The 68,046-nt window shown below is 44.1% G+C and overlaps 1 protein-coding gene and 2 non-coding genes across 3 annotated transcripts; 2 read left to right on the top strand and 1 right to left on the bottom strand.

The window, feature by feature from the left end:
• The first annotated feature begins 17,374 nt into the window (after positions 1–17,374).
• Positions 17,375–60,230, top strand: LOC124037652 (DNA-directed RNA polymerase, mitochondrial-like). Its single transcript, XM_046352578.1, has 21 exons — positions 17,375–17,556; positions 23,930–24,028; positions 24,138–25,006; positions 25,110–25,243; positions 28,359–28,545; positions 34,289–34,438; positions 35,295–35,462; positions 36,286–36,456; positions 36,918–37,157; positions 38,565–39,359; positions 39,514–39,636; positions 40,157–40,279; positions 41,308–41,487; positions 42,879–42,965; positions 44,121–44,234; positions 45,888–45,940; positions 47,642–47,740; positions 48,020–48,092; positions 49,290–49,381; positions 56,912–56,985; positions 59,262–60,230. The coding sequence occupies exons 1-21, from the start codon at positions 17,415–17,417 to the stop codon at positions 59,309–59,311; spliced, it is 4,023 nt and encodes a 1,340-aa protein (XP_046208534.1). The 5' UTR covers positions 17,375–17,414; the 3' UTR covers positions 59,312–60,230.
• trnat-ugu lies at positions 43,453–43,525 on the top strand. The gene has a single exon. It is a non-coding gene; the product is annotated as a tRNA-Thr (tRNA).
• Positions 55,328–55,380, bottom strand: LOC124038812. Its single transcript, XR_006839414.1, has one exon. It is a non-coding gene; the product is annotated as a U7 small nuclear RNA (small nuclear RNA).
• Positions 60,231–68,046: the final 7,816 nt, after the last annotated feature.

Genomic DNA, 68,046 nt, shown 5'->3' with positions numbered 1-68,046 from the left:
TGCATTTTATCCTGGGCAGGGCTTGCATCTGGGGAGTTGAAAGGAGAGGGGTGGGGCCACAATCATTGATAACTATTTGAAATAAACGAGAGAGGCTTTGCACGATCTCTCTTTTATCATTTCTTAATGTAGCCTTTGTCTCCTAATAGTGGTTTCTAGAAAGCCATTAGCCGGCTACCTGTAGGTTTTATTGCTCCATGGAAAGAGTCAACTGGAAAGTGTTAAGTCAAACTCCTTTTTTGTCCCGGCACTTGAAGATGATGAGGAATTATCCTAGGTCAGCAGTGAGAAGGTAAATTGACATGGAAGGGGCCCGTATGTGACACCTTTGATTGGACTATTTGTAGACACATGGGACAGATTAAAGAGGGCTTTAGTTTGTCGGAAACAACGACAGAGGAGTCTTTCTGATCACCTGTGTTAATATTTCCTTGAGGTGGTTTCTGATGTTCACCTCTGATTTGTGAGACCAGGGTGGTAATGGTGAACACCATTTTAACAACTTCACACTCTGTCTGTCTGTTGTCACAATTAGGCTGTAAATCAGGACTGAGTCTTTGCGTTCAAAGAAATGAATATGTCACCTTAGGGTGACTAGCCTTTTGGGGGCCCTAAGCAAGATTTGGTTGTGGGGAGCCTCCACCTCGCAGGCAAACAATTTTGGTTTTAAAGTTAATTTCCTGCAATTCTACACATTTTGCATTGGGAAGTAGAGAAAATATTATCTTGCAATTTTTTTACACATTTCATGCAATTCTACTTATTTTGCCATGGGACAGAGAGATACAAATTACAGTTTACCAGCTTATTTCCTGCAATTCTACACATTTTGCCATGACTTATGCCATGGTAATGATAACTGAGTGGGAGTGACTAACGAAATCAATGGGGGCCCCCTTGAGGTCAGAGTCCCTGGGCCCGTGCCCTATGAGCACGTTGGTATACGGCCATGATTACAACAAGTTTAGATAGCTGGCTAGACTAACTTACCAATCTAAAAATAGTTAGCTGACATGGATAATTGACTGACTGTCAGTGACTGACATAACGAGAGAAAAACTGCTGATGCACAAGCACATTTCGAACTTGCACCTTGTGTATTCTACTAGTCTAACTGTCAACAGTAAGTTGACTTCCTAAAACATATAAATATACCTGTAAATACAGTTGTGGCCAAAAGTTTTGAGAATGACACAAATAATAATTTTCACTTAGTCTGCTGCCTCAGTTTGTATGATGGCAATTTGCATATACTCCAGAATGTTATGAAGAGTGATCAGATGAATTGCAATTAATTGCAAACTCCCTCTTTGTCATGCATATTAACTGAATCCCCCCCCAAAAATGTCCACTGCATTTCAGCCCTGTCACAAAAGGACCAGCTGACATCATGTCATTGATTCTCTCGTTAACACAGGTGTGAGTGTTGATGAGGACAGGGCTGGAGATCACTCTGTCATGCTGATTGAGTTTGAATAACAGACCGGAAGCTTCAAAAGGAGGGTGGTGCTTGGGATCATTGTTCTTCCTCTGTCATCCATGGTCACCTGCAAGGAAACGAGTGTCGTCATCATTGCTTTGCACAAAAAGGGCTTCACAGGCAAGGATATTGCTGCCAGTAAGATTGCACCTAAATCAACCATTTATCGGATCATCAAGACCTTCAAGGAGAGCGGTTCAATTGTTGTGAAGAAGGCTTCAGGGCGCCCAAGAAAGTCCAGCAAGCGCCAGGACCGTCTCCTAAAGTTGATTCAGCTGCGGGATCGGGGCACCACCAGTACAGAGCTTGCTCAGTAATGTCAGCAGGCAGGTGTGAGTGCATCTGCATATACAGTGAGGCAAATACTTTTGGAGGATGGCCTGGTGTCAACAAGGGCAGCAAAGAAGCCACTTCTCTCCAGGAAAAACATCAGGGACAGACTAATATTCTGCAAAAGGTACAGGGATTGGTCTGCTGAGGACTGGGGTAAAGTCATCTTCTCTGATGAATCCCCTTTCCGATTGTTTGAAGCATCGGAAAAACATTTGTCTGGAGAAGACAAGGTGAGCGCTACCATCAGTCCTGTGTCATGCCAACAGTAAAGCATCCTGAGACCATTCATGTGTGGGGTTGCTCCTCAGCCAAGGGAGTGGGCTCACTCACAATTTTGCCTAAGAACACAGCCATGAATAAAGAATGGTACCAACACATCTTCCGAGAGCAACTTCTCCCAACCATCCAGGACGAACAATGCCTTTTCCAGCATGTTGGAGCACCTTGCCATAAGGCAAAAGTGAAAACCAAGTGGCTCGGGGAACAAAACATCAATATTTTGGGTCCATGGCCAGGAAACTCCCCAGACCTTAATCCCATTGAGAACTTGTGGTCAATCCTCAAGAGGTGGAGGGACAAACAAAACCCCACAAATTCTGACAAACTCCAAGCATTGATTATGCAATAATGGACTGCCATCAGTCAGGATGTGGCCCAGAAGTTAATTGACAGCATGCCAGGGTGGATTGCAGAGGTCTTGAAAAAGAAGGTTCAACACTACAAATATGCACTCTTTGCATCAACTTCATGTAATTGTCAATAAAAGCCTTTGACACTTATGAAATGCTTGTAATTATACTTCAGTATTCCATAGTAACACCTGACTAAAATATCTAAAGACACTGAAGCAGCAAACTTTGTGAAAATTAATATTTGTGTCATTCTCAAAACTTTTGAGAATGACTGTACCCTGACTGTACACAACATTAGGAACACTTTACATGACAGACTGATCAGGTGAATCCAGGTGAAAGCTATGATCCCTTACTGATGTCACCTGTTAAATCCACTTCAATCTGTGTAGCTGAAGAAGAGGACAGGGTCGGGGGCCCTTAGCAACTGCTTATACCTGGGGCCGGCACTGCTGATACCTAATGTATTCCATTCAGTGTATTCCTGATGGTATTTGAAGGGTGGCTCAAGTTCACTGCATGCCAATCATTAATAATGAAATGAGGACAAAACTGTAATGTGTTGACCTTTTTTTACACAAAAGTATAACCAAATGAAATATTCACTATCTGATTCTACCAGCCGAGGGTGCTAGGAGCATCCGCTGTGAGAGCAGCCGCAACACTCCACAGCACATGTTCTAAAGTGAGTCTATCCAGTTAGTGCAGCACTTACTTCCTTTTAAAAGGGTCCCGGTTTCAATGATGTGTACCGCCCCGAGGCGAGCACGGTGTCCATGGGTGGAAGTGTGTTTGAGGGGTGCGTGCACAGAGAGGACAACAGTGACTTCACACTCTTTCGCTTGTTAACTGCTCCCAGAAGCTTGGCTGTCCCTCTATCCCCCCCTCTCCCATCATAAAAGACCAGTCAGACAGAGGCCAGCTGCCCTCTCTCTCCCCCACAGCTCCCAACCCCCCCTAACCCCTGGCAGCCATTCCTGTCTACCTGCTTGTTCTGGCCATTAGATACTGTGGAGTTCCTCCTCAAAACTTCTCTCTCTATTTATCTGCATGAGCCCCAGGAAAAGAGGCATTTCACCCCCAATTAAACCACTCTGCAGTGTCTCTTTACTCCCAGTAGGTATATTCCTTCTTTCCTTCAAACTCTCGTTATTTCTGCCCTGTGGAGTAAATTGGAGTGACTGTTTGTTGTTGCCTGCCTGTGCTGTTGCCAGGCTGGAGGAGCCTGGGCTGGGAGAGCACAGCAAACATTGAGGGCGTGTTTTTTGTTAGCATTGTATAAAACTGTTTCCCCATCTTCAAAAAAAATGTTAACAGTTAGCAGGACAGCTGAGTGTTCGTAGACTTGCCTGTGTAATTGTTATAGGGTGCTCCAGCCTTCTCCATCAGCACTGTAATGGAAAACAATATTCTTCAATGTCCTCCGAAGTGCTAGAAGACCTTCTATCACAGCTGGCTTTGCTTATACCTGCACAAAAATGTGTGTATCTAAATACAGACATGCAAATCTAATTGTAATCATTGAAGCTTATACATCTACCTTCAGGTGTGGCTGGTAGACTTTGCATCATGCTGTGGGAGTGTAGGCCGACATACCTTTATATAAAACAAATGCTCAAATAAGTGGGGTAAGGGGTTTTCTTTGGATTCTAATGCATCTTTATGCTAATTTATATGATAACTCTTCTATTTTCACTTCATTCGTATGCCAGCTGCTTGGTCATCCCTATTTTCCCTTCATGGAGATTGAACTCTTTCATGCGGCCTACACCCCCAGGAAACTCCAGTTGCCCTTCCTCTCTGAAAATTACCCAGAATTAAAATCATACAATCATGCTATGTACTGTATAACTTCTTACTTAAAAGTTAGTCTGCCCCGGAGATCAAGAACAAAGTTTATATCCGCATCTGAATGTCAGATGTGGCAGTAGATTGCTTTGTGGTGTCCTGGGTCCAAGCGAGACACACGCTCATGTATTGCTGTCTGTGGTTTTACTATAGACCTACAGTTTAGCTATTGATAGCTATAGCTTAGCTATTGAAGTTGGATACATTATTGAATAGGTAGAATATGAATCACCCTAAATTGAGCTGTCTGGATATTTCCAGGAGGATATGGTGCTTGAAAGAATTTTTGTATTGTTAAATTATTTTATCATATTTAACCAGAACCCTGTATATTTATCACAGTGCTTTATTCTCAGTTACCAGTGCAAGACATACTAGAATGACACATGCAGTATAGCATTAAATACAGTATGCCTACATGACATAATCCAAGTCCATTCAAGACTTTAGTCAATGTGATGATCATTAAGAACAAACCACATTAATTCCCTATCCTAAAATACAAGGCAAACGCTAAACTCAGAGATCAGTAACAGGTGGGGGGCCCTCTGGTGTGACGCAGCTCTCTCTCCAAATGAGAAAGGGCTGGCTTTTTGGTAGTTTGAGCCCTCCCCTCTCTCCTCTCCCCTGCAGAAGGCTTTCAGTCAGCTCCCACGTTGCGTCTCCTGGCCAGGGTGCGCCCTGAGCAGAGAAAGCTCTTCAGCCCGGGCACCAGAGGAGGATGTTCGCAAGCAAAGGAACCTAATCTTTCCCAGCAGGGATCCAAGCGGCTCTGTAAGTGTATGAATGGAGATAATATCTCTGTAATGAGTCCTGTTTGTACCCTCAAAGTCTTCAAAAAGGCCTGAAACTCGACCTCCCTCTTAGCACTGACGATCCCTCAGTAATAGATCCTATTATTAATTGTTTTCTCTCTCTTGCTAACTCCACTGACTCACTCCCTGTTTCTGTACTCCCTCTCTCTCTACCTCTCTCTCTGATCTCATTTCAGTTGATCACCCCTGACCTCTTGCTTTTTAAGCATATGATCATTCTGCTCTTGTTATTTATCCAAATATTAAAATACAGATTTACATTTGTAGTATATAAGTCTCTTGACATTGCTCTCGTTAGCATCTTTTGGTAGGTCTACCAGATTTAGGGAAATTTACGAAATTCACAAAAGGGATATACTGATAAAATACAATGCCATGCCAATGTATTATTACAACTTCTATGTTTATGCAATTAGTCTTTCATCACTTGTCGACTTCCTGCCAGTTTGGACCAATGCAGGTGTTCTTGATCTCTCTGTGCTGCACACTGTGGGTGACTGTGTAAACATCCGGGACTCATTCAGGAACTGACCAGACCACCACCATCACTGTACCCTGGCCTAGTCAGAGCACGGTTCATTTGCATATCCTGTTTCATGACTATTGCCTATTGTCGGTGGCCTGGTGATAAGTGGGGCACCTATCTGATGGACTTTACTGTTCTGAGAGATCCAGATGGCGGGAGCAGATCCCGAGCGATACCACAAACTGCGGCTTTTTTAAGGAAAAAAAAGAGACATGCCAGGTGTTAAGTAGCCATGATTTCGCGCGTCAGTGATTCCACAGCAGATAATCAGAACACTGATAAAGTGAGAGACAGAGATAGCAGTATGTAGACGTGGTTACTGTAAAGACCTCTGCTGGCTCAGCATTTTACAACCCCTCAGAGTGCTTGGACAAGAACCAAAAGGAATTTTTGAGTCTAGCATTAAATACAGTGATGGAAATAACTAAGCATCACAAAGGAAAACTGCTACAGTACATGTGGCTCTGTAGTCAGAGCCATTATTCCATTAAGTAGCACTTGTAAATACCAGCATGAAAAATCATTACAATATTTTCTTAGATGACTCCATCATTCAAACCGGAACCGCCATCATGGACAGACGCCCACCCGGACCCTCCATATGGTTTTGAGGTGCGTCCGGGAGTCCGCACCTTAGGGGGGGGGGGGTTCTGTCACGCCTTGGTCATAGTGTTTTGTGTTTTCATTATATATTTGGTCAGGCCAGGGTGTGACATGGGTTTAATGTTGTGTTTCGTATTGGGGGTTTTGTAGGTATTGGGATTGCGGCTGACTAGGGGTTTGGCATAGGTTGGCTGCCTGAGGCGGCGATTGTTCCTGTCTCTGTGTAGTTTCACCAGATAGGCTGTAATTAGGTTTCACGTTCCATTTGTTGTTTTGTATTTGTTCAGTTATTTCATGTACCGCGATTCATTCATTAAAGACATGAGTAACCACCACGCTGCATTTCGGTCCGACTCTCTTTCAACAAACGAAGAACGCCGTTACAGCCGTCTTAATGTACCTTCCCTCTCTGTGTGAGAAACCCTGTGAGAGTGGTATGAGTCAGTCATAATGGTCAATATGTTTGTATTAATTCCCTGTTGACACTCATACTTTAAGTATTTGCTCAATGTCACGTTCTGACCTTATTTCTTTTGTTATGTATTTGTTTTAGTATGGTCAGGACGTGAGTTGGGTGAGTTGTCTATGTTCCTTTTTCTATGTTGTGTTTTGCGTTTGGCCTGGTATGGTTCTCAATCAGAGGCAGGTGTCGTTAGTTGTCTCTGATTGAGAATCATACTTAGGTAGCCTTTTCCCACTTGTGTTTCGTGGGTGATTATTTTCTGTTATGTGTATGTCACCTTTCAGAACTGTTTCATTTTGTTTCTCCTTTGTAATATTGTTTAGTGTTCTCGGTTTAATAAATATACGATGAACACTTACCACGCTGCACGTTGGTCCTCACCTCATTCCAACGACGAGCGTTACACTCAATCTGTGTGGCAAACAGCGAATTAAATAAAGTTCTGTCATTAAAACATTATTTGTGGAAGTATTGGCAAATAATTATGCAGGACCAGAGGTTACGTAGAAATACTGATGTAATGTGACCGACAAAAACATCATTCCTACTGTATGTGGCTATGCATATACTGTACATATACTGTCCAGTACACACACAATAATTTCCTAAATATGTTTTCTTGACCATTTCAACATCATGACTAATATCTGACATGTCCAAGAACGACTCCTCTAGGAAGTCATGCAGTTGTACAGCCGTAAGCATGCAGCTGTCTCGAAAAACACTCACTTCTTTCCACAGGGGGAATGTCACATGTTCCATCTGAGAGGCACACACATATATGCTCAAAGCATTTACCAACACAAGTCTTTCACAAAGCACCTCCGTCAAGTTTTCTTGGCCAGGTGAACTTTCAAAACAGCGTCCATCTGTAAAACAAAAAGGGCGCCCCTACAGAGGTGTGCAAAGAATCCTTATGATCAAAGTGTGTGAGAATGGCAGTCTTGTCCTGGCCTGGCTATTATCAGGGCCATGAATGGCTGTCTTCTCCCCTTTTGTTGGCTCAGGCATTGACAGTCACTCACCCGGCAATGACTGTCACCAGCGCAAAGAGCCAGCCGCCAACAGAGGCCGACCACATCAAACGAGCCTGTCGAGGGGCCCTGCTCGTGAACCATAGCAACAAACACCTCCTGATCCTCACCTACATCTCAGCAGCAGACACCAACCGATGTGACTATGATCCCAGCCACCACCTCCATTGAGAAAAGCTGTACTGCCTGCCCCTCATTTCCCAGCCTGACCTCTCAAGTAGTACTTATGTTAACTTCCAGCGCCTCACACAAAAGGCTGTACAGGTCTTTAGGAATGCTTTAGAGGTGACAAGCGGAATCTGACACTTGTTAGGTCAAACAGCATGCAGGCTATTAGAACGATGTAGAATTTATCTTCTGCATTACTTAAATTTAGGATACAATGAAAAGGGCCTATGAAAAAATATACCATTCAGTTTAATTTTAATTGTATTGTACTCCAGAAAGCACTGTGCATTTGTTTAAAATGGTATGCTGAGCATAATATTGAATAAACAACATTACATTTTCCTAAGATGATATCTTGTAGACCTTCTACTTCTAAAAATAACAAGACTCACAAGTGTATTTTGCAGTGCATAGTAGAGACTGGACAGTTTATATGAATCTCAAAAGACCAGACAATGTATCCTATTGGTTCCCTAACTAATTAGGAAGCTCAAATGAGCCAGATAAGGTTCAAGCGCATCATTCTTAATATGTTATTATTAATATGTTGTTTACCAGCAGAGATAATATGATTATTTTCCATAGTATCAGGTCAACATGGTAGCCCTATTAGGTTGTGTCAGAGGAAGACCCTAAAAATGTCTAAAGACTCCAGCCACCCAAGTCATAGACTTGTTCTACTGCACGGGAAGAGGTACTGGTGCACCAAGTCTGGAACCAATAGGACCCGGAACAGTTTTTACTCCCAAGTCATAGACTGTTCTCTGTGCTACTGCACGGGAAGAGGTACTGAACAGTTTTTACTCCCAAGCCATAAGACTGCTAAATAGTTCATTAAATAGTTAACCAAATAGCTACCCGGACTATATGCATTGACCCTTTTTGCACTTTGACTCATCACAGACACTGCTGCTACCATTTACTATCTGTCACTTTATTCCTAGTTATATGGGGCGGCAGGGTAGCCTAGTGGTTAGAGCGTTGGACTAGTAACTGGAAGGTTGCGAGTTCAAATCCCCGAGCTGACAAGGTTCTGCCCCTGAACAGGCAGTTAACCCACTGTTCCTAGGCAGTCATTGAAAATAAGAATTTGTTCTTAACTGACCTGCCTAGTAAAATAAAATATGTATATACTCATCTACATCAATTACCTCGTACCTCTGCACATTGACTCAGTACTGTAACACCTTGTATACAGCCAAGTTATTACCTCGTACCCCTGCACATATACAGCCAAGTTATTACCTCGTACCCCTGTACATCGACTCAGTACTGTAACACCTTGTGGTTAGAGCGTTGAGTCGATGTACAGGGGTACGAGGTAATAACTTGGCTGTATACAAGGTATTACCTCGTACCCCTGCACATTGACTCAGTACTGTAACCTTGTATACAGCCAAGTTATTACCTCGTACCCCTGTACATCGACTCAGTACTGGTGCCCCTTGTATACAGCCAAGTTATTACCTCGTACCCCTGTACATCGACTCAGTTCTGGTGCCCCTTGTATATAGCCAAGTTATTACCTCGTACCCCTGTACATCGACTCAGTACTGTAACACCTTGTATATAGCCAAGTTATTACCTCGTACCCCTGTACATCGACTCAGTACTGTAACACCTTGTATACAGCCAAGGTATTACCTCGTACTCCTGTACATCGACTCAGTACTGTAACACCATGTATATAGCCACTTTATTACCTCGTACCCCTGCACATCGACTCAGTACTGTAACACCTTGTATACAGCCAAGTTATTACCTCGTACCCCTGTACATCGACTCAGTACTGGTACTCCTTGTATAAAGCCAAGTTATTGTTACTCATTATGTATCTATTACGTGTTTTACGTTCCTATTATTTCTCTATTTTCTTTATCTCTGCATTTATGTAAGCATTTCACTGTTAGTGTACACCTGTTGTTTGCGAAGTATATGACAAATATATTTTTTTCATTTATTACATTGTAATTACACACTGACAACATGGAGAGTCAGTTCAAATGTGTTTTAACAGTTGACCAGTGGCGGTTGGAAGCCATCCAAAAGGTTGTGGGTCTTTATATTATGTGGCAATTTCTCACTCAAACCAAGACATGAGAGTACCAGCAAGACCACTTATGTATGACCTCTAGTTTGACCTTTGTTCTACTTATTTTATGGTAAGGCTGCCACCTATAGGTGATATAGGTCACACACACATGTCACACACACCTTGTCCTTAGTTTTTTTCAGTGGCGTTCATAATTTAGATATTTGATAAGATATTCTTAAATAATTTTACATTTACATTTAAGTCATTTAGCAGACGCTCTTATCCAGAGCGACTTACACATTGGTGCATTCACCTTATGACATCCAGTGGAATAACCACTTTACAATAGTGCATCTAAATATTTTAAGGGGGGGGTGAGAAGGATTACTTTATCCTATCCTAGGTATTCCTTAAAGAGGTGGGGTTTCAGGTGTCTCCGGAAGGTGGTGATTGACTCCGCTGTCCTGGCGTCGTGAGGGAGTTTGTTCCACCATTGGGGAGCCAGAGCAGCGAACAGTTTTGACTGAGCTGAGCGGGAACTGTACTTCCTCAGTGGTAGGGAGGCGAGCAGGCCAGAGGTGGATGAACGCAGTGCCCTTATTTGGGTGTAGGGCCTGATCAGAGCCTGGAGGTACTGAGGTGCCGTTCCCCTCACAGCTCCGTAGGCAAGCACCATGGTCTTGTAGCGGATGCGAGCTTCAACTGGAAGCCAGTGGAGAGAGCGGAGGAGCGGGGTGACGTGAGAGAACTTGGGAAGGTTGAACACTAGACGGGCTGCGGCGTTCTGGATGAGTTGTAGGGGTTTAATGGCACAGGCAGGGAGCCCAGCCAACAGCGAGTTGCAGTAATCCAGACGGGAGATGACAAGTGCCTGGATTAGGACCTGCGCCGCTTCCTGTGTGAGGCAGGGTCGTACTCTGCGGATGTTGTAGAGCATGAACCTACAGGAACGGGCCACCGCCTTGATGTTAGTTGAGAACGACAGTTTGTTGTCCAGGATCACGCCAAGGTTCTTAGCGCTCTGGGAGGAGGACACAATGGAGTTGTCAACCGTGATGGCGAGATCATGGAACGGGCAGTCCTTCCCCGGGAGGAAGAGCAGCTCCGTCTTGCCGAAGTTCAGCTTGAGGTGGTGATCCGTCATCCACACTGATATGTCTGCCAGACATGCAGAGATGCGATTCGCCACCTGGTCATCAGAAGGGGGAAAGGAGAAGATTAATTGTGTGTCGTCTGCATAGCAATGATAGGAGAGACCATGTGAGGTTATGACAGAGCCAAGTGACTTGGTGTATAGCGAGAATAGGAGAGGGCCTAGAACAGAGCCCTGGGGGACACCAGTGGTGAGAGCGCGTGGTGAGGAGACAGATTCTCGCCACGCCACCTGGTAGGAGCGACCTGTCAGGTAGGACGCAATCCAAGCGTGGGCCGCGCCGGAGATGCCCAACTCGGAGAGGGTGGAGAGGAGGATCTGATGGTTCACAGTATCGAAGGCAGCCGATAGGTCTAGAAGGATGAGAGCAGAGGAGAGAGAGTTAGCTTTAGCGGTGCGGAGCGCCTCCGTGATACAGAGAAGAGCAGTCTCAGTTGAATGACTAGTCTTGAAACCTGACTGATTTGGATCAAGAAGGTCATTCTGAGAGAGATAGCGGGAGAGCTGACCAAGGACGGCACGTTCAAGAGTTTTGGAGAGAAAAGAAAGAAGGGATACTGGTCTGTAGTTGTTGACATCGGAGGGATCGAGTGTAGGTTTTTTCAGAAGGGGTGCAACTCTCGCTCTCTTGAAGACGGAAGGGACGTAGCCAGCGGTCAGGGATAAGTTGATGAGCGAGGTGAGGTAAGGGAGAAGGTCTCCGGAAATGGTCTGGAGAAGAGAGGAGGGGATAGGGTCGAGCGGGCAGGTTGTTGGGCGGCCGGCCGTCACAAGACGCGAGATTTCATCTGGAGAGAGAGGGGAGAAAGAGGTCAGAGCACAGGGTAGGGCAGTGTGAGCAGAACCAGCGGTGTTGTTTGACTTAGCAAACGAGGATCGGATGTCGTCGATCTTCTTTTCAAAATGGTTGACGAAGTCATCTGCAGAGAGGGAGGAGGGGGAGGGGGAGGAGGATTCAGGAGGGAGGAGAATGTGGCAAAGAGCTTCCTAGGGTTAGAGGCAGATGCTTGGAATTTAGAGTGGTAGAAAGTGGCTTTAGCAGCAGAGACAGAGGAGGAAAATGTAGAGAGGAGGGAGTGAAAGGATGCCAGGTCCGCAGGGAGGCGAGTTTTCCTCCATTTCCGCTCGGCCTTCCGGAGCCCTGTTCTGTGAGCTCGCATTGAGTCGTCAAGCCACGGAGCGGGAGGGGAGGACCGAGCCGGCCTGGAAGATAGGGGACATAGAGAGTCAAAGGATGCAGAAAGGGAGGAGAGGAGGGTTGAGGAGGCAGAATCAGGAGATAGGTTGGAGAAGGTTTGAGCAGAGGGAAGAGATGATAGGATGGAAGAGGAGAGAGTAGCAGGGGAGAGAGAGCGAAGGTTGGGACGGCGCGATACCATCCGAGTAGGGGCAGTGTGGGAAGTGTTGGATGAGAGTGAGAGGGAAAAGGATACAAGGTAGTGGTCGGAGACTTGGAGGGGAGTTGCAATGAGGTTAGTGGAAGAACAGCATCTAGTAAAGATGAGGTCGAGCGTATTGCCTGCCAAATAATGATAAAATAGAAATCTGGACAAACATAAAAGTTATTATTCTCCCTAGAGAATAAATGATACAGGTTAAATGCCCAATGCAGCCATTTTTACCTCAATATCAAATCATTTCTGGGTAACAATTAAGTACCTTACTGTGATTGTTTTCAATTAAGATGGTCAAAAAAAATATATATCTTAGCAAAGAGCAATTTCTCAAGCAAGAATTTAGCTAGAACTTTCTGGTAGTGGTCTGAGTGGGGAGGGGAAAACTGAAAACTAGCTGTTATTAGCAGCAAGGTTTGGAATTCTCTTTCTTATTGGCGAATCAACTAATTTATCACCTGGTGATGTCAGCAGGCAGGCCAAAACTCAATCCCACCAAAAACTGTAATGTCTTATGTTTCACCGAGCCGTGGCTGAACGATGACATGGATGTCATAAGGTGAATGCACCAATTTGTAAGTCGCTCTGGATAAGAGCGTCTGCTAAATGACTTAAATGTAAATGTAAATGTAAATAATATAGAGCTGGCTGGGTTTTCTGTGCATCAGCAGGACAGGACAGCTATGTCTGGTAAGACAGGGGTGCGGGTGTGTGTCTACGTGTCATTAAAAGCTGGTGCGCCATGTATAATATTAAACAGTCTCAAGGTATATCTCACCTGAGGTAGAGTACCTCATGATATGATGTAGACCACACAATCTACCAAAAGAGTTTTTATCTATATTATTCGTAGCTGTCTATTTACAAACCGATGCTGGCACTAAGACCGCACCCAACGAGCTGTATAAGGCCATAAGCAAACAAGAAAATGCTCATCCAGAAGCGGCGCTCCTAGTGGCCGGGGACTTTAATGCAGGCAAACTTAAATCAGTTTTACCTCATTTCTACCAGCATGTTACATGTGCAACCAGAGGAACAGAGGAAAGAAAACTCTAGACCACCTTTCCTCCATACACAGAGATGCATACAAAGCTTACCCTTGCCCTCTATTTGGAAAATGTGGCCATAATTCTACCCTCCTGATTCCTTCTTACAAGACAAAATAAAGCAGGAAGTACCAGTGACTCGCTCAATACGGAAGTTGTCAGATGAAGCGGATGCTATGTTACAGGACTGTTTTGCTAGCACAGACTGGAATATGATGAACCATCAAACAGGCAAGGCATCAATACAAGACAAAGATTGAATCCTACTACACCGGCACTGATGCTTGTCGGATGTGGCAGGGATTGCAAACTATTATGGACTACAAAGGGAAACCCAGCTGCGAGGTGCCGAGTGATGCGAGCCTAACAGACGAGCTAAATGCATTTTATGCTCGCCTCGAGGCAAGCAACACTGAAGCATGCATGAGAGCACCAACTGTTCTGGAGGACTGTGTTATCACACTATTCGTAGTCGATGTGAGCAAGACCTTTAAACAGGTCAACATTCAGAAGGCCGTGGGGCCAGATGGATGACCAGGACATGTACTCAGAGCATGCACTGACCAACTGGGAAGTGTCTTCACTGACATGTTCAACCTCTCCCTGATCGAGTCTGTAATACCTACAGTATATGTTTCAAACAGACCACCATAGTCCCTATGCCCATAGCATTCACGTCGCTAGCCATTAAGTGCTTTGAAAGGCTGGTCTTGACTCACATCAACACCATCATCCCGGAAACACTAGATCCACTCCAATTTACATATCGCCCCAACAGATCCACATGACGCAATATCAATAGCACTCCATGCTGCCCTTTCCCACCTGGACAAAAGGAACACCTGTGTGGGAATTATGTTCATTGACTACAGCTCAGCATTCAACACCATAGTGCCCACAAAGCTCATCACTAAGCTAAGGACCCTGGGACTAAACACCTTCCTCTGCAACTGGATCCTGGACTTCCTGACGGGCAGCCCCCAGGTGGTAAGGGTAGGCAACAACACATCTGCCACACTGATCCTCAACACTGGGGCCCCTCATGGTTGCATGCTTAGTCCCCTCCTGTACTCCATGTTCACCCACGACTAAGTGGCCAAGCACGACTACAACACCATCATTAGGTTTTCTGACAACACAACAGTGGTAGGCCTGACAGCCTATAGGGAGAAAGTCAGAGACCTGGCAGTGTGATACCAGGACAACAACCGCTCCCTCAATGTGAGCAAGACAAAGGAGCTCATCGTGGTCTATAGGAAAAGGAGGCCCGAACAGGCCCCCATTAACATTGATGGAGCTGTAGTGGAGCGGGTTGAGAGTTTCAAGTTCCTTTCTGTCCACACCATCATTGTCCAAACACACCAAGACAGTTGTGAAGAGGGGACGACAATTATTTTTCCCCCTCGGGAGACTGAAAAGATTTGGCATGGGTCCCCAGATCCGCAAAGTTTTACAGCTACTCCATCGAGAGCATCCTGACCGGTTGCATTACTCCTGGTATGGCACCTGTTCGGCATCTGACGATAAGGTGCTAGAGAGGGTAGTGCGGACTTCCCAGTACATCACTGGGGACAAGCTTTCTGACCTCTAGGACATACATACTAGGCAGTGTCAAATGAAGGCCCAAAAAATGGTCGGAGACCAGTTACCCAAGTCATACACTGTTCTCTCTGCTACCACACAGCAAGTGGTACCGGAGTGCCAAATCTAGGTCCAAAAGGCTCCTTAAACCGGTTTGGGTGCATGAACTGCTAGCGCGACACCTACGACAACATCCTGTGAAATTGCAGAGCGCGAAATTCAAAATACAAAAGTCATAATATTAAACATTCATGAAAATACAAGTGTCATACATCATTTAAAAGCTTACCTTATTGTTAATCCAACCGCAGTGTCAGATTTCAAAAAGGTGTTACGGCGAAAGCATACCATGCGATTATCTGAGGACAGCGCCCCACATCAAAATACTTTTTCAACCAGCACAGGCGTCACAAAATCACAAATAGCGACTAAATACATCCCTTACATTTGAAGATCTTCATCTGTTTGTAATCCCAAGGGTCCCAGCTACACAATGAATGGTCGCTTTGTTCGATAAAGTCCTTCCTTATATCCAAAGTCTGTTTAGTTGGTGCCAATTATCTCAGTAATCTACTCGTTCAAAATGCATACAAATGAATCCAAACAGTTACAGGTAAAGTTAGTCCAAAGAAGTAAAACAATGTTTCTAATTAATCCTCAGGTACTCTAATATCTAAATAAACTATCATATTTAAGACGGAGAGTAGTATGTTCAATAGGGAAGATAAATAACGAGGAGCGTGCACCTCATTCACACGCCAACAACACTACTTTTCTAATGAGAGAAACCTTGGAAAAACTACTACTTGCTCATTTTTCAGAAAACAAGCCTGAAACCCTTTCTAAAGATGGTTGACATCTAGTGGAAGCCATAGGAACTGCAATCTGGGTCCTATCTATTTGCATATCCCATAGGCTAGCATTGGAATGGCCTGTGACCTAAAAAAAATAATTCAGGATGGATTTTCCTTGGGTTTTCGCCTGCCATATCAGTTCTGTTATACTCACAGACATCATTTTAACAGTTTTAGAAACTTCAGAGTGTTTTCTATCCAATTCTACCAATTATATGCATATCATATTTCTGGGTCTGAGTAACAGGCAGTTAACTTTGGGCACGTCAGTCATCCAAAATTCCGAACAATAACCAGTATGCTATAGAAGTTTTAACAGCCCAAGCCATAAGACTGCTGAACAACTAATCAAATGGCCACCTGGACTATTTACATTGACCCCCCCTGTTTTACACCGCTTCTACTCGCTGTTTATTATCTATTGCATAGTCACCTTACCCCTACCTACATGTACAAATTACCTCAACTAACCTGTACTCCTGCATATTGACTCTGTACTGGTACCACCTGTATATAGCCTTGTTATTGTTACTTTATTGTGTTACTTTTTATTTGATTTTTTTACTTTAGTTTATTAGTAAATATTTTCATAACTCTATGTCTTAAACTGTATTGTTGGTTAAAGGCTTGTAAGAAAGCATTTCACGGTAATGTTTACACCTGTTGTATTTGGAGCATGTGACAAATACAATTTGACTTGATTTTTCACTGCACTGACACTTTAAACAACCTTTTCATGTACTCTGAGTATAAAAAACATTAGAAACACCTGTTCTTTCCATGGCAGAGTGGCCAGGTGAATCAAGGTGAACGCTCTTATCCATTATTGATGTCACCTGTTAAAACCATTTCAATCAGTATATAGATGAAGGGAAGGAGACAGGTTAAATAAGGTTTTTTAAGCCTTGAAACATGGATTGTGTAGCATTCAAAGGGTGACTGGGCAAGACAAAATATTTAAGTGACTTTGAACTGAGTATGGTAGTAGGTGCAAGGCGCACTGGTTTGGGTATGTCATGAACTGCAATGCTGCCGGGCTTTCAAGCTCAGCAGTTCCCCATGTGTATTGAGAATGGTCCACCACCCAACCGACATCTAGCCAACTTGACACAACTGTTTCGACACCTTGTAGAGTCAATGCCCCGACGAATTGAGGCTGTTCTGAGGGACAAAGGATGTTCAATGCAATATTAGGAATGTGTTCCTAATGTTTTGTACACACAGCACAAATTGCACAAATGTTATGTTGACTATTATATTTGTTTAACAAATAATATTCTACACTCCTTTCAATACATATAAAACATAATTGTCTTGTTTCTAAATCTACTCTTCGATGAATTAGTAGTCGTCTATCCTTGCCTACACTCTGCTCCTTTGTGTTCGATTAGCTTTGTCTTTTTCAAGATGGCAGCCTAGCGTGGAGAAGTGTTGTGCAGTTATGTGAACATGTCGCTATTGAGACTGTGTGCCTTACCGAAGTGTCTGAGTGGTCTAATATTGTTGGAAAGAAGTGTTCGTCGTGTGTCAAATGCTGGCCATTGCCACTACTTTGTTACACTCCGGAATAACGTTGAAAGACGAATATCAGGTAAATGTTGTTGTCCCTTGCGCTATCTAACTTGTTAAGTCAACGGGACGGGTGCTCAAGCATGCAGGATTCATATTTCAGACAGTGTTGTCAGACCTGGAAAGCGCACTGAATATCACTTGCGATATGTCTCAATGTATACAGCTTGTTTGTAATGGTGCATGATAAACGTTAAATAAATTAACTGATCAGCCACCCCCTAAATCCTGTCGCGATTTGTATAGCCATGCAGCTAGCTAACGTTAGTTAGTGAACTTAGAAACAGTTAGCTAGCTATCATCATGGGTTACATTACTTAGACATCAGAGGTCGTTGGCTGATAAATTCCAATATATATACATTTATTTTTTAAGACGTTATTTGACCCAAGTCAACCATTTACCTATGAGTTGGAATGTTTTGAAATGGCACATTTTGTTCATGAGCCGTTTCCCCCAGATTTGGGCCGTCATGTCTCAGTGATTTAAAAAAAAGATCCATGTCCCTAGAGTTTGAAAATGTGTGATAGCAGTGCAGCAATGGTAGCTTTCTGTGTGTTATCACTTTTTCGTACCTCCATCCCATTAAATTTTTCCAATAGGGATTTTAACCTATGAGAAAATGTCAGTATAAAACAAAATATTGCTAGTTTATACCCTTTAATCATTGGACAGTTTTTATTCACAACTATCCATCAGACACATTTTCGGGTAAATTCAGGTTAACAGAACTTTGACCTCTAGGGTATATACAGTTGAAGTTGGAAGTTTACATACACCTTAGACAAATACATTTTAACTCAGTTTTTCACAATTCCTAACATTCAATCCTAGTAAAAGTTCCCTGTCTTAGGTCAGTTAGATCACCACTTTTTTTTAAAGAATGTGAAATGTCAGAATAATAGTAGATTTAATTCAGCTTTTATTTCTTTCATCACATTGCCAGTGGGTCAGAAGTTTACATACACTCTATTAGTATTTGGTAGCATTGCCTTTAAATTGTTTAACTTGGGTCAAACATTTCGGGTAGACTTCCACAAGCTTCCCACAATAAGTTGGGTGAATTTTGGCCCATTCCTCCTGACAGAGCTGGTGTAACTGAGTCAGGTTTGTAGGCCTCCATGCTCACACATGCTTTTTCAGTTCTGCCCATGTAACAGTATAACTTTAGACCGTCCCCTCGCCCATACCCGGGCGCGAACCAGGGACCCTCTGCACACATCAATAACAGTCACCCCTCGAAGCATCGTTACCCATCGCTCCACAAAAGCCCCGGCCCTTGCGGAACCACTACTTCAAGGTATCAGAGCAAGTGACGTCACCGATTGAAACGCTATTTAGCGCGCACCGCTAACTAAGCTAGCCGTTTGACATCCATTACACCCACAAATTTTCTATAGGATTGAGGTCAGGGCTTTTTAAGCCATTTTGCCACAACTTTGGAAGTGTGCTTTGGGTCATTTGTCCATTTGGAAGACCAAGCTTTAACTTACTGACTGATGTCTTGAGATGTCGCTTCAATATATCCACAATTTTCCTACCTCATGACGCTATCTATTTTGTGAAGTGCACCAGTCCCTCCAGCAGCAAAGCACCCCCACAACATGATGCTGCCACCCCGTGTTTCACAGTTCGCATGGTGTTCTTTGGCTTGCAAGCCTCCCCCTTTTTCCTCCAAACATAATGGCCAAACAGTTATTATGGCCAAACAGTTCTATTTTGGTTTCATCAGACCAGAGGACATTTCTCCAAAAAGTACGATCTTTGTGCAGTTGCAAACCGTAGTCTGGCTTTTTTGTGGTTTTGGAGTAGTGGCTTCTTCCGTGCTGAGAGGAATTTCAGGTTATGTCAATATAGGACTCGTTTTTACTGTGGATATAGATACTTTTGTACCCGTTTCCTCCAGAATCGTCACAAGGTCTTTTGCTGCTGTTCTGGGATTGATTTGCACTTTTCGCACCAAAGTACGTTCATCTCTTGGAGACAATGCATCTCCTTCCTCAGCGGTATGACGGCTGCGCGGTCCCATGGTATTTATACTTGCGTACTATTGTTTGTACAGATGAACGTGGTACCTTCAGGCATTTGGAAATTGCTCCCAAGGATGAACCAGACTTGTGGAGGTCTACAATATTTTTCTGAGGTCTTAGCTGATTTTTCATTTTCCCATGATGTCAATGCAAAGAGGCACTGAGTTTGAAGTTAGGCCTTGAAATACATCCACAGGTACACCTCCAATTGACTCAAATGATGTCAATTATCTTATCAGAAGCTACAACTATTGTTTTAAAAAATCACCCATATTGTGCCATTAATATTAGAATGTTTGGAGCTTAGCCATAGAAATCCATATCATGAGGCAGCTATGTTTTTGGATTGTATGCAATTTGGTACTTATTTCACTTAAGTTACAATTCAAAAACATAGCTGCCTCATTACATGGAGATCTATGGCTACGCTCCAAACATTCTAATATTAATGGCACAATATGAGTGATCACATTTTTTTTATTGCCTATTCTTTTAGGCAAAACTACTCCAGCTCCTTCAAGTTGGATGGGTTCCGCTGGTGTACAGCCACCTTTAAGTCATACCACAGATTCTCAATTGGATTGAGGTCTGGGCTTTGACTAGGCCATTCCAAGACATTTAAATGTTTCCCCTTAAACCACTCGAGTGTTGCTTTAGCAGTATGCTTATGGTCATTGTCCTGCTGGAAGGTGAACCTCCGTCCCAGGCTCAAATCATCTGGATGAGTGAAACAGGTTTCCCTCTAGAATTTCCCTGTATTTAGCACCATCATTCATTCTATTCTGACCAGTTTCTCAGTCCCTGCAAATTCAAAAACACCCCCACAGTATGATGCTGCCACCACCATGCTTCACTGTTGTGATGGTGACTCGGGGTGATGAGTAATCTTGGGTTTGCGCAAGACATAGCATTTTCCTTGATGGCAAAAAAGCTCAATTTTAGCCTCATCTGACCAGAGTAGCTATTTCCATATGTTTGGGGAGTCTCCCACATGTCTTTTGGCGAACACCAAACGTGTTTGCTTATTTTTTTCTTTAAGCAATGGCTTTTCTTCTGGCCGCTCTTCCATAAAGCCCAGCTTTGTGGAGTGTACGGCTTAAAGTAGTCCTATGGACAGATACTCCAATCTCTGCTTTGCAGCACCTTCAGGGTTATCTTTGGTCTCTTTATTTTATCTCTGATTAATTCCCTCCTTGCCTGGTCTGTGAGTTTTGGTGGGTGGCCCTCTCTTGGCAGGTTTGTTGTGGTGCCATATTCTTTCCATTTTTAAAAATGGATTTAATGGTTCTCTGTTCTTCTCCACAACTTTGTCCCGGACCTGTTTGGAAAGCTCCTTGGTCTTCATGGTGCCGCTTGCTTAGTGGTGTTGCAGACTGGGGCCTTTCAGAACAGGTGTATGTATACTGAGATCGTGTGACAGCTCATGTGACACTTAGATTGCACACATGTGGACTTTATTTAACTAATTATGTAACTTCTAACAGTAATTGGTTGCACCAGATCTTATTTAGGGACTTCAGAGCGGGGGTAAATACGTGCTACTTCCGACAGAGATGTCCGCCTCGCTTCGCGTTCCTAGGAAACTATGCAGTATTTGATTTTTTTACGTGTTATTTCTTACATTGGTACCCCAGGTAATCTTAGGTTTTATTACATACAGTCGGGAGGAACTACTGGATATAAGAGCAACGTCAACTTACCATCATTACGACCAGGAATACGACTTTCCCGAAGTGGCTTCTCTGTTTTGCCCACCACCCAGGACAATAGATCAGATCCCAGCCGGCGAACCAAAACAACATTGCCGTAAAAGGGGCACACGAAGCGGCCTTCTGGTCAGTTCTGGAGACGGGCGCACCGCTCCCGAGCATACTACTCACCAATTTCCAGTCTCTTGACAACAAGGTTGATGAAATCCGAGCAAGGGTAGCATTCCAGAGAGACATAAGAGACTGTAATGTTCTTTGCCTCACGGAAACATGGCTCACTCGAGACACGCTATCGGAGTCGGTACAGCCAGCTGGTTTCTTCATGCATTGCGCCGACAGAAACAAGCATCTTTCTGGTAAGAAGAGGGGTCGGGGGGTATGCTTTATGATTAACGAGACGTGGTGTGATCATAACAACATACAGGAACTCAAGTCCCTCTGTTCACCTGACTTAGAATTCCTCACAATCAAATGTCGACCACATTATCTACCAAGAGAATTATCTTTGATTATAATCACAGCCGCATATATTCCCCCCCAAGCAGACATATCGACGGCCCTGAACAAACTTTATTTGACTATGTAAACTTGAAACCACATCCTGAGGCTGCATTCATTGTAGCTGGGGATTTTAACAAGGCTAATCTGAAAACAAGACTCCCTAAATTCTATCAGCATATCGATTGTGCTACCAGGGCTGGTAAATCCCAGGATCATTGTTATGCTAACTTCCGTGATGCATATAACCCCCGCCCTCCTTTTGGAAAAGCTGACCACAACTCCATTTTGTTGCTCTCTGCCTATAGACAGAGACTAAAACAGGAAGCTCCCGCGCTCAAGTCTGTTCAACTTTGGTCCGACCAATCTGATGCCACGCTTCAAGATTGCTTCGATCACGTGGATTGGGATATGTTCCGCATTGCGGCGAACAACACCATTGACGAATATGCTGATTCAGTGAACGAGTTTATTAGCAAGTGCATCAGCGACGTCTTACCCACAGCAACTATTAAAACATTCCCAAACCAGAAACCGTGGATTGATGGCAGCATTTGCGTGAAACTGAAAGCGCGAACCACTGCTTTTAACCAGGGCAAGGTGACCGGAAACATGACCGAATACAAACAGTGTAGCTATTCCCTCCGCAAGGCAATCAAACAAGCTAAGCGTCAGTATAGAGACAAAGTAGAGTCGCAATTCAACGGCTCAGACACAAGAGGTATGTGGTATGGTCTACACTCGATCACGGATTACAAAAAGAAAACCAGCCCCGTCGCGGACCAGGATGTCTTGCTCCAAGACAGACTAAACAACCTCTTTGCTCGCTTTGAGGACAATACAGTGCCACTGACACGGCCCGCTACCAAAACCTGTGGACTGTCCTTCATCGTAGCCGACGTGAGTAAAACATTTAAACGTGTTAACCCACGCAAGGCTGCAGTCCCAGACGGCATCCCCAGCCGCGTCCTCAGAGCATGCTCAGACCAGCTGGCTGGTGTGTTTACGGACATATTCAATCAACCCTTATCCTAGTCTGCTGTTCCCACATGCTTCAAGAGGGCCACCATTGTTCTTGCTCCCAAGAAAGCTAACTGAGCTAAACAACTACAGCCCTGTAGCACTCACTTACATCATCATCAAGTGCTTTGAGAGACTAGTCAAGGACCATATCACCTCCACCCTACCTGACACCCTAGACCCACTCCAGTTTGCTTACCGCCCCAATAGGTCCACAGACGACGCAATCTCACTGCACACGGCCCTAACCCATCTGGACAAGAGGAATACCTATGTTAGAATGCTGTTCATCGACTACAGCTCAGCATTTAATACCATAGTACCCTCAACTCATCATCAAGTTGGGTCTCGACCCCAACCTGTGCAACTGGGACAACAACCAGCCGAGCCACTGCCTGTTCACCCTGCTATCATCCAGAAGGTGAGCTCAGTACAGGTGCATCAAAGCAGGGACCGAGAGACTGAAAACAGCTTCTATCTCAAGGCCATCAGACTGTTAAACAGCCACTACTGACATTGAGTGGCTGCTGCCAAAATACTGACTCAACTCCAGCCACTTTAATAATGGAAAAATGTATGGAAAAATGTATCACGAGTCACTTTAAAAACAATGCCACTTAATATAATGTTTACATACCCTACATTACTCATCTCATGTATATACTGTACTCTATACCATCTACTGCATCTTGCCTATGCCGTTCTGTATCATCACTCATTCATATATTTTTATGTACATATTCTTCATCCCTTTACACTTGTGTGTAAAAGGTAGTTGTTGTGGAATTGTTGGGTTAGATTACTCATTGGTTATTACTGCATTGTCGGAACTAAGCATTTCGCTACACCTGCATTAACATCTGCTAACCATGTATATGTGACAAATATAATTTGATTTGATTTTTTACATATGCACACCCCACTTTTCCATTTAGGATTTTTGATAATTTTTTTCTTCAAGTTATTTATTTCACTTCACCAATTTTGACTATTTTATTGTGTGTCCATTACATGAAATCCCTTTTAAAAACCATTTCAATTACAGGTTGTAATGCAACATAATAGGAAAAACTCGAAGGGGGATGAATACTTTTGCAAGGCACTGTATATAGTAATTCTCACAACAATCTTCTTACAGATCCACCATGGACATCACAACGAAGACATTTCTCAGCTCTGATCCCAAAGAAAGAGGATGGGAAAAAACGAGTATGGGAACAATCTCGGCTATTAGATGGTATGTAATAAATTCCTTTTATCATGCATGTGATCCCTCAAATGCTTTTACATGTTTGTTTTCTATTATATCACAATGCTAGTATTTTCTCTCCCGTTCTTTTTTCCAGTGCTTGAGGCCAGAATCCAGCAACTCCAATCTGACATTGTTTTAGATGTCCAACATGCAAAGGTACAATTTGTCAATGCTTCCACGTCGGGGAGAGGGGCTTCTTCAGGGAAGAGTCACAAAAATGTTTGTGGGGGGAGGACTGAGTTGCCCAAGGTGGGTCAGACTATTAGTAAGGGAGGAGGACAGACTGGTAAGGGAGGGGGCAAAGATGCTTCAGCCTCCAAATCCCGCTGGATGGAGAAACTGATTCAGGAGAAGACGACTAAAACAAAGAAACTGAACCTGAAGCTAGGCATAGAAGATAAACCTGTGAAAAGCAGAAAAGGAAAACTGATGCTGCCAGGTACCGCACAAAAAAACATATTGACAAAAGCTGGGAAAAAGACTGCATTGACCTCTAGAAAGAGCAAGACTCTGAAAAACCAAGAGCCAACTGCTATCCAAGCCGACACTATTGCAGGTCCCCCGGTTGCTGCTGCAACTGTGCCTATTAGAAAAGCCAAAGGAAAGGGGAAAGCCTCAAAGGAGCCGGCTCCTGAGTTTTCTGAGGCCAGGGACCAGGAGCTGGCTGAGCTGGAGAGGAAGACTGAGGCCAAGGCCCAGGAGCTGGCTGAGGTGGAGAAGTTGGAGAGGAAGCTTAACCAGTGGGCTATGTCTGCCAGCCCAGAGCTCGTGCAGGATAACAGCGAGGCCAGGATGTACGAGGGCGTCCAGCTTAGTGTGCATTGCTACCTGGAGGCCTGTGTGTTCTGTGGCGACATTGACCGAGCCCAGCGCCTCCTGCTCACTCACCACCGCATGATCAGCCGACGCAACCTGCTCAACATAGGACTCTACAACGTCATGATGAGGGTCTGGGCCAAGAAGGTAAGTGCTGCTCTTTTATTAGAATTCTATAATTCTAATACATTGTCTACACAAGTCTCTAAATTCTGCATTACCTCCTTATTCTCCATGTGGACAACTGCAGGGCTCTTTGAACCAGATTGGACGTATGTTCATTCTGGTAGAAGAGGCAGGTCTGAAGCCTAACCTCACCTCCTACTGTGCTGCACTGGAGTGCATGGGCAGAACCCCTAACTGTTCTCCAAAGGTCATCAACAGGTAGGCTAACCCACAGACAGCCATTTACAGAACTTAACTCATAACTGTAACTCTAGGTTAATCTGGAACTTGTTGACATTAGGTAAATATGATAATATCTGACTGTTAAGCAAAACAATGCTTAGACTGCTTTAAATGTGTAAGAGAATTCTTGGATGATTATTACTAGATGGCCAGTGCATTTGTAACCTGAGTTTCCCACTAGATGTCACTCTCCTATTAGCTTTGCAATTCATATTTCTCTTTATTCTAGCCTCGTCTGTGATCCAGTGTTAACGAGCGTGTCTAGAGATACTGGGATTTCAACACGGTTTAAATATGAGATCATCGATATTTCTACCCAGTCTAGCACCTGGTCACTCAATACCCTCTAGTCTAGAGGATGCTGCATTTATATTTCCTGTAATATGTTGTTTTGTGGGGCATTTTATGAGGGCTGAGCACGTGGGCCAGCTGTGTGTGGAGAGGTCTTATGGGTGAAAGTGAAGTATCTTTCCTGGAAGTGAGGAGGCGCTAGGCAGGCATCCTGAATGAGAAGTCTCCATTGAGTGATATTGCGTTTAGGTCAGTGGTGGTGTCGGGTACTGCATACTGCATGCTTCCTCCAGACAGATTTATTGCATGACATTTAGCATGGCGGCACACATTGTGTGTACTGATATGTGTATTGATGTGTTTACAGGGCTCATCTGTGAAAGAGACCATGGTCTCAGCATGACTCCCTGTCAAAATAAATGTTAATATAGACCTAGTCCTGGGAGAGGGAGAGAGACCTCGCTATATCTTAATGAATGTCCCTATCTGTTGTAGGCCAGGACAATCTGCTGGCTGACTATACAGAGACAGGGCCAAATGGATTTCAGTCAGGCCAAATGGATTGTGATTGATACTGTATGTGTTTGTTTGTTAACAACCTGCTGTCAGTAATTTGATTATGCTTATTGGACAAGGAAATAACAGTCTGTTTGGAGGCTGGGTGGAACTCAATTTGTCCATGTCAATATGCTGACTAGAATGTTAGCCTAATTCATTCAAAAGGAGAAAAAAAAAAAGAAAAGAAAAAATTTGTCTGGTAATGGTATTCATGACACAGACTCTATCAGATTTGGTTTCTAGCTTGTTGTGTAGAACTGCAGTTTGTTTGAATCCATCAATCACTGTATGGTGATACCAATGACATTGTTGTTCTGCGGTGGTGCTCTCTTGCTCACTCTTCAGCCCAGCCATGACGTCTTTCTCGCACACTGTTCTTCCTCCCCTTCCCCTGTTCGTCTCCAGTTCCCCCTCTTTCTGTCTCCAGTGTCCCCTCTTTCTCGTTGTACTGTATCTCCTGGCCTGATGTGGTTTCCATTGTCCACAGTGGCACTGTGCCTGGTGGCTAGCATCCTTTCTTAAAGCTCATCTCATTCCTACAGAACTAAAGTTGATCTTCAGCTTACACAATTCAGCTTTCTCTCGGTCTCGCTTCTTCGTGTACCCTTGTCAGCTCCCTGTCCTGATCTGCGCTGTGTGAGCTGATAGCAGTGTAATCCCCGCCCCTGTCTCTTTATTCCTCCAGACCACACTGAGAGCACAAGGCCTAAACCCCTCTTTGTTCAAGAGACACTGAGAAAATGACATTTTAAACAGTACAGGGAATCTTTAATGGCCAATCCAATCTGTCGCTCCGGACCAGAAGTATTTTAACGATACCAAAACATGCAAAGAAATCAGGGTGACACAAACATTGAGGATTCCGTTTGGTTCTGTGAATGCTATTTAATTACTGTCTTACAGAAAGCTCTGGAGGGCAACGGAATACTCTCTCATTGATGACAAATCTTCCCCCCTCCAATACCTCATCCCTTTTGCTTTGTCAGTGTCGCAGTATTCTGTTTTACTCCACTAGGGGGCAGTGGTAACACATAAGCCCACCAGGGCCCTCTGTCTCTGGGTTACATCGAGGTGTTACACATCACATGCCACAGCATAACTTTTCCTTCCTACTGACAGATGGCATTCATACAGTGCTCTGAAACAGTCACATATAGGAGCAATTGACCTCAACCCCAGAGTAGAGTAGGGTAGACGACTCACCTCATCATGGTCTAAGACACTGCATCGCAGTGCTAGAGGTGTCACTGCAGTACCTGGTTTGAATCCAGGCTGCATCACAACCGGCCGTGATTGGGAGTCCCATAGGGCGCGCACAATTGGCCCAGCGTCGTCCGGGGTAGGCCATCATTGTAAATAAGAATTTGTTTTTAACTGACTTGCCTAGTTAAATAAAGCTTCAAAAGAATTGTTTAATCCCACGAGTAGAGTAAAATAGATGAATTATTGACTGGAAGAGAATGAAAAAGAACAGAACATTATTTCCAGCATGCCATGCGGCCATGCTGTCTGACACACAACATGCCTCTTCTCAGACATTCAGGTTGACTTAGCTTAGTAGTACACTTCAGCTTTGTCTCTTGCTTAGTTCCCAAAGGCTCCATCGGTTATCCAACGGGCCGCTTTGAATTAGCCAGGCCTTAGTTTCCTCAATCCCTCTTCAGCTTCAGTTGTCGCTCCAATACACTACATTCTGTATTCCACTGGCTGTGTGCACACCGCTCTCTCCTGAATTCAACAGTCCAGTCATGGCAGGTGTGGAGTCTCAGGATGACCATCATTTGAATTAAAATGACACCAACGTGCTGTGACCGGTCTGTGGACTGCCTGATGTTTCCAAAAATGATGTTTGTTATGCTGGCATTGTCAATCAGCATAATAAAGCCATGCATAATGATATCGGAGCCGAGGTGCTTTAAATATAATTAAGTCACCATGGGGCCACAGTAAACTAGATCCGGCATTAGGCCTTGTTCACCTTCTGAAGACCAAGGTCAAAAAGTTCTATGTTTTTTTTATGCTGATGAAAGTACATGCCTAACATTTTACTTCAAGCAATTAATATAATATTACCAGAAGATTATCAACACTTGTAATCCATCCATTGCCTTTATCCATCCCCAATGCACTCATCTGTAAGTAATGGCTATTTGAAAGAAATATGCAACATGCAACTTTGTAGGGAGTACTGACTGAGGTTTGCTACCTTGTTTCTGACATTGTGTTTCCTGTCTGTCCTCAGGGTCCTGCGTCAGATGAAAGAGGATGGCCTGTGTTTGGAAGAGCTGTTTAGACTCTGTGTGTTCAGGCAGGATGAGAGGGACATGGTGCTGAGGGCCATCCACACCGTGGAACCAGACTTTCAACCCAGCATCAACACTGTCCTGCACACTTGCTCCTCACCTCTGGTCAAAGACTTCTACACAGAGGTAGGACACATGTCAACATATGAGTAGAGTAGACACCCATCTGCAGAGGATGCACAATTCAGAGACTTGGCTTTTATTGCTTGACCGGACCTGTCCTTTTTGTTCGTTCCTTTGCTTATGAAGCGTTTTGAGAGATCTATTATGAAAAGTGCTATATACACATCTAATAAATTATTTACTATGAATAGAGTAAAATATAATAATTATTGAATCTATAGTGACTGAACGAGAATGAAATAGAATAGAACACTCTTTCCATTGTTGGAGACAGAAATGTGTCTCTCTGTCCCTCTCGCTGTCATGCAGCCATGCAGTCTGACACATAACATGCTTTTTCTAGGGGTGTATACGTCTTGCAAAAGAAAACGTTTATCGTTCATGAACCAAACTGAGCAAATTGAACGAAACATGGAGGGACCTACCTGAATTTGAGCAATATAAACTTGTTTTTTGTTGCAAAACGTTTCCGTTTGAAGTAAACGGTTTCGCAACAATCAGCGTAATAAATTCGCCCCAGGCCTGGAGGGCTCTCTGAAAGCAGTGGTTGGACTGTGTCATGTGTTTGTCCTATAACAATCTCCATGTAATCATGGTGCAGTATCCAGCAGCATACCACCCTGCATCCCACTCTTTCCTCCGGTCTACAAAAATAACATAACATGACAGGGACTGAGGACATGACCCTGCGTAAGGTGACATCTTTCGGATGGGACGTTTAACAGGTGTCCTGAATCTCTGTGGTCACTAAAGATCCCATGGCATTTATCGTAAGAGTAGAGGTGTTAACCCCGGTGTCCTGGCTAAAATCCCAATCTGGTCCTCATACCATCACGGTCACCTAATAATCCCCAGTTTACAATTGGCTTATTAATCTATTCCCCAGGTTGTTGCTGTAAATGAGAATGTGTTCCCAGTCAACTTACCTAATAATAAGGGTTAAATAAATAAAACACATTTACAGGAGCAATTAAAACCAAATCAAACTTTATTTGTCACATGCGCCGAATACAACATGTGTAGACCTTAGTGTGAAATGCTTACTTACAAGCCCTTAACCAACAATGCAGTTTGAGAAAGTGTTAAAATATTTACCAAATTAAAGAAAGTAATAAAAAAAAAGTTTATAGTAAAAAAAGTTACACAATAAAATAGCAATAACAAGGCTATATACAGGGGGTCAATGTTCTGGGTTACAGGTTAGTTGAGGTAATTTGTACGTGTCGGTAGGGGTAAAGTGACTTTGCATAGATAATAAACGGCGAGTAGCAGAAGTGTGTGGGGTGGGGGGGGGTAAACCATTTGATCAGTCATATGGCTAGTGGGTAGAAGCTCTTCAGGAGCCTTTTGGTCCTATACTTGGCGCGGCGATACCGCTTGGCGTGCGGCAGCAGAGAGAACAGTCTATGATTTGGGTGACTAGAGTCTTTAACAATTTTTGGGGGGCTTTCCACTGACACCGCCTACTATATAGGTCCTGGATGTTGTTGCCTACCCTTACCACCTGGGAGGCGGCCCATCAGGATCCAGTTGCAGAGGGAGGTGTTTAGTCCCAGAGTCCGTAGCTTAGTGTTGAACTTTGAGGGCACTAGTCAGTGAACAGCATTGTCACATAGGCATTCCTTTTGTCCAGGTAGGACAGGGCAGTGTGGAGTGCGATTGAGAGTCATCTGTGCATCTGTTGGGGCGGTATAGAGCGACTGCTAAATGACTTAAATGTAATGATGTAATGGAGTGGGTCTAGGGTATCTGGGATGATGCTGTTGTGAGCCATGACCAGCCTTTCAAAGCACTTCATGGTTACTGATGTGATAACTACGGGCTGGTAATCATTTAGGCAGGTTACCTTCGCTTCCTTGTGCACAGGGACTATGGTGGTCTGCTTGAAACATGTAGGTATTACAGACTCGGTCAGGAAGAGGTTGAAAATGTCAGTGAAGATACTTGCCAGTGGGTCATTGCATGCTTTGAGTACACGTGCTGATAATCCATCTGGCCCTGCAGCTTTGTGAATGTTGATCTGTTTTAAGGTCTTGCTCACATTGGCTACTGAGAGCGTTATCACACCGTTGTCCTGAACAGCTGGTGCTCTCATGTGTGCTTCAGTGTTGCTTGCCTCAAAGCAGGCATTAAAAGGCATTTAGCTCGTCTGGTAGGCTTGTGTCACTGGGCAGCTCGCTGCTGGGTTTCCCTTTGTAGTCCGTAATAGTTTTCAAGCCCTGCAATATCCGATGAGAGTCAGAACCGGTGTAGGATTCAATCTTAATCCTGTATTGACGCCTGTTTGATGGTTCGTCTGAGGGCAATGTGGGATTTCTGTTAGGGTTAAGTGGTGCTGCTATGCTTTCTCACATGATTCACTTACAGCATTTTTGCCATACAGGATGTATTTTTAGCTGTGCTTGCACCATGGGGAGGGGGGGAGAGAGGGAGTTGTTTTTTAACTCCGTGCCAAGTTTTCATAACACCGTCTCATGGGAAGTCGAAACTGCACATTAGAATACATTAGAAACTACACACGTATTTATATATTAATATATATATATATATATATATATATATATATATATATATATATATATATATATATATATATTAATACCCTACCTGGACAAATAGTATACTAGGTACTATTTGCAAATTGGATGTGCAGAAATGCAGTTTGATCTAGTGTTTGGAGATGCTGTGTTCTCCTGTGAGGGGGATATTTCATTTCTATCATTATGAGCTAACTCATTAATCTTGGTGCCCTACTGCACTTGATCTATGGCGTTTGCCTTTGCCAGGGGTCCTAGCTGGAAGAGAGAGCGAGAAGGAAAGGGAGGGAAGCTTGGTAGTTGTCCCATTCCGGGCCATGCTGGCTCTGCTCCGTCTCTGGACAATCTCTGCCCCTGGGCAGAAACAAGCGTCTGACACACGCAAACAACAATACACATGAACATACTTATTATTCCGTCCTCTCTCATGGCCCAGCATGAACTGCCACAGATGCACTGAAACAGAATGTTATAACATGAGATTGTCTGCTAAATGACTAAAATGTAAATGTATGCGTCCAAATACATCAGTGTATATACTGTAGTTCCTCAGCAGCAAAGCTTGCTCTTTAATTAAGACTAGTATTGTGCCATGCTCTAGTGCCTTCGAGCCAGTGACCCGCGTAACCTTTAGCTTTGTTTTCGCTGCCGTTCAAGCGGCCTCTCCTTTGCGGACATATTTAGTGTCTCTTCCTGTGTCTCCCGGGTTAATAAAGAGACACCGTACATCAACCCTTCAATGAGGTGTTACCTGATAATACCCAGATGTCCTTGCACAGGTCACGGACGCCCTCTTTCAATAATAAATCACAACATGTAAAAGTACACAGGCCCTCTCAGTATGTAGGCCTACTCACTACCCTTCTCACTGGACCACTTAGCCAGCTGTGTGTTTATATAATGAGATATATGTGCCGCCACTTTCTAGGAGCTTTTTAATTGGGTGCCAGCCAGACCTTTGGTGAGGGTTAAGCTTAAAGCAGCCGCATGTAATGATGCAGTATAAGCATATTTTTTTTTTTCTTGGCCGCGGGAGGGTGATGGGATGGATGTTAATTTGCATAGCTACTGGCTGTTAATTGAGGCTCCGGGTTTGGTTTGTGTTAGTTTGGGCCCTCGTGTCCTCATTATTTCTCTTTGTCAGGTGACTGCAGGCACAGGGGGAATGGTGGCGTGGGCCTGCCTTAGTCCATTTAGTGCCTTCACTCGAAGCACCAAACACACAGAGACACACACACAGAGACAGACAGACACAACTACACTGACCTTAAATTAAAAAAACATCCAATGATAGATGTAAACATGTAGATGTAGATGCAAATTTTCATACTCCTTTGTAAATTATATCATTTGATTTTTCGGAAATTAAATGCCAATCAGTTAAGGTACCAGTCCACAGTAATTGGAGCACACAGATGTGACTACACCTTATTACGTCGAGCACAATGAGCCATCTGTTTACTTTATAGTCTTGTGGCGCTGAATGTCTAGTGATTAAGCCTGGGTAATGTTCTGTGTGTTGGCAGCAGACTAAGCGTTTAGTGCAGGGTTCCCCAACTGGCCAAATTTGGCCTGCGGGTGATTTTATTTGGCACCCCAAGTTTTCTGAGCAACTGTTGGGGGGTGCAAATACACCAGCACATCAGCTCCAAAAGCTCGAAAGTATTCCCACGCATAATAGAGAGGTATACACTCCGTGGCCAGTTTATTAGGTACACCGGGTCGGACCTGCACTTTGCCTCCAGAACAACCTGAATTATTCAGGGCATGGACGTGTTCCACAATTGTTATCAAGGGACTTAACATGTGCCAGGAAAACATTCCCCTCACCATCCTGTACCGTTGACATCAGGCAGGATGGGTCCATGCACTCTGCTTACTGCTTACACCAAATCCTGGCTCTGCCATCAGCATGATGCAACAGGAATTGAGATTTGTTGGACAAGGCAATGTTTTTCCACTCCTCAATTGTCCAGTGTTGATCACGTGCTCACTGGAACCACTTCTTTTAGGTAAAAAACACATTTTTGTCATTTAGCAGACTCTCTTATCCAGAGTGACTTACATACATTGAGTGCATACATTTTCAGATATTTGTTTGTACTGGTCCCCCATGGGAATTGAACTCACAACCCTGGCGTTGCAAGTGCTATATTCTACCAACTGAGTCACAGTACTGACTTACCGACTTAGCTGATAGCAGTGGAACCCGGTGTGGTCGTCTGTTGCAATAGTCCATCCATGACAAGGACCGCCGAGTTGTGTGTTCCGAGATGCCGTTCTGCACACCAATGTTGTACTGCGTCGTTATTTGCCTGTTTGTGGCCCGCCTGCTAGCTTGCACAATTCTTGCCATTCTTCTTCGACCTCTCTCATCAACAAGCTGTTTTCTCCTACAGGACTGCCGCAGACTGGATGTTTTATTTGGTTTTTTGTTTCACAATTCTCCGTGAACCCTAGACACTGCGTGTGTGAAAAGCCCAGGACGATCATACCACGCTCAAAGTCGCTTAGGTCACTTGTTTTTCCCATTCTAACGTTCAATCAAACTGTTACCGGTTGCCTGGCTGCCTCCTTTTTATAGCAAGCCATGGGAACGTGACTCACGGTCTATAGGAGCGAACCATTTTTGTGAACAGGGGTGTGTACCTAATAAATTGACCACTGAGTGTATGCGATCGTATACAAATGTAAGAAAAGTTTGAGATTATGGTTTAGTCAAATATTATATATGTTTGGGCTTTTTGCGGTCAATTTGCAGTCTACAAATGATTTGTAATTGTGTTCCGGCCCCTTGACTATCCGCTAAAGAAAAAATCTACCCTCGGCTGAATCTAGTTGATAATCCCTGGTCTAGTAATTAAGGCTGCGTAATGCTCTGTGTGTTGGCAGCTGACTGCACTGTCTACACGCACTCAGCGACGCACCCTGACCTGACCGAACCCTCCCCATCACCACACACTCGTATTATTCAGAATACACAGACGCACCCTCTTTTTGGCTAGGACTGGACGAACACGCTCGAATGTGCACACACGCATTCCAAAATAGCTATGTGAGTAATCTAAATGTATCTAATATTGATTCTGATAATAGACATTAGGTCTAATGTATGCTCCCTTCCAGTGTCTCTCTCCTGTGATGTGATAGTCTCTCCCTGTAAAACCCTGTCTGGCCTCTCTGAACCATCTGACCTGTGTGTGTTTCAGAGGGCAGATGCTAAGTACCCCAAGTTGGCCTTCAGCCTGGAGGAGCTGCGGGAGAGGTTCAGCCGTCAGCTGAGCATGGAACAGGCCAGCACCATCACCATTCACTCTGTGGAGGCCATGAAGCCTGTTACCCCACACATGGCCAAGATGGTAAACCAACTGCCCCACCCACCTAGACATATAGTCTGGCCAAACACTGAAATATACTACTATAGTTGTATGGGACTGAAATATACTATACTTTATTTTGCTTTTAATGGCAATTATTGGAGTTGTATAGGATCTCAAATCACTTTACATTGAAGGGGTGGAATTTTATTTAATCCATTGCCAATGACAAAATCATATTTTCATTATGTTGATTTTTATTTTATTTTTTAATGTCAGTGTCAAGTTTGTCTCCAGACATCAGTCAAAACTTTAAATGTAATGCTTTGAGGTCTCTCCTGTTATCTCAGTGATCTGGGGCCAGGCATTTACAGTTTAAACTCTCCCTGCATCTACAGACAGTGTTTCAGACTGGGAGCAGGAGGACGAGGGTCCCTGGTGGTTCTGCAACATTTACAGCGGAATGATAATGTACAGCAGAATGATAATGTATTTTGATGGGGCTCTCCTGAGGGGGCGAAGTCATCTAGAGGCCAGGTCAGCCTATCTGCTCTGTGTCAGCTGGGCTCTCCTCCTGGCATGGACAGACAATATGACAGTCCCCTAGATGGAGGGTTGACCCAGTTTCACAACCTGGCTGGAGACCTGTTCTGTTCGATCACAATATCTAAATCGGAACACATGCTGAATACCACAGATGGTTATTGGCTAGCTAGTCGAGTCCAAATGAAAGTTATAAGGTGTTTGTTGTTTAACTTGACGTCAACTTTGAACTCATATCCAAAGTGGGTCTAAGGCCGAACTTGCTTATGGAACATACTTTATGTTTTCGTCCACCAGAACCACACAGTACCATGCAGTATTACCGTGCTGATGGTGGTGCATGTGAATGTTTCAGAGGACTCTGCTGGCGGAGCAGCGGATGGTGTGGCACAAAGCCCTGGTTGGGGCCCTGAGGGAGAGCAATATGATCCTGGCCAGCATCACCCCGAAGGCCGTCAGACTCAGCCTCTACCCCTACCTCTGTCTGATGGACCAAAAGGACTATGTAGACATCATGATCCAGGTATAAAGCTTTTATTATTATATAACCCACTTCATCCTCTCAACTCTCTCTGACCTTGGGTCATATACACTGAGTGTACAAAACATGACATAGACTGATCAGGTTAAAGCTATGATCCCTTATTGATGTCACTTGTTAAATCCACTTCAATAAGTGTAGATGAAGGTGAAGAGACAGGTTAAAGAATGATTTTTAAGCCTTGAGACATGGATTGTGTGTGTGTGCCATTCAGAGTGTGAATTTGGCAAGACAAAATATTTAAGTGCCTTTGAACGGGGTATGGTAGTAGGTGCCAGGTGCACCGGTTTGTGTCAAGAACTGCAACGCTGCTGTTTTTTTTAACGCTCAACCGTTTCCCGGGTGCATCAAGAATGGTCCACCACTCAAAGGACATCCAGCTAACTTGTCACAACTGTGGGAAGCATTGGCGTCAACGTGGGCCAGCATCCCGGTCGAACGCTTTCGACACCTTGTGTGCAACTCAATATTAGGGAGGTGTTTCTAATGTTTTGTACACTCAATGCATATACTGTATCTCTGTTGGTTCAATTCTTATTTTTCTGAGTGGTATCATTGTCTGAGCTGGTGGACAAATGATATGAACGTTGTAACGTTTAATTTGGCGTTCCACAATGTTCTGTGTTTGAACCTTTCGGGGAAAGCCCTCTGCATCCCAGCAGTATGTTGGACCTTGACTTGTTTAGACCTCTGATGTGTCTGGACTTCTAAGGTCAGGGATATTTAGCATCTTTGTAGCTTGATATCAAATGTAGTGCTATGAAATACAGATGATCCTAATAATGTTGATATTTGTCATTGTCAGAGTCTGTCTAACTTGCCACCCAGTGGGGAGTCTCTCCACATCCTGGCCAAGGAGCTGGGAAACAGGGTCCACAACAAGTTCTGCATCCGCATGAAGAGCCACAACCAGATGGTGGACAAGCTCAGCCATATCTACAATGAATATGCTGAGCTACTAGCCAAAGACTCTAAGGTATGACACTCCACAGAAATAGAATGAGTAGAACAGGCGTCCCCATACACGTCAATGATGGCATAATGGGTGGACTGGTGGTGATTGCGAGAGTACCCATTGGATCAAAGCAGGAAGTGTACCCATCAATATCTGCTGTGATTTGTTGTTTCAACTGACATTACTAAAATGCATTCCATAGCATGAGCCACATCAGTTAACATCATTTGAATAAACGTTCTACATTACCATAGAAATGTTGCATCACAAGGCAGGCAGCCATTGCGAGTGTACCCATGAGTTTACCAGTCATATTGTCAGCGGTAGAGGTTCTAAGCCCATTCATTCTATTTCTATGTGTCACTCTTCCACCCACATCTGGTCTTTATCTGTTTTTTGTTGTTGTCTGCCTGCAATTACAAGACATATTAAATCATTGACCTACTGTTTGACTTAAAGAACTTCCTTACTGTGCGGTGCAGGATTTTGACGTATTGCCTAGGGAACGATGGTGGAAGCTGGAGGCGGAACATAGCTCTGGTCCCTCCCTGCTGGGGGACAACACCCAATGGCCCCACACGGTGGTGGTGGAGCTGGGCACCTACCTGGTGGACCTCATGGTCAAGCACATGAAGGTGAACAGCGACATCCTCAACCCTGCCAATGACAGGAAGTTCATCCCTGTCCTCTACCACATGTACACCTTCCGCAGTAACAAACAGGTAAATCGTATACTACATTTTGAAGTGATTTATGCCAGTCATTTTTTTCACCAGATTTTCAAGGCTTCGGTTCATTTTCGTGACATCTCATTTTGGTGTCATGACTTAGTCTTCACATCGACATTTTATGAGCGAAATCAGTTAGTGCAGCATTGAGAAGGTGCCATAACATAACAGGCTACCTTGGTTTTTGGAAAGGGCTATCTGTTATAGCTGCTATGTCTGTCTATTCAGCTCTCCTCTCACAGCCCAGCTCCCTCATATTATGCTCTCTGCCTGCACGGTCTGGGCTCATAAGCATATGAATAATAAAACCGCTTTCCCTGCAAGAGTGGACGGCGGTGCAGTTGACTAAAAGCCAATTTATGCTTTGTCCGTAAATGTGGTCGGAGGCTCCGTATGGAGGGTGTGATGCAGTTGCTCCATACCACATCGCTGTGTGCCTCCAACATCTGTTTATAATGCGGAGGGCTCCGTATTGCTCAGCATTGACTTGATTGGTTGACGGTAGGTGGGGGCGGGAGGTCCTGTATAAACACAAACTCACTTCCTAGTCAATTTTCTACTCAACAGCTCTGCGCTGCTCCGCAAAGCATAACAATGATGAATTCCTTGACTTCTGTACAGGCCGTGTCACTGTATATGCTGCACAGCCAATGCAGAGCTGTTGGCTGGGTGATTGACTGCCCTGGGATAACTGACAAGGAAATTAAGACACTTTCTATTTTGTCCTCTGAGCCTCGTTCCTGGTGTAAAAGAAGTGCCTGCCGGCATCTCAATCCGCTGTGGGTTTCAAAGCTGGTCTCTGGCCACTCCTCCCTCTGCTGTGCTGGCTCAGGGGGGTAGAGGGTAGGGCAGCAGGGGTGCAGCCTAATGACTTTTGCAGCATGCAGAGTTGTTAGGCTGCACAATGCTTCTCTCATTTATTTTTCATGGAATATCTGCCTGGTTAATGGACTGGATTTGTTATATCTCTTGAAGGACTGAATCTGTTGTCTTTCTCTGTCTCTGTGTGTTAGACTGCACTGTTGGTTTATACAGTACGTTTTCTACAATGCTGTGTCTCTCTGTGGGTTTGGTTGGTGGTTTCAGGAAGTAGCTAATTAGTCTCCGGCTGTCACACGTGATTAAAACTGCTATGAACCAGATGCCTTAGCTGGTAACCACAGTATTTACATCATCACAATTACACTCAGTCAGGAAATAAATCAGCCGCATGCGCTCTCCACCAGAAGCCATGGTTAATGTGGTGGCGTTGTCACAGCAAATAAGGCTGCCTGTTTTACTGAATCTTAATTAAAACGTTCAGCTCTGCTTTTGAGCAGACATTTGATTGGACTGGTACTGTACCTGTGTTTTTGTATTTCATGTATGTAATTGGATCTCTCGTGTTGTGATTGGCTGCAGGTCGGCTTCATCAAGCCGCACCCCATCCTGACACAGATGCAGCAGGACGCCATGGAGACCACGCTGACCTTTGACTCCTACGTGATGCCCATGCTGTGCCCGCCCGTGCCCTGGACCTCGGCCAAGTTCGGCGCCTACCTCCTCACCCCCACCAAGATGATGCGCACGGTGGTTGGCGCCAACCAGCATGAGATCCTGCTGGAGAAGTGCCAGGACGCTGACCTGCATGCAGTGCACGACTCCCTCAACCAGCTGGGCAACGCGGCTTGGAGGATCAACCAGCCCCTGCTAGACATCATCATCTCCATCTTCAACGATAAGGGCAATGAGAAGCTGGACATCCCGCCGCCCAACTCCGAGGCCCCCAAGATCCTCCGCTACAACCAGCAGGACTTGGCCACCTACTCCTCAGCCGAGAAGGCCCACCTGAAGAGGGAGCTGGTCAAGGCGAAGAAGAAGTGCAGTGAGATGCACAGCCTCAGGATGGACGCCCTCTATAAACTCTCCATCGCCAACCACATGAGGGACGAGGTCTTCTGGTTCCCCCACAACATGGACTTCCGCGGGCGGACGTACCCGTGCCCGCCCTACTTCAACCACCTGGGCAGCGACGTGACCAGGGCCATCCTGGTGTTTGCGGAGGGGAAGCCCCTGGGGCCGGGCGGTCTGAAATGGCTGAAGATCCACCTGGTCAACCTGACAGGCTTGAAGAAACGCAGCTCGCTGGCCGGCAGGTTGGAGTACGCCAACACAATCATGGACGACATCCTGGACTCTGCAGACAACCCCCTCAACGTCAGTCTGCTAACAATGTGTCCTGTTTATTATCATACTGTTACAGCTCATAGATTGTGGATGTAATATTCTACCCACTGAGAGAGAATCTAACCATTGATCTGTGGTACCTGATACTGTATTGTCTGTGGTTGTGTGTGCATTTCCACTGCAGGGTAAGAAGTGGTGGCAGAATGCAGATGAACCCTGGCAAGCCTTGGCCTGCTGTATGGAGATAGCCAACGCTGTCAGATCACCTGACCCCACACACTTCATCTCCCACTTTCCTGTGCATCAGGTAATGACACTGACCTCTAACCCCCGCCCCTTGACCGTCCATTTAGATCGCAATACGGTCATAGCTCCATATTACCCTCTGAAAGAATAGATGTAAGTTTTGCTATATTGCATACTCCTAGGGTCTAGGGGTCCATTTTGTTTAGCTCCCCTCAAGAGGTTGTACATTGGAGAACCTTTGAACACGCTGTGTCTCACTTACGCGCTATACTGTTATTTTAGAGGCCTCATGAAAAGTTAACAAGGCAACAGCTCCCCTGACACCATTTTGGGGAAATGGTTGTTATGTCACTTGACTTTGTGCTCAGTCACTGCCCTGTCTGATCCATCCTAAACAGTGTGTTCAGACATCAGTTAACCTCTCTGTTGGTTGGGCTCTAGCTATGTAGAGTTGAGCAGCTCATTGACCTCATCTGTCTGTGCTTCTTCAGGACTCATCTATGACCTCGATTTAAGCTTTTATTTGCAACCCCAAAAAGTGTCTTATATTTCTCTCTTCACTCCCTCCTTCCTCCCCTCAGGATGGTTCGTGTAATGGTCTCCAGCACTACGCAGCCCTGGGTCGGGATGTGATCGGTGCCACCTCTGTGAACCTAATTCCCTGTGAGGTGCCCCAGGATGTCTACAGCGGGGTGGCACAGCAGGTCAGTCAGCCTGGGCACCGGAGGGCGCCAGTGGGCAGTGGCTGGGTGATTGTATTGCCCTGCCCCTTCCACCTATAATGTAGAATTAACACACAAGGTCGAAACAGTTGCTGAAATCCGTAGTTTATCAATTAATACATAATGTTGTACTTGAAGAGTGTCTCATTATCGAGCTTTGCTCATTTATTTATCTGGGTGGTTGGATACCTAGGGAACAACGGTGTACTTTTTCCTTTGCACTGAGCACAGTCTACAATAACAGCACCTGCTCTCCTCAGACTAGTCAGAGCAGGCTTTACTTTACCTCTCGCCCCAGGCCTCCCTGAGCCCCAGTCACTGCAGCGCTGAAGGCACAGGCCAAGGATTTTGCGCTGACCAAGCTACATATTTTAGATGGGAGACCATTTGATTTAAGCACCGGTGAGAGCGGAGAGCGTTTATGCTGTGATTAAAAAAAGCCCAATACATGAAGTCGCGTTTAGCTGGAGTGTAGTACACTGATGAGTTCTCAATGAGCTGGGCTGCTTTCAGAATGCTGCTGTGGCAGCGCTTCCTGCTCCCTTCTCCTCCCTCCATTGTCCAGCCACCCCCGAGGAGCGCTTATTAGAAAGCAGCTGATGAAATCAACTCCGCTCCGAGTCTTGGAGGACAAACACCTCCAGTACATACAGGGCACCAATCATCAAGGCAACAATGTTTACAGGAAGGATACACCTGGTGTGTCTTTAAGGTGATTGCAGTTCATTGATATAGACTGTTCACTTGTAGAACTACTACAGCAGGTTCTGTACAGGATATACAGCAAACTGCTGCTAAAGCCACTGGCCCGTTGAGTCCGATGTGTGATAACTGTGTCATTCACTGGCAGTCTAAATCAATGTACTGTCTGCAGTACAATGTGGTTCTCTTATGCTCCCATGTTATACTCTGGGACTGTCAGAGTTAATGTATGATACTTTTGAGTCCGTGCGGTTCCCTTTGGACAAGATGACAGTCAGACTGTGTTTGGTGCTCTGTGTGTTTTATAGGTGGAGGAGTTCCGTGCGCGGGATGCAGAGAAGGGTCTGAAGATCGCCCAGGTGCTGCAGGGCTTCATCAGCAGGAAGGTGGTGAAGCAGACGGTGATGACGGTGGTGTACGGGGTGACGCGCTACGGAGGACGCCTCCAGATAGAGAAGAGGCTCAAGGAGGTTGATGACTTCCCCAAGGTACGGCCTACCAGTCATCTATGTAATTGTTGGTTTTTGATGTCACTCGCTGTGGCCTTTCTGGATGAATAGTATCACATAATCATCTCCTATAACATACGACTGTGTTACGAGAAATGTGCCATACTGACGGCTGTGAGGCGTCTTAAACTGTGTCTGTCTATATTAGCCATTGATTGTATTATTCTTTCGATGCTTCACATGTACACAGACCTATTATAATTCGGTAGTAACCTAATCTGATTTAGTCTTGTGTGTTTCCCGTCTAACAGCCAGGGAAATTGTCTCATAAGTTGAAACGGGAATCTGGGAACAATGTAGCGGGAAATGTTTATTACTGTGAAAACCGCCTTATCCCATTGAAATGCAGTTGTTTGGCAGCCATCTTGGAAATGGCCTAGGAACAGTGGGTTAACTGCCTTGTTCAGGGGCAGAACGACAGATTTTTACCTTGTCAGCTCAGGAATTTGATCTTGCAACCTTTCGGTTACTAGTCCAAAGCTCTAACCACTAGGCCACCTGCCATCCCAATGCGACATTCACAAAGCACTGTAATGTGACGTTCATACTTCTTTAGTTGAGCGCAGCAATATCATCATGAATTTATACCTTTTCTTTTCAGTCGAATTTTGCACCAAAATCGTTGATACCTATAAAAATGGTGATTGTCATAATCTACTGCAGCCATGCTCAATAGGCTGACCGCAGGCTGGATCCAGACCCAGAATGGGGTCAATACGATTCGGGATTCGACTCGTGATATCATATGAACACACATGTAAATTGCAGGCAATATGTAACTTTTTGGGGGACACAACCAGTTCTTAACTAACTTGCCCAGTTAAATAAATAAAATAAATACATTCTCATTGAATGCAAGTCTAAGAAGCGACAGATCTGTTCTATGAAGCTATTTCTATGCTTCCTATTAAGTTTCATTTTTGAGTCTTTTACTTTCAGTTTTGTACACCATCTTCAAACAGCTAAAAAGACAATATTTTTGGTTCTGGAAAAGATATTTCACAGCGGTTTAGATGGTACAATGATTCTCTACACTATACTTACGCAAACTATTAGAATTGTAGCAACCAGGAAATGGCGGAGCGATTTCTGCATAGTGCATCTATAAAACTGCAAAGGTTTTCTCTTTGCCAACAAGAGGGGTGTGAACAGTTCGGGGTTGCGAGGTGGTTTGTTACAATGCAACCCTCCCCATTCAAATCAACCCAGGAATTATTTTATGGAACAGGACCTAATTTACCTTGTGGAATTCCTCTGGATTCTGTGCTTGGTCTTTTACTCATTTTGATTATGTGCCTATAAATAAATATACATGTGTTGGATTTGGATATATGCGTTGTCCTGCCATTGAGATTGTGTTGTGATTGCAGGAGTACGTATGGGACGCCTCTCACTATCTGGTCCAACAGGTGTTCAGCAGTCTGAAGGAGATGTTCACCGGCACCAGAGAGATCCAGGTACCCTGCGTTGACACACATTACTAATATATCCATTTACCTGCTGCATATACCAGCTCCACAGTTGACGCAGCACTTATTATTAACGACTATAGTTTGCTTTACTATTAGCACAGTAGCCGTGCTCGTTCATCATATGCATGGGCTCATGCATTAAAACCAATTGCGAAAGAATGATCAGGGTAGCTTTACGGTGAGGGCCCACAGCCCCAGCTTAAATGAAATATTCCCCCTTCATCTTGCTCCAGCTCCCGGTTCATCTCTAATTTGGTCAGGTCCTGCTGGGTCTACACAGCAGTCTCAAGAAGAGCGCAGCGGTGGCTAGTTACAGTACATGATCAATCCCTCTCTCTTCCCCTCCTCCCTGTACCTGGCTGAGAGTTCCTGGATGAAGGAGGAGGAGAGGTAGGATGATTAGGGGAAAGAGGGCCAGAAAGCAGGCAGACAGTCTGATTAATGGGCCAGCTTTGGGCCTGCCTGCTAGCTGGGTCGTGTGGCTCAGTTGGTAGAGCATGGCACTTGTAATGCCAGGGTTATGGATTCGATTGCCATGGGGACCAGTATAGAAATGTACACACTCACTACTTTAAGTCTCTCTGGATAAGAGCGTCTGATAAATGACTTAAAATGTGAAATGTAAATATTAGTCACCTACACTGAGGCTGTGGATGAGGACTTCTAGAACCCTAAAGCTCTCTTGAATAGAAGCGATATATGTCAGACTCAGCAACAGCCAGGTCAGCACTGTTGCTCTGTTATGTCTATGCTAGTGTTATATTGTCTGCAAGCAACAACGTTCCACCTGTTTCTTTGAAAACTCTCCATTTGTTTGCACGGATAGATATAATCACGAAAGAAACTGCACCTAAATTTAAACTGATTATACTTCCAAGCTGCTGAGTGAATGTAATGTGTCTTTATTCTCACATTTTCCTCAATTTCACAAACATCTTAATTTGAGCACAAATGTACTCACCAGTGAACAGTGGGTGATGGAAGTGAATTGAATTGCTTAGCTCTGTGTATCTACAGTAGCTGGCAGCAAAGGAGTAGAATGCTGTGACCTGTGAGTGGTATTTTCAAGTGTCCTACTTTCACTCAGTAGCTACCTCTCTCCTTCCATTGGCTGACCCGTGGCGGTGCTCTCTGTTTCAGGACTGGCTGACGGAGAGCGCCAGGCTCATCGCTAAATCGGGCAACACGGTGGAGTGGGTGACGCCCCTGGGCCTGCCCATCATTCAACCCTACCACCGGACCAGGACACAGATGGTAAGACTAAATGTGGCTTACTCTAGATGTTGCTTAGTTAGAGCTCAGAGAAGCATGAAAGTAACTCTCCAGTGTTTCCAAATATCTATGAAATATAACCTAAATTTAATGACAATATTAAAAAATATATATTTAAGTATGTTCTAAAGCAGCTGTTCTGTGTTGGAATGGTGTGGGCGTACTCCAACAACAGCATGGTATGGGCGTATACTGGTCATAAAAAATATTCATGCGAGTAGGCCGCTGATTGGCCAGCTCATCCTCCTTGAGGAAATAGTAAAGCATTTTTGAAACAGTCTGAGATAAAAATATTTTTTAAAACACCTCAAACTTGTAAGTGTTTTTGTTTTCTCCAATATATGCTTTGACCACATACGAGTATAGGATGAGTCAACAGCATTATTTGGCTATGAGTTAACAGAATATTAACTTTCAAAAGTCTTTCACTGGACAGTTGAACGTCTTACACCCAAGCAGCGAACCTTCCTTTTTTGTCTCTCTACACTTGTCCACAGTAAAGTTACCCTGTACCGCTGCGCTGTTATACGAGCGCATACATGGCAAACGTAGTCTTTTTCAAAGGGAAATATGAGAATATTTATACAATATATGCTCTATAGTTTAATCAATCTGGCTGTGGTCACCATTAATGCCAGTCACATGTCCACTGGAGAGATCATGAAAATAACAAGCAAACTTATGTCCCTTTCCCCCCCTAATTGACCCACCTGGCAGACAGCTTATTGTTTGGCTATTGGTGTGTCTTTAACTGGTAGAGGGGCCTGAAAGCAGTAACCAATTACAGGGCTCTCTTCACCTCATTTGACTTCTGCTGACAGACAGGGGGAGGAAACCTCTGAAAGCTCCATCTCTCAAGTTATCTATCCTCAGCACTTCAGGTCTCAGCTGTGTCCTGGCCTCTCTGTCCCGGCTCAGTGCACTGCCACCTTGAGCAGGGCACCTCGCTCCTCTACTGCTCTGTGTGTGTGTGTGTGTGTGTGTGTGTGTGTGTGTGTGTGTGTGTGTGTGTGTGTGTGTGTGTGTGTGTGTGTGTGTGTGTGTGTGTGTGTGTGTGTGTGTGTGTGTGTGTGTGTGTGTGTGTGTGTGTGTGTTTCTGTATAAGCACTTTGTGACATCTACTGATGTAAAAATGGCTTTAGAAATGTATTTGAAAGTGATGGGCCCCATTTTTCACCTCAACCTGGTCAAACGCCTCTCTTCTGTGACAGCGCCTACAGTTGCTAGCGGTGTGTTTCTGCTCTGTCCATAGATGTTGTTGAGATATTGAGCACTAGGTAGAATCACTCCTAGGGAACAAACTCTTTGTTAACATGTCTTAGTAGGCTTGTATTTAGCATGCTAGCTCAAGTCAGGTTTTACCAGTAAAGAATGTCCTATTGTCATGTCTGTTACCTCTGAGCACTTGTAGGTCAATCAGAGGCATTCAATAAAAATGGACTCCACATTAATTTGATCTTCCATCAATTTGTTAGAAATAAGGACCGACTTAGGTGTTGGAAAGTCTACCCTGTTTGGGGACAGAATGTCTAATCCTAATCCAGTGTCCCCTCCACAATTTCATTGAGTGAAATGACATCATCAAACCTACCTGACTCACTCATGTCCTCCCTTTTCCCCTCATGTCTGCTGCAGCTGAAGGGTACCATCCAGGACCTAAGTCTCCAGATCACCCATGACTCTAAACAGTAAGTTCTTCTCCATCCCACTGTTTTCCACCAGCTGCCTTATCTGCTTGGTCTGTTTCACAAGTGTTCCCGGAAATCTCGCAATGTTGCACCTCTGGGTTTAGAAACTCTGTGGCATGATGCTCTGTGGCATGATGCCTTCATCGTCTCTGTGAGTGAATTTCTGGTTCTACAGTGCGACCTTTTTACTCATGTGCCTAAAAATAGATGTGTGCGAGCTGAAAAAGTAGCGTGAGCACATGTGCGAGTTGTGATACAGCATATAGCAAAAAACATCCTGCCGTAGCTATTTTCAAACTATTTCTGCTGTTTTGTTTTATAGCTGGTAGCTAATCACACACAAAATCACATAAATAAAAATGATTTCTTATTTCTATGCATAGAAATACGTAGAGTCCCATATATCCCACATCGGACTGGTAACCGAAAGGTTGCAATTTCTAATCCCCGAGCTGACAAGGTACAAATCTGTCGTTCTGCCCCTGAACAGGCAGTTAACCCACTGTTCCTAGGCCGTCATTGAAAATAAGAATTTGTTCTTAACTGACTTGCCTAGTTAAATAAAGGTACAATTTTTAAAAATAAAATAAAATCGCACAGCTACAGTGCCTGGGTCACTGAGTGAAACACTGAAAGATACATTTTTAGAAGCGCACAGGAATAGAAGTTAATATAATTTACACTAAAGTCTACTAAAGTGTGAATTTATACTTGTGTTTCTTGGCTATTTACATCATTTGTTCACTAGGTTGTTCAATGTTAGTTTGAGCTTGCTCAACTGCTACAAGCAAAGATGGACCTCTCAGACAGACATGCGAATTAAAGGGGGAGATGAAGGTGACTCAAATGTACTTTCGTTGTACTCCTAAATGTGGTCCTTGTTAAAAATGTCAGCGTAGAGCCTTGAATTTGCACATACCATCTCATGTAGCCTAAGCATTAACGATGAGTCAAAATCCACTTAGCCTTATTTTTTTTTCTGGTATATTCATTGATTTTCTTTCGCATTACATATAGCAGCTCCCTTTCGAGCGTTAACCTGTTTAATCGTTTTATTCATATCGGCCACATAAAGAAAGCGAGATCACACTGATCAGGAACAACGGGGGCTTTCATGCAAGACTCAGTGTTATTTTCTTCGACACAAGTATAAAAGGCATTTAGCTCGTTTGGAAGTTCTGCGTCACTGTGCATTTCACGGCTGGGTTTCCCTTTGTAATCCGTTATCGTCTGCAAGTGTTGGAGCCGGTGCAATAGGATTCCACCTCGTCGGAGGTCATAGCTGGCTTTCTTGTATGCGTCCGTGTCCCGTTCCTTATAAGCGGCCCGTGACTGATGTGGTAAACTCCTCACTGGACATTTACATTTCTGCAACCTTTCAGTTGGAAGACAGTAGCCAAAACAGCTGCAAAGACTGCAATATGTTTTCCTTTCTCGCCAACACCCAATTAGCTGTGGGCTTACACAGGACATCTACAGGAAGTGGAAGTATAGAGTGCAGTTGTGTTGGCGAGCTGCCTTTATCAGTTGAACATCTGATTTTTTTCTTTGTTATTAATTCATACTGACCTACCTGTGCACTGATCCGTGGACTAAGACACTGGCTTTTCAGGGACTTAATTGTGTGTGGGTGCATGAGAGAGACCCACTTTATGTGTGCGCTTTCTCTGTGAACAACTGCTTTTTGTTTTCTGTCCACAGGAAGCCAGACACAGTGAAACAGAAGAATGCCTTCCCTCCTAACTTCATCCACTCTCTGGACTCCACACACATGATGCTGACTGCTCTCTACTGCTACAGGTACACTAAGTACTGACCTCTGACCCCCACCACACGGACCTCTGATCACATTCCCTACCACACTCTACCACCATTCAGCTGATGCACTGTCTGCTCTCAAGACCCATCTGAATAACAATTTCTGTTTGATCCCATAAACTGTTTTCATAGTATGTCACGTTGATTCAAATCTCAGTATGTCTAACAGGCTGTGTAACCTCATATTACGGTTTCCACCACGATTTCCTTCCACGGCGTCTAGCCCTATGTCTCATGTTTCTACTCTGTGTGCTCCTCTAGCGCCGGCCTGACGTTCGTCTCCGTCCACGACTGCTTCTGGACCCACGCCCTTACAGTCGACACGATGAACAAGGTACTTTAGTACAGTACAATCCTCACCTTCATTACTGTAACTTTTATGGTCTTAGCACACAGCTCCCCTGTATCCTACCTTTTTATAGGCCTTCCCTGATGTCAATTACTCTACACCACTGTCTGCCTGGCCCTTAATACATGCCGTTACAGCTGTTGGCAGGCAGTGCCATATGTCCCGCAGTTGTGTCCTGTCCTTTACGGACTGTATATATGGCTGTGTTTCCCTGCCCCTCAGGACATCGAGGTGTCAACAAGTCTAAATGGTTTCCACTAGACTACACAGCTACAAAATTTACTATATCGTCAAAAAATTCTGAAATCAAAGAGTTTATTTAAGCTTAGTTAGGCATAAGGTTAGCAATGTGGTTAAGGTTAGGTCTAAAATCAGATTTGAATAAAAATTGTATGAATAGGCAGGGTTTATGACTTCGTGGCTGTGTTAACTAGTGATGACCAGACCATATTGAGATGCTCCGGTTCTATAAAGATCCAAACTATCTGAATTACCATAATGGCATTTCTGTATGAATTATGTGAAGAAAAGCGCTTCCAACTGTTATTTCTTCATCCAATCTCCAGTGATTAGTATTGAAGAGGTTATTTCATAGCATTGTTATTTCTTGTCATGTTTAAATCTCAGTGCTCTTCCCTAATTTCATAGCCAATTGAACAAAAAGCAAGGGGAAATGCTCAAAATAACTAGGTCAGCACCTCAACATATGACATGGGATTTTATTACCCCTTTAAGATGCACTCCAGAATCTGAAACAACAAAATTTGTCACGAATTGGATTTGTAACATATCATATGAATGGAAGACGACAACAAAAAAAGGAAGAAATTCAGGACGTAACATATCACGCTAAGTGGATGACGTACTGTAGTACACAATTTGATAATGTAGTACACATACAACGGGGCCCACTTTTGGCTCATGACCACCACTTTCGGAACTACTGTCTGAAATATTACAAAAGTTTGAGTGCATCTTTAGGTCATTCTTCAGGAATGCATCAAATTGGTCCTGACCTGACAGCAGTAATGATTGGCACCAATCACTCTAGCTTGTCTTCTATCCCCTCCCTCCTTTTCCTCCTCTGCTTCTCTCCCCCTGTCAGTGTTGAATAGAGCGGTTGGTTGAGTGTTGGGAGTAGAATAGAGTAGCTGAGCATGTTGTGCTCTATTGGGTTGCCAGGTTTGCCGGGAGCAGTTTGTGGCACTGCACAGCCAGCCCATCCTTCAAGAGCTGTCCAACTTCCTACTGCAGAAATACTGCTCTGGGCTATCGTAAGTTTCTACAACACACACACAAACTGGACCACCTCACTGGCAGAGCAGTTTGGTTTAATTTGCACGTAATATACTCACACAGTTCTGGGTTGCTCATCTACAGTAGGAAGCGGCCTCCTGTAATGTATACTGTAGTATTTACAGTTAACTAGTATAAATACTGTAGTAAAATAACTATATTACATTTTTGGCTGATAACCATCTGATATTTTCCTTGCCCTCAAAAAAAAAAGATACGATAACCAATTGTATATATATATATAGTGATCTTTTAAGCGTTCTAGTACAGTTAAATAGTTAAAACAGACACACAGGCTGACCAAATTAGTTTGTTGTCCCCATTACCAGTAAAACATCATTAAAACCCATGTCGTTCACTTACCTGCTGTGCTGTTTCCTTGTTCATTTGTTCATTCTCAACCAGGATTTCACCATACATGTCAAGCAGTGAAGTTTCAGCTCTGTCTGTGGCCTCTCTTCCTCGGTGCACACCGTCAGTATGTCCGTTTCCATATTGTCCAGCTGTCTGTAACATTTCACGTAAACCCTGTTTCTTGTCTGCATCGAAGTGTGGGGCCTTGTACCTAGCATCGAGCAAGGTGGCGACTCCGTAAAGCGGCTCAGAGAATGACACCAGATCGCTTGAGTTCTAAATTGAGCAGCTGCTGAAAAATGAGCTCCTGTATATATTGAGATTTAAATGTTTTTTTAGAGTGAAGTACATCGAAAAAATCAAGAGAACTGCAAGACTCAATAGAAGACAAAACAAGGAACAAACCAAAAAAGACAGGCTTTTGAAAAATTAACTATTTTTCATAAAATTGTACAGTTATCTTAGCTAGCTGAATTGCTAGCAGAATTGTTTACTTGTTGCTAAGCAGTTGCTAGGGACTCTCCTGGAAGAAGCTAGCTAGCTTACAAAGAATAACAACAAAAAAATATCTAGTTAACAGAAGAAAGGAAGACAAAATAAGGACAAAAGAAGGACAGAAGAAAAAGGAAAAGAAAGAGGACAACAAAGTGAAACAGTCAGCACTTCTATTGCAACTTCGTATTTCGTTGTCCTAACGTAGTCTACACTGCTATCTGCCCAGCAGCTAGCCAGCTAGCATACGTCCACCGTCTACCGAATAGCAGCACTGTAGAAACTATTACACTCAACTGAACGACTTGATTAGTGTAGTGTTAGCTAGCTACATAGTTGTCTTTGCTGTCTTCGTATCCAAGATAATTGTGTAGTTTAGAGCATGTAGTCTTAGAGTGATTATCTTAATTTACCGAGGTTAGCTAGCCAGCTATTTATCGTCCTTAACGTAGGAGACACTGCTAGCTAGCCAACAGCTAGCCAACGTCTACTGAATAGAACTTCCGCACTCAACAACCCGGTCGCATTCCGTTTCGCTCCACAGGTAGTATCACATTTTTCATTTCATTTCATTACAGCACAACGGTTTGATTTGTTTGATCGTAGCTAGCTACATAGCTAGCTACATAGCCGTCTGTGTATCAAAGATAATTGTGTAGTCTAGAGCGATTTTCTAGGTTAGCTAGCCAGCTATTGTCGTTCTTTTAACGCAACGTAACGTAATCAACACTGCTAGCTAGCCAGCTAGCCCCGAATAGCAGCACTGTAGAAACTATTACACTCAACGGAACGACTTGATTAGTGTAGTGTCAACAACGCAGCCACTGCCAGCTAGCCTACAAAGTCAACAACGCAGCCACTGCCAGCTAGCCTACTTCAGCAGTACTGTATCATTTGAATCATTTTAGTCAATAAGATTCTTGCTACGTAAGCTTAACTTTCTGAACATTCGAGACGTGTAGTCCACTTGTCATTCCAATCTCCTTGCATTAGCGTAGCCTCTTCTGTAGCCTGTCAACTATGTGTCTGTCTATCCCTGTTCTCTCCTCTCTGCACAGACCATACAAACGCTCCACACCGCGTGGCCGCTGCCACCCTAATCTGGTGGTCCTAGCGCGCACGACCCACGTGGAGTTCCAGGTCTCCGGTAGCCTCTGGAACTGCCGATCTGCAGCCAACAAGGCAGAGTTCATCTCAGCCTATGCCTCCCTCCAGTCCCTCGACTTCTTGGCACTGACAGAAACATGGATCACCACAGATAACACTGCTACTCCTACTGCTCTCTCTTCGTCCGCCCACGTGTTCTCGCACACCCCGAGAGCTTCTGGTCAGCGGGGTGGTGGCATCGGGATCCTTATCTCTCCCAAGTGGTCATTCTCTCTTTCTCCCCTTACCCATCTGTCTATCGCCTCCTTTGAATTTCATGCTGTCACAATTACCAGCCCTTTCAAGCTTAACATCCTTATCATTTATCGCCCTCCAGGTCCCCTCGGAGAGTTCATCAATGAGCTTGATGCCTTGATAAGCTCCTTTCCTGAGGACGGCTCACCTCTCACAGTTCTGGGCGACTTTAACCTCCCCACGTCTACCTTTGACTCATTCCTCTCTGCCTCCTTCTTTCCACTCCTCTCCTCTTTTGACCTCACCCTCTCACCTTCCCCCCTACTCACAAGGCAGGCAATACGCTCGACCTCATCTTTACTAGATGCTGTTTTTCCACTAACCTCATTGCAACTCCCTCCAAGTCTCCGACCACTACCTTGTATCCTTTTCCCTCTCGCTCTCATCCAACACTTCCCACACTGCCCCTACTCGGATGGTATTGCGCCGTCCCAACCTTCGCTCTCTCTCCCCCGCTACTCTCTCCTCTTCCATCCTATCATCTCTTCCCTCTGCTCAAACCTTCTCCAACCTATCTCCTGATTCTGCCTCCTCAACCCTCCTCTCCTCCCTTTCTGCATCCTTTGACTCTCTATGTCCCCTATCTTCCAGGCCGGCTCGGTCCTCCCCTCCCGCTCCGTGGCTTGACGACTCATTGCGAGCTCACAGAACAGGGCTCCGGGCAGCCGAGCGGAAATGGAGGAAAACTCGCCTCCCTGCGGACCTGGCATCCTTTCACTCCCTCCTCTCTACATTTTCCTCCTCTGTCTCTGCTGCTAAAGCCACTTTCTACCACTCTAAATTCCAAGCATCTGCCTCTAACCCTAGGAAGCTCTTTGCCACCTTCTCCTCCCTCCTGAATCCTCCTCCCCCCTCCTCCCTCTCTGCAGATGACTTCGTCAACCATTTTGAAAAGAAGGTCGACGACATCCGATCCTCGTTTGCTAAGTCAAACGACACCGCTGGTTCTGCTCACACTGCCCTACCCTGTGCTCTGACCTCTTTCTCCCCTCTCTCTCCAGATGAAATCTCGCGTCTTGTGACGGCCGGCCGCCCAACAACCTGCCCGCTCGACCCTATCCCCTCCTCTCTTCTCCCGACCATTTCCGGAGACCTTCTCCCTTATCTCACCTCGCTCATCAACTTATCCCTGACCGCTGGCTATGTCCCTTCCGTCATCAAGAGAGCGAGAGTTGCACCCCTTCTGAAAAAACCTACACTCGATCCCTCCGATGTCAACAACTACAGACCAGTATCCCTTCTTTCTTTTCTCTCCAAAACTCTTGAACGTGCCGTCCTTGGTCAGCTCTCCCGCTATCTCTCTCAGAATGACCTTCTTGATCCAAATCAGTCAGGTTTTAAGACTAGTCATTCAACTGAGACTGCTCTTCTCTGTATCACGGAGGCGCTCCGCACCGCTAAAGCTAACTCTCTCTCCTCTGCTCTCATCCTTCTAGACCTATCGGCTGCCTTCGATACTGTGAACCATCAGATCCTCCTCTCCACCCTCTCCGAGTTGGGCATCTCCGGCGCGGCCCACGCTTGGATTGCGTCCTACCTGACAGGTCGCTCCTACCAGGTGGCGTGGCGAGAATCTGTCTCCTCACCACTGGTGTCCCCCAGGGCTCTGTTCTAGGCCCTCTCCTATTCTCGCTATACACCAAGTCACTTGGCTCTGTCATAACCTCACATGGTCTCTCCTATCATTGCTATGCAGACGACACACAATTCATCTTCTCCTTTCCCCCTTCTGATGACCAGGTGGCGAATCGCATCTCTGCATGTCTGGCAGACATATCAGTGTGGATGACGGGTCACCACCTCAAGCTGAACCTCGGCAAGACGGAGCTGCTCTTCCTCCCGGGGAAGGACTGCCCGTTCCATGATCTCGCCATCACGGTTGACAACTCCATTGTGTCCTCCTCCCAGAGTGCTAAGAACCTTGGCGTGATCCTGGACAACACCCTGTCGTTCTCAACTAACATCAAGGTGGTGGCCCGTTCCTGTAGGTTCATGCTCTACAACATCCGCAGAGTACGACCCTGCCTCACACAGGAAGCGGCGCAGGTCCTAATCCAGGCACTTGTCATCTCCCGTCTGGATTACTGCAACTCGCTGTTGGCTGGGCTCCCTGCCTGTGCCATTAAACCCCTACAACTCATCCAGAACGCCGCAGTCCGTCTAGTGTTCAACCTTCCCAAGTTCTCTCACGTCACCCCGCTCCTCCGCTCTCTCCACTGGCTTCCAGTTGAAGCTCGCATCCGCTACAAGACCATGGTGCTTGCCTACGGAGCTGTGAGGGGAACGGCACCTCAGTACCTCCAGGCTCTGATCAGGCCCTACACCCAAATAAGGGCACTACGTTCATCCACCTCTGGCCTGCTCGCCTCCCTACCACTGAGGAAGTACAGTTCCCGCTCAGCCCAGTCAAAACTGTTCGCTGCTCTGGCTCCCCAGTGGTGGAACAAACTCCCTCACGATGCCAGGACAGCGGAGTCAATCACCACCTTCCGGAGACACCTGAAACCCCACCTCTTTAAGGAATACCTAGGATAGGATAAAGTAATCCTTCTCACCCCCCCTTAAAATATTTAGATGCACTATTGTAAAGTGGCTGTTCCACTGGATGTCATAAGGTGAATGCACCAATTTTTAAGTCGCTCTGGATAAGAGCGTCTGCTAAATGACTTAAATGTAATGTAAATGTAATGTAAATGCTTGTTCACAGCCTCTACTAGAGTACTTTTGCAAGTTTTAACCCCACGGTTTGTCGGCAGTTTTGTTGAGCAGGCGTTTCAATGCCATGACCGAGGGTAATCACGTCTGCTGCAGTCGCAGTTGATGAGCTTATTTCTTGAGTTAGTTATTCGAATGGTGCTAGGAGTGTGTTCATGTGTGAAACATGTTCTCAAATGCCATTAAAATGGCAGCAGCGGTATGAGAACCAGCACATTCTTGAGCCTGCAGTACGGCTTTCCTTCAGTACGAAATCCTTATCGACCCACTGTGCTGTCAGACTCGGCATACTCATGGGGATGACATCTCTGGTCCAAATGTCAGTCATGAAGCTAATAGCAGTGACACCCGTAGCAAGCAGCTCAGGGATGTGCATTTCAACAATACAGTGTAACTCCGGTAGGGAAACCATCTGAAAAATAGCGCCTACTTGGTAGTGTGTACTGGGGCTCAAGGTGCTCGTCTAGTCGGCGAAAGCCAACATCATCCGCGACAGAGAATGGTTGATTGTCAAGGGCCATGAATTCCATTATCTTGACATGAATGGATTTCACCTTTTGAGCTGTCTCGCTGAATTTTTCTTGCTCTTTCAAATGACTGCTGGACTTGAACTTGTTTAGTTGTTGGAAGTGTGCCCTGAGTATTTTTCTTCTTTTGTTCTGTGTAGTGCTGCATTTATTACGTTATATAAGTATGCACGTCAGCTTTGACATCGGTTTTGCACATCAGCGTTAATTAAACTAGACATCGGGCTGTTGGCATTTTTAGCTAATATCGTCTGATTCTGATATGTTTACCTATTTATTTATTTATTTTATCATGCATCGCTATTATATACTGTAGTAATGAATGTAGTGGTGTTGCTGATCGTAGTATACTGTAGTATTTAGTGTAATGTTTTTGCGGACATTACTGTAGTATTTACTATAGTGTTTTTGTTTTACTATCTTTGACATAGAAGTGGAGGCTTTCTTCTTCAGGAAACCTACTGGAGAAATACTAAAAGAGCACATTTTCCGTAACGTGTAGGTAGGTAGGACTGGGGTCTAAACAGAGTTTTCTACAACCTGTAGGGAACACTGTACATGTACTTTATATAGTCTATACTTGACATGTAGGTTTTGACTTATGGGTGGCAAAAATTGGGATATGGGGAGGGGAATGGGCAGGGTATATGCAAATTAAACACGGTAGTATTTACTATAGTTAAATAAGTGTGTTTTTGCAGACATTACTGTAGTATTTACTACATTTGTTTTTCTGGTACTATTGTAGTATTTACTATAGTATTATACTACAAAATTCTATAGTAAGTGCTACACATGCTCAAGGGATTCTACAGTGCTTAGTATTTTATAATATACTACAAAATACTATAGTAAGCACTTAACAATCGATGGATACTGCAGTGTATAGTATTGGACAGTATACTTCAGTTAACTACAGAATTCTATACTATACTTCATGTGGGTGGCACTATCCTTTGAACACTTTAAGCTACAGAAAATGATGACTCCATAATAAGACTCTCAATCACTTATGTGTTTTCTGTTTCCCTCTACAATGCCCACAAGCCAGAGTGGACAAGACCAGGCACTAAATCTGACTGGGGGGGAAAAGAACAATCACTGTATCTCCTTTTCTACACAGAAGACCATACGAAATGATTAATCTCCCAATTCCTTTGTTGCATTTGTCACTTCAAACCATACTTCCTTCAGATTTAAATACTGTCAAAAGTAGTCATACTGATTTGTAATAGATTGTAATAACCCCAACTTAAAAAAGCAAACGTTGATATTGTTTATTTACTTTGATCACTTTTTTTTACATGGTGGGGTCGCAACTTTTTTTTGTCAAACGACAAAACGAGTGTGGTAACCCCTGGCATAAACTGTCAAAACAGACATGTACAGTAACTATGGTAGATAAATGGTCCTAAAACACGTGGAGTTTCCTGCTGCGATCAGTTTCTCTCTCTCTGCTTGTACTTTTTAAGCCTGGAGTTGCCATAGCTGGACTTTAATGGTTAAGCATACACACACATCCTTAAAGTAGTAGTTTGAGCACTGTAGAAACTAAACTTACTAAACATTAGATGGGCTTTTAACTATGCCATCAAATACAGAAATGGCTTTAAAAGTGCACCGATTCCCAGACTATACCTTTAAAAGTGACTGTTTAGAAGCTTGACAGACCACTAGTGGTTACAGTAAAAATATTTTTTACGGTTAGGTTGCTTGTAAAAAGTTGTTTTTACAGTAATCACTTGGTGTTGGGTGAAGTGTACATAGTATCCACACTGCTCCTTCGGTGGGGTAATTGGGCATCCAGGCCAGCCCCTCATCTCCTCTGCCAAGGCCCCGTGAGGTCATAGCCCCTAGGAGGAGAGCCGAGATGAGGAAGGCAGGAGCTTAACGAGATGAGCCTGAGGAGACTGCACCACTGCCCTCCTCTCTTCAATAGCAGGGACTCCTGATCAACCTCTCACCACAACAACAACAACAATTTAATAAGCACCTAATCTGATATCCTTTCTCCTCTAGGAGCGAGGTCAAAAACAATAAGTTTATGGAGTACCGGAGGATGCTGCTACTACTGGCCAAAGTGCCTCAAACAGGTCAGTTTCTCTCTTTGTCTGCACCCTACAGGACCTGTGTATTCTGTTCGTCAGATCCATGGAATAATCCCCACAGCACAGGGGTTGATTGATTAAAGTGTCAGCACCACACCAGTCTGCCCATCATTCCTGAAGAAGGCTTTTGTGGTTGTTTAACCTCTGTCCATCTGAGGCTGGTTGGTACCAGCAGCTCCACCCGCCATGCAAAGTCTCCTTACACGACTCGGGCAGGTGTAGAGTTTTCTGAACCACACGGAGGCCATCACTACGGTAACCTCTGGCTGTCTCTAACAGAATACAGTGAAGTACTAGCTGAATACTAGCTAGACGTTGTTATACAACAGGTGTACTCATGTACTATTTGAGAAGGTCCGGTCACGCAAAGGTCCGGATGGATATAGTCATTTATTGGCATAGTAACAAAGCCCCACCTCACAACCCATGGGACCCCAAACTATTCACACCCCTCTTGTTGGCGGAGAGTCAATTTTTTGTAAATATACATACTAGTCAAAAGTTTGGACACATCTACTCATTCAAGGCCTTTTCTTTATTTTTACTATTTTCTACATTGTAGAATAATATTGAAGACATCAAAACTATGAAATAACACATGGAATCATGAAGTAACCAAAAAAATGTTAAACAAATCAAAACATATTTGAGATTCTTCAAAGTAGCCACCCTTTGCCTTGATGACTGCTTTGTACACTCTTGGCATTCTCTGGAATGCTTTGACCAACAGTTTTGAAGGAGTTCCTACATATGCTGAGCACTTGTTGGCTGCTTTTCCTTCACTCTGCAGTCCAACTCATCCCAAACCATCTCAATTGGGCTGAGGTCAGGTGATTATGGAGGCCAGGTCATCTGATGCAGCACTCCATCACACGCTTTGGTCAAATAGCCCTTTAGGTGTGTTGTGTCATTGTCCTTTTACAAAACAAATGATAGTCTAAGCAAACCAGATGGGATGGCATATCGCTGCAGAATGTTGTGGTAGCCATGCTGCTTAAGTGTGCCTTGAATTCTTAATAAATCAGACAGTGTGGAGGTGCTTTGCTAGTGACACTCACATCTCCTCCATTCTTCACGGTGGGAACCACACATGTGGAGATCATCCGCTCTCCTACTCTGCGTCTCACAAAGACACAGCGGTTGGAACCAAAATCTCAAATTTGGACTCATCAGACCAAAGGACAGATTTCCACCAGTTTAATGTCCATTGCTTGTATTTCTTGGCTCAAGCAAGTCTCTTCTTATTGGTGTCCTTTAGTAGTGGTTTCTTTGCAGCAATTAGACCATGAAGGCCTGATTCACACAGTCTCTTCTGAACAGTTGATGTTGAGATGTGTCTGTTACTTGAACTCCGTGAAGTTTTTATTTGGGCTACATTTTCTGAGGCTGGTAACTCGAATGAACTTATCCTTTGAAGCAGAGGTAACTCTGGGTCTTCCTTTCCTGTGGCGGTCCTCGAGAGCCAGTGCATCATAGCGATAAATGGTTTTTGTGACGGCATTTAAAGAAACTTTAAAGGTTATTTGAAATTTTCCCCATTGACTGACCTTTGTCTTAAAGTAATGATCAACTGCCGTTTCTCTTTGCTTATTTGAGCTGTTCTTGCCATAATATGAAATAGGGCCATCTTCTGTGTACCACCCCTACCTTGTCACAACACAATTGATTGGCTCAAACACATTAAGAATTTACAACATTTACTTTTTAAGAAGGCACACCCGTTAATTGAAATGCATTCCAGGTGACTACCTCATGAAGCTGGTTCAGAGAATGCCAAGAGTGTGCAAAGCTGTCATCAGGGTAAAGGGTGGCTACTTTGAAGAATCTCAAATATTAAATATACTTTTTGCTTACTGCATGATTCCCTATGTGTTATTTAATAATTTTGAGGGCTTCACTATTCTTCTACAATGTAAAAAAAATTCAGAAAAACCCTGGAATGAGATGTCCAAACGTTTGACTGGTACTGTATGTAAATAAGGTATTTCTGTTCAACCTTTTTTTTTATTTGTCACTTTGGGATATTGTGTGTAGACTGATGAGGGGTCTGAATACTTTTAGAATTCACTGTATATAATGGTAGTGAGAACATTGACTCCTATACAGTGTCCTATAGAAGTCAACAGCCATATGTCAGGGAAACTCAGAATTGAACCACAATATTTGACTGATCAAAACGTAGACAATCATTACCCATTAATGTATCTTCCACTACGTCCTACCCCTTTTCCCTGACGTGAGATTGTGTTCTTGTCTCCCAGGTGACTTTGATCTCCAGCAGGTGAAGAAATCCACTTACTTCTTCAGCTAAGAGGAACAGACTGACAATCAGAGCAACAGGATGCAAAAGCCAATGGATGAGATGAGTAGGATTGACAGACTGTGAGGCTGAACACTGAGAGGGCTGTGTGGGGACTGGGAGGGCTTGTCTCCCTCAGGCATCAGATGACTGATCCACTGCCTGCTGGGTGAAGCCAAGGCTTTCTGCAACAGCTCCATCACACATAATGACTCACCCAGACAGACCTCTGTAGAGGAGACAAGGAAATGAGAGCAGCTTCCCCACTCTGGACTGGAGAGGATCTCAACAGTGCTCATTTAGGCTTTGACATTTCCCCTTTTACTGTTGTGTGTGAGAGAATGAATGATATCCCTTGTCTGAAAATGTGAGCGTTGTTATACGTATGTGTTCCGGCAACTCTGTCCTCCCATAATGAACACCTTGACTATAAAGAGACTTCTAAGAGTGTGTTTCCTCCCTGTCTCTCTCCAGTGTTCTGATCTGCCCGTTCCCTCCCTCCCTCTAACACCTGGCTGATTAAGCACATGATACTGCCTCTCATTGATTGAGGCACCCAGGAAGAGATGCCCACTCTGACATTTAGAGCCACACCTCATTTACCTCGCAAGTTTCCACTGGAGACAGTTACTCTCACTCACATTGAGAGGGAAGAAAAATAGTAATAATGGGTGAGTGGATGGATGAAAAGGTAGCTGTGAGGGAGGACGTCATGATTTGTCCTTACAAAAAAAGACAGTTTTCAAACAATATCTGCAGTTGCCATCTGGGGGGGGGAGAAATGGTTCACTTCTGAGAGGGATTTTTTTTTGTCAGTGAGCATTTCTCCTTTGCCAAAATAATCCATCCACTTGACAGGTGTGGCATATCAAGAAGCTGATTAAACAGCATGATCATTACACAGGTGCACTTTGTGCGTGTTACAATAAAAGGCCACTCTAAAATGTGCAGTTTTTTCACACAACACAATGGCACCGATGTCTCAAGTTTTGAGGGAGCGTGCAATTGACATAAGTATAAGAAGTAAGTATTTGACCCCCTCTCAATCAAAGATTGCTGGCTCCCAGGTGTCTTTTATACAGGTAATGAGAGGGGAGGGGTCAAATACTTATTTCCCTCATTAAAATGCAGATCAATTTATAATATTTTTGACATGTGTTTTTCTGGATTTTTTTGTTGTTATTCTGTCTCTCACTGTTCAAATACACCTACCATTGTCAGTGGGAATACTGCAGCAGTGGATCAAATACTTTTTTCCCCTCACTATATATATATATTTTTTTATGTTCATAGATATGCAGAAGGAAAAAAATAACTGTTTTTGCTTTGTTATGGTGTATTGTGTGTAGATTGATGAGGAAAGTGTTTTTTAATCAATATTAGATTAAGGCTGTAATAAGGCAAAATGTGGGGAAAAATCAAGGAGTCTGAATACTTTCCGAATACACTGTATTACTGAATCTCATCTGGGCCAAGGCACAGGAATTGGAATTACTTAGTATTGCCCACAAGTCATCATTTCCTAAAGTGCCATCAGGAAAATAAAGTCAAAGAAACGTGGCCATGCAGCCAGGAATGAAAAGCAATTCAAATTTATGACAGTGACAGGGCGAACTCGTTCTCTGGGACTCTCCTAATAGACAGATGTAGGATGCATAGCCTAACATGCTCTTAGGAGCTCAACCACTCACTATTATCATACTGTACCAACGAGCAATACTAATATCGGAGGCTACAGCAGTCTATCTTATTGTTTTTTTTCTTTCCATTTGTCCACTGTTGATACTGTCCCAAAAATGTTTTTGGGATGCATTTTGCATCATCATAATAATGTGGTCAGTGACACTTTGCTTGTTGAAAGTCCAATATCTTGAAAACTTGACTGCTGACATGTAAAACATTTTAGGACTGTATCAACAGTGGACTAGTAATAGAAAATAAATAGTTTTTGATTGGATTCCCCATTAAGCAGTGAGAGTCAGTGTTGGTTGCTACCTCAGGGTATTTGTATCTGAATTAAAACTAGCTGGGGGAAATGGCTATATTCTCTGTCCCCAGAGCATTTTTCAGCTCCTCTGGGCTATAATATTGTACAAGCCCCATAGTGATAGTTATCCTTGAATGTCACATGTCACTTCCAATAACATACTTGTTGTCATTATACGATCTTCATTTGTCCTGTGCAGGAGCTATGACAGTTTACTTGTCTAGAAAGTATGTATTTGAATAATTGGCATAAGACCTATGATTTCAAGCATGAAGCATTCCAAGTCTGGCATGATCCAAAATGGTGAGAGATCACATCAATACAGATCATCGTTATTTGGGGCGTCAGGTAGCCAGCCTAGTGGTTAGAGCGTTGGGCCAGTAACAAGTTGCTGGATCGAATCCCCGAGCTGACAAGGTGAAAATCTGTTGTTCTGCCCCTGAACAAGGCACTTAACCCACTGTTCCCTGGTAGGCGTCATTGTAAATAAGAATTTGTTCTTATCTGACTTGCCTAGTTAAATAAAGGGTAAATAATACATCTAAGATACTTTTGTAAGATACTTAAGATATGTATTGTATAGGCTTGTTACCTACATGTTTCAGGTTTGCAATACAGCTCAACGGTAAGTACAAATCCTGCTTTTGGAATGGATATTAGTTTGATTTCTTTTTCTTGGTGCCATCTAGTGAGCATGATTGGGAATTACAGTAGTAGCAGTACTGGATCAGAACAGGTGATGTCACTGTGGTTCCACTGAATGCAGTCTGGGGAGGCAGTTGACACTGCTATCAGCATAGGTATATTTCTATATCAATATACATTTTATGATGTCTATTTTTTTCCCTTTGGAGAGAGTGTACATCTAAGAATAAATATTCATACACCTTACTCAGGACAGTATTTTGAACCAGTTCCTATGGGCAAAACATAATCAGAAACAATCACAACGAGCTCTTAAATGCATCCAAGTTTGTATTCACAAGCTTGATGTAACCATTGCATGCTAGGAATATGGGACCAAATACTACACTTTTTATTACTTTAATACACTAGAAATGAATTTGTCAAAATACTGATGACTTCTTCAAATAGGGGGGACTGGATACATCAAGTGCTTTTATTTCTAAACAGTAAAACAACATTTAGTACTGCCCCCTCATGAAACATTTGATCACAAATCCAAAGTCTTGGAGTATGGAGCTACAACCCCTGACATCTGGACTGAGCTGAAGAACCTGAGAGACATGGTGGTGGGACAGAATACAGCTTAGGCTGACCTTGAACGAGCGTCCCTAAGAGTGTTACCAAGGCTGAACTGCTGTTCCAAAAGATCAAGTTGGAGGAGCTGAAGAGAGAATGAATGCATCCCTGAAAGCCAGTGAGAGAAGAGGTGGAGGAGATGAAGAGAGAATGCATCCCTGACAGCCAGTGAGAGAGAGGTGGAGGAGATGAAGAGAGAATGCATCCCTGACAGTCAGTGAGAGAGAGGTGGAGGAGATGAAGAGAGAATGCATCCCTGACAGCCAGTGAGAGAGAGGTGGAGGAGATGAAGAGAATGCATCCCTGAAAGACAGTGACAGCCAGCCAGTGAGAGAGAGGTGGAGGAGATGAAGAGAGAATGCATCCCTGACAGTCAGTGAGAGAGAGGTGGAGGAGATGAAGAGAGAATGCATCCCTGACAGCCAGTGAGAGAGAGGTGGAGGAGATGAAGAGAGAATGCATCCCTGACAGCCAGTGAGAGAGAGGTGGAGGAGATGAAGAGAGAATGCATCCCTGACAGCCAGTGAGAGAGAGGTGGAGGAGATGAAGAGAGAATGCATCCCTGACAGCCAGTGAGAGAGAGGTGGAGGAGATGAAGAGAATGCATCCCTGAAAGACAGTGACAGCCAGCCAGTGAGAGAGAGGTGGAGGAGATGAAGAGAGAATGCATCCCTGAAAGCCAGTGAGAGAGAGGTGGAGGAGATGAAGAGAGAATGCATCCCTGACAGTCAGTGAGAGAGAGGTGGAGGAGATGAAGAGAGAATGCATCCCTGACAGTCAGTGAGAGAGAGGTGGAGGAGATGAAGAGAGAATGCATCCCTGAAAGCCAGTGAGAGAGAGGTGGAGGAGATGAAGAGAGAATGCATCCCTGACAGTCAGTGAGAGAGAGGTGGAGGAGATGAAGAGAGAATGCATCCCTGAAAGACAGTGACAGCCAGTGAGAGAGAGGTGGAGGAGATGAAGAGAGAATGCATCCCTGAAAGACAGTGACAGCCAGTGAGAGAGAGGTGGAGAAGCTGAAGACAGATAACACAGCCAGGGGTGGCCTTCTCTGCTAGTTTGGCTAATTTATGACATGTTAGCTGCTTCAATACTGACATTACATTGGTCCACAATAGATATTTCAACAAATATTGGCACAGCCTACAACCCTACTTCAGATTCACTGACTATGATCCCTGCACTCCTGAATAAATTAGTGTATTCTACAGGAGGCTGCAGAGGGGAGGACAGCTCATAATAATGTCTGAAATGGAGTTAATGGAATGGTATCAAACACGTAACGACGGGCTATTACTATGAACCTGTCCTCCCCAATTATGGGGCCATCAGCCGCCTATGGTGTATTCATGTATCACAATACCCAGACAGTTATGTTAAATGCCATATACGATTCTAATGGATAGGATGCACCTGCATCTAATGCATTGTCTTCAGAGCTAGAGAATGGGGATGTGGTCTACATGCTTCTCTCCCCAAAGGCTACAGGCTCTATTGTGATATTGATTCCCAAACCCCCTTCAGTGGCTTGTAATGTGCTTTCATTATAACTAATTTCTGTGTTCTATTCATGTGTTGTTCTAATAACCCATTTCTGTGTTCATGCAAGTGACTGATTTAACGAATCCTCACTTATCAGTATCTGCAATTTGGCAGGACGCCCAGACCTTATTTTGAGAACTACAAAAGATATCTCACTTTCAAGGTCTCAGCTTACAGAGAAGAAGCCTCGTGAGATATTGATCTGTCACATGTTATGAACCAGTATTGCTCAGTCCACATGAATTAAACAAAATGGTAATGATGCTAAATCATGCAAATATAACTTGTCTGTGTATAGCCGTTTATAGGACAACTGCTGGGGCTGCCAAAGGGGAGATTAATATGTGTACTACGCTGTATTGAGTAGGTTGGAACCTCTCCAGCGCTCTGACAAATTAAGGAGTATTCATTTAGGATTGACTTCGAGTGTCCCTGTGTAAGAATTTCCCCAACAGGCTTGCTGCTCTTTCCTAGGTTAGGGGGGCACCAATCTGTAATGCTGTAATTAACAGCTATCTCGTGAGCAGTTGTGGGGTTAAGATGTACCTCTATAATGATAAATATGCTTTTAAAGAATACATTATAATTGGATTTTTTTTTCCACAGGGTGAATTACAGAGCATTTATTTATTTTCCATCATCTTTAATTGGAATTTCCCAATTCTCTCTGCAGCTGTTATGAAGATGTCTGATACTCATGGATAATAATCATGCAAGTCTGAGGAGACATCAGCCCAGTGTCACGGTCACGTGCTGGGGAAACAGCAACTACACACACACACACACACACACACACACACACACACACACACACACACACACACACACACACACACACACACACACACACACACACACACACACACACACACACACACACACACACACACACACACACACACACACACACACACACACACACACACACACACACACACATACACAGAGGCACACTATGATACTCCTGTATACTTCTGGCCCTTCTTTGGACACTGTTTTAACTAACCTCTAGACGAGCTTCAATGCCATACAACCCTCCTTCCGTGGCCTCCAACTGCTCTTAAATGCAAGTAAAACTAAATGCATGCTCTTCAACCGATCGCAGCCTGCACCTGCCCGCCCGTCCAGCATCACTACTCTGGACAGTTCTGACTTAGATTATGTGGACAACTACAAATACCTAGGTGTCTGGTTAGACTGTAAACTCTCCTTCCAGACTCACATCAAACATCTCCAATCCAAAATCAAATCTAGAATCGACTTATATTCTGCAACAAAGCATCCTTCACTCATGCTGCCAAACATACCCTCGTAAAACTGACTATCCTACTGTTCCTTGACTTCGGCGATGTCATTTACAAAATAGCCTCCAACACTCTACTCAGCAAATTGGATGCAGTCTATCACAGTGCCATCCGTTTGGTCAACAAAGCCCCATATACTAACCACCACTGCGACCTGTATGATCTCGTTGGCTGGCCCCCAGGTCATCTATAAATCTTTGCTAGGTAAAGCCCCGCCTTATCTCTGCTCACTGGTCACCATTGCAGCATCCACCCATAGCAAGCGCTCCAGCAGGTATATTTCCCTGGCCAATTCCTCCTTTGATCACCTTTCCTTCCAGTTCTTTGCTGCCAATGACTGGAACGAACTGCATAAATCACTGAAGCTGGAGACTCATATCTCCCTCACTAACTTTAAGCACCAGCTGTCAGAGCAGCTTACCGATCGTTGCAGCTGTACACAGCCCATCTGTAAATAGCCCACCCAACTACCTCATCCCCATACTGTATTTATTTATTTAGCTCCTATTCACCCCAGTATATCTACTTGCACATTCATCTTCTGCACATCTATCACTCCAGTGTTTAATTGCTATATTGTAATTATTTCGCCACTAGGGCCTATTTATTGCCTTACCTCCCTTATCTTACCTCATTTGCACACACTGTATATAGATGTTTTCAATTGTATTATTGACTGTATGTTTGTTTATTCCATGTGTAACTCTGTGTTGTTGTTTGTGTTGCACTGCTTTGCTTTATCTTGGCCAGGTCGCAGTTGTAAATAAGAACTTGTTCTCAACTAGCCTACCTGGTTAAATAAAGGTGATTAAAAAAACATTTTTAAATGATGGGTGGATGTACAGTATGTACTTAGGTGACAGATTCAATTAATTCAGAACAATGACTGCAGCTTCAAAACCACACATTTCAGTATTTATTCAGCATGGGGTTCTATTTTATCTCTCTTATTCGTGGGTCTTGTAATGGCTTAGCTTTGCAGTGTTACTGCAGTGCAGTGCCTGCCTGCCTCCCCTCCTCTTGCTTCCATTGTGTGGGTGTGCACAGAACTCGCTCCCTGGTCCTCACACTGAAAGGCCCCGACCATTCATCCTCCACACTGAAGCTCATTAGAACTCTATAGAAGCACAATTGTGAGCCTCACATTAGACACTTCCTCACTGCTGCCACAGACACCACACAAAGTGCCAGTTTGCTGCTAAGCTAAGCGCATTGTCTTCTGATTCATAGAGTCTGGACCTCCATTCATGATATTAAGTTTGAGTGGTGGAATATCAATTGAGTGTGCAATGGCCCGGTAATCTTTTTTAGAGACCAGGGACAGAAAGGAGCTCAGCTGGTCTGCAAAGTGCCGGATCTCAACAGGATCATTGTGGAGCTCTGAATGGGGGACCTCACTTTTTCTCTCCAATAGAGAGCAGAATGGACATCAAATGAATTCACAGGAACTTGTTTTCAGGGTATTTTCAAGAGCCGCAATCCCAATGTCTCAATTATACCTACTTCCCTTGGAATGCTACCTTGGAATCTGTCCCATTAACAAGTTGTGAATCCTAACGATGCTTTTCATGCCAAATATCAAGTCTTACAAGATTGCAATCCATGTACAATCCATTTGTTGATAAGCACAGTCAATATCATCAAGGAAATAATAATTGTTGTTACTTAGCAGAGGCATAGCATTTTACCCCCTAGATTTATCCAATGCGTTAGACACAGTTGATCATGAAATATTATTTGCTAAATTACATTATGACGGTTTTCATGATCTTATATAATAATGTTTATGATATCGAACAATTTGTATATGCAAATGGTTGTGCATCTACCAGGGCCAGGATATCCTGTGGCATTCCACAGGGTTCGATCCTTAGACCTGTGTTATTCCTAATCTATATTAATGACCCATTCTCTTTGCTGATGATACCAACTTGGTTTTATCACACAGGAATTTTGATTCACTAATCAATGAAGCCAACTCAGGCACGACCAAGTTTTCTGAATGGTTCCAGATAATCAAATGATCTTTAAATGTAAAAAAGAATCCAACTGCATTGTATTCACTGGTAAGAATAAGAAAGAAAAAAATGAGCCAGAATCTCAATTGGTGAGAATGAAATGGACCAGGTTTAATTCACTAGATTCCTAGGTGTTGTAGTTGATGAAAAGTTATCCTGGAAAAAGCATATGCAGCAAATTTGTATCATCAGAAAGATTAGTGGATTGGTTCGTCAGCCTTGCTTCCTAACACTATACTACATCTTAAGTTACCCATATCTCATTTACTGCAATATTGTCTGGGCTATTACACATGCTTCCTACCTACCCAAATGACTCGTCACATAGAAGAAATTTGCAGGACTAGCCACCTCCTTTAACTACTTGGCTCCATCTGCCCCTCTGTTTAAGAAACTCAATATATTGTCCATTAATATACTCCATGAACCTTCATCTACAAATATATATACCTCCCAGACAGCCTACCTAAACCTTCAATGGATTCTTCCATGTTCATTCCCAAATCCATGCATTCAACACGACACTACAATAACCTTCACCCTTCCCTCTGCCGTGCCTCACATAGTCAATTCTCTAGCTAGCAGATACAGAGGTTCCATACTCTGGAATTCCTATCTTCACTTTGACAAAAC

This window comes from Oncorhynchus gorbuscha, linkage group LG06 (assembly GCF_021184085.1).
Source record: "Oncorhynchus gorbuscha isolate QuinsamMale2020 ecotype Even-year linkage group LG06, OgorEven_v1.0, whole genome shotgun sequence".
NCBI lineage: Eukaryota > Metazoa > Chordata > Actinopteri > Salmoniformes > Salmonidae > Oncorhynchus > Oncorhynchus gorbuscha.
Note: the sequence above shows the minus strand (reverse complement) of the source record. Positions and strands in the feature narration are given on the sequence as shown.

Coding starts and splice junctions, on each gene's coding strand:
- LOC124037652 (XM_046352578.1), top strand. CDS start 17,415: ATGTCGCTATTGAGACTGTGTGCCTTACCGAAGTGTCTGAGTGGTCTA. Junction 48,093..49,289: donor CAGTCGACACGATGAACAAG/GTACTTTAGTAC, acceptor TTGGGTTGCCAG/GTTTGCCGGGAGCAGTTTGT. Junction 49,382..56,911: donor AAATACTGCTCTGGGCTATC/GTAAGTTTCTAC, acceptor TTTCTCCTCTAG/GAGCGAGGTCAAAAACAATA.